At 49.7% G+C, this 71,304-nt stretch overlaps 3 protein-coding genes across 3 annotated transcripts; 1 reads left to right on the forward strand and 2 right to left on the reverse strand.

The window, feature by feature from the left end:
• Positions 1–20,588: 20,588 nt before the first annotated feature.
• Positions 20,589–24,936, reverse strand: LOC144124518 (uncharacterized). Its single transcript, XM_077657239.1, has 4 exons — positions 24,566–24,936; positions 23,277–23,967; positions 22,925–23,127; positions 20,589–22,845 (listed from the first exon to the last, which is right to left on the reverse strand). Exons 3-4 carry the CDS (start codon positions 23,002–23,004, stop codon positions 22,350–22,352), a joined length of 576 nt encoding a protein of 191 aa, XP_077513365.1. The 5' UTR covers positions 23,005–23,127; positions 23,277–23,967; positions 24,566–24,936; the 3' UTR covers positions 20,589–22,349.
• Positions 24,937–27,891: 2,955 nt separating this feature from the next.
• Positions 27,892–28,491, reverse strand: LOC144123682 (uncharacterized). The gene has a single exon (XM_077656465.1). The coding sequence runs from the start codon at positions 28,489–28,491 to the stop codon at positions 27,892–27,894; it is 600 nt and encodes a 199-aa protein (XP_077512591.1).
• Positions 28,492–52,562: 24,071 nt separating this feature from the next.
• LOC144123683 (uncharacterized) lies at positions 52,563–60,107 on the forward strand. The gene is made up of 7 exons (XM_077656466.1): positions 52,563–52,574; positions 55,991–56,106; positions 56,872–56,924; positions 58,629–58,774; positions 59,168–59,231; positions 59,653–59,903; positions 59,985–60,107. The coding sequence occupies exons 1-7, from the start codon at positions 52,563–52,565 to the stop codon at positions 60,105–60,107; spliced, it is 765 nt and encodes a 254-aa protein (XP_077512592.1).
• The last annotated feature ends 11,197 nt before the right edge of the window (positions 60,108–71,304 follow it).

The raw sequence follows: 71,304 nt of genomic DNA on the forward strand, positions 1-71,304 counted from the left end.
AGGCCTGGCATGGGGGGCTCCACATCGGGCGCCTCGCCGCTCCGCGGCGCGAACAATGAGGCACCTAGGCCTCATCATTCGACGCCATCAGCGGCTGCGCCTAAATCCGGGGGCGTTAGTCCGCAATCATCCGAGGTGCTTGTGGAGTTCGCTGACCTTTCCGCGAACTCGTTGATCTTGTGTTCGCAAGAAAGGACGCTCCCGTGGGGTCGGAAGTCCCTAACAAAGGGGCCCGTCCCGTTCCTGCCTCCCCTTCTTGCGGCGGACGTCCTTGTTTTCTCCGCGCCGTCACGGGCATAGCCCGTCTTAAGAGGCCTGAAGCCGACGAGGTTTCGAGGGCGCACGTGATACGGCTGAGTATTAGCCGAGTGACCGGAAACCCACTATTCCTGTAACGACTGTCTACTTCCCTTAACGACTGTGTTCTCTTTGTTGCTGTGAACAACCTGAGTCATCGCCTCGTCGGCACATGTTTCTAGCGTCTGTGGTGCCGTGGGTGGCGTGGGGAACGGAAGTCGCATTTGTGTTGTTTGTCTATTTGATTGCAACCTCTCCTTTCCCAAATGTTTAATCAGTACTTTTTCCCCAATCTCTGATCAGTGGGCGGACCTTGTTTTCCTTTCCCTAACCACTGATTGGCGAGATGGGTCGTTTGTTATCTTATTGGTTGCTGTCCCCGCTAGGGGCGGAGACAGAGGGTTTAAAACCAAGCGCTCTGGGTTGAGCGGGGGCTGAATTCGTCTGATCCACGATTTAGTCATGTAAATAGTTTTCTCCTTGCTTTGCTTCTTCTAGTTTTTTTACCTATGTTGTAAATAAATAGTTAACCTTCTCCTTTCCTTGAGTAATGTGAATGTTTGCGAGTAGAACCACCGGGTCATCAAGAAACCCCGATTTCATCTTCAAGTAGTTTCCTCTCATCGCCACCAGAAAGGGGATCTCAACTGTGCTCTTGCAGAATGCATGATGCAGAGCCTAGCGGGTATTTTGCAAAACAATTTTGCAAGCCCCGGCCCAGTCACCACGTGTTAGGATAGACTTGCCTACCTACACGGGGTACCACGACACTACGGGAGCAAATGAGTACCTCGACCGTCAGCTGCATTATTAGCAAGTGACAGGAATCGCAGACGCCGAAATGCTCGCGCGTGTTGTGCCTGCTTCTTTGACGGAGCAAGCGGCCCGCTGGTACCGACTAGCCGGCAACCGAGCGAGGACAATGGAGGAGTTTTGCGCAAGCTTCCGCGACGAATTCCTTCCCGCCAACTATGAGTGGCGTTTGAGGACAGAGCTGGAGCTCCGAACCCAGCACCCCGACGAGTCTCTGTTAGAGTACGTCCGAGCGATGGACGAACTTTATCGCCTCGCTGACCCTCGCGCCACGAACACGGAGAAAGTTGAGCGTGTCACGAGACAAGCGCACCCGACTTTCACGGCCTACCTGAGTGGAGTCAGGTTCAGAGATTTGGATGAGCTGGCAGCTGAGGCGAAGCGCATTCAGGGAGACATCCTGTCTGCGCGAGCGTATCGGCCGCCCCCACCCGCATCGCTGTCACTTGAGCCGCGCTGCGCGTGGAATGGCAGCTCAGCGCACAGTCCATCTAGAGCTGAAGCGTCAGCAGTTTGCTGACGAGCGTGTCCCAAGGGGTTGGGAGTTGTCCGACCGCGCTTTGGACCCATTCACCTACGCGTTGCGTACAGCACACGCTGCCGCAGAGCGGAACGAACCGAGGCGAGATCGCGAGGCCGACACGCGGCTCCCACCCTCCGCGCCGCGAGTTCGAGATGACCGACCGGAACGGGGCGACCAGCGCCTATCCCGTCGGGGCCCGGGCAACCGTTGCTACCGGTGCGACCAGCCGGGGCACTTCGCCCGCGAGTGTGGCCGCCCTCCCGCCCGTGACCAAACACGGTCGGGAAGCGGCCAAATCCGCCGGTGATCGACCTTCGATCCCGCGCGGCGTACACAGAAAACCCTGGTTTGCTAGCGCCTTTGGCATGTCGCGTAGGAAGTTCTGTTGACCTGTCAGCGCCGTTCATTGAGCTGACGATAGCTCGAAAGAAATTCACCGCGTTACTAGATACAGGAGCAAGCGCTTCTTTGTTCGGTGACGAGGTGTTAAACCATCTCCGCGAGAACAAAATCCGGCTGAGAGAGTGCGATACCACTTTTCGCCTCGCGAGCGGCACAGCGCAATCAAGCGGTGCAGCTAGGATAGTGGTTCGCTGCGAAAGACGCGTGCGGCGACAACGCTTCGTTCATCCATGGAAAGTGAGAGTAGCGCAAAACGGGACAAAGGGACAGAGAAAGACAGACACAACACAGGCGCTAACTTCCGACTGAAAGGAACCAGGGCGGCCAAGACGAACGTAATCCGTGAGGGGAAACAGGCGCATGCGCCCAGAAAGATAATGAAAAACAGGTGAATGAGGATCTACGGATGTGCACGATTCAGCGTTTCTTTAAGAAGGCCAGCTCTCTTTTGGACAGGGAGATAGACGGCTTGCTTACACATTTATCGTCCAAGGCAGCGATACGAGCTGCTTCAATAATCTCTCGCGTTAACTGATCCCGGTGTCTGGCAACGATCGAGCACTTGTCCAGAAATGGCACACAACCACACTCCTTGCAGTGTAAAGCCAGATTACTGCCAGTAAAAGTTCTCAAGTTATTTTTGTGTTCGCGAAGTCTCTCATTCAAGCACCGACCTGACTGACCAACATACCGCTTGCCGCAAGAGAGAGGGATGTCATAAACAATGCCTTCAGTACATTTCACGAATTTCTTCCTGTGGTTAATGGTGCACTGCAGCTTTTGGGGACGTTTATCAGCGGGCAAAGTTTTTTTGGAAAGCGCACTAAGTTTTTCAGGGGCAGAAAAAACGACACGAACATTAGCTTTTGTCCCAATTTTCTTGAGATTGTGGGACAGGCAATGAATGTAAGGAATAACGGCAATTTTGTCTTTTTTTTCTTTCTGAAGGCACGGACGGCAGTTGACCTTCCTGGCGCTTCTTCTTTAGTATGCCTTCGGCGACAGAAACACAAATATCAGCTGGGTAGCCTGCTTGATGGAACCTTGCGAGTTGAGCGTGAAAGCTCTCGCTGATGAGGTGGGGGCATGACTTTTCCAGAGCATTCTTCAAGCATAAATTAATAATGCCCCTTTTAACGAGTTTAGAATGGGCAGATATATAGGGGAGTAGAGGTTTGTTTGCCCGAGGTGCATAGCTCCAACACAGGTGGTTGTCCAGGAATTTAAAACGGATATCAAGAAAGCGAATCTCGTTGTCGGTTGGCATTTCGTTAGTCAATAGCAGCGGTGAAAAACACTCTTGTACCTTAGCTAAAATACCGGATGCAACTTGCTCTAAGCACGATGGCGTACACTCAACAAGGAAAAAGAAATCGTCAACAAAACGAAAGATCTTGACGACATGAGGGCTGGTAAGCCTCTCTTGGAGGCTCCTGTCAAGATGTGCCAGATACAGGTCACTAAGTACAGGGGCTAGACAAGACCCAATGCATATTCCCTGTTTCTGAATGTGAGCAGCGCCTTGCCAGTTTATGAAAGTGGAGCGGAGATAAAAGTGTAGCAATTCTAAAAAACCACTGACGGATAAACCGGATTCATTCTGAAATGACACAGCGCCGAAATGATGGATCGAATCTTCGACAATTGTGAGCAGGTTATGATGGGGCAAGGAGTAATAAAGATCTTTCACATCAATTGAGAAACCAAGAAGGCTCTTGTCAGAAAGCGATTTCACAGCACTTAACACTTCCTCTGAACTACGTACTAGAAATGGGTCATCTATCGTCAACATGTTTAGTTTTTCTTTTAGAAACACAGCGATTGACTTTTGCCAAGTGTCCTGTTCGGAAACGATTACCCTTAAGGGAACGCCAGCCTTATGCGTTTTTGCGCTGAAAAACACTTCTAGGAAGAGGCGCTTACTACTTTCAATGCTGCTGGCTAGTCTTTCGAGATTAAGCTTGAGACAAAGTTTTTTTGCTTGAACCTTAAGTTTGGGAAGTGAAACACTTCTTCCACATTTAAACACTTCTGTTATGGCATGATTGGCTTTTTCATTGAATACACCGTGGGGAAAGACAGCAAACCCGCCCTCTTTGTCAGAGGGGATGACGCAAAGCGACTGTTCGGCTAGGTAGGACACGACACGATCCACACGAACTTTTGAAGGACGAGGCTTACAGTACTGTAGGACGTCTACGCCATCGGAGGTGCACCGGCCAGAGTCCTCTTTGTCGGCTAGGCGTGACACACGTCGCACCATGGAAAGTAGCTCATGCGGAGTCTTCGAAGTCTCCCTTGCAAACTTGGGTCCAAGGGACAACAACCGGTTGACGTCCTCAGGAAGGGTGACTCCTTCGGAGACGTATACGCTGTTGCATTTTCTCGACCCCTTAGGTGGGCAGAGGGATCGAAGGGATCGGAGTTGAAGTTGCCACAGGGCTTCAGTTGTTTGGTCCGCTAGAAGCAGATACGCTCGCAGCTGACGTTTAGCGGCGTTTGGTTCCAGTGCCTGTTGGAGTTGCACGGCTAAGTGCTCCCTCAGAAGACGTACATAACGATGACATTCAGATTTTACAATCTTGCATATTCTGCGGGAGTGCCCAGTGGAGGGGTTGAGACCATTGAAGAGAAGTCTGACGTCGTCGGGTAGAATCCCGAAGCGGAGGCAAAAGGCTGCAGCACGTGCTTTGCACACAGTGGCAGCAATAACGGACACGGTCGCACATGGGCCTTGGGAAACACGTAGAAAGACGCCCGAAGAACTAGAAACGTAATTCACAAGGGTAGAAACTTGGGCGAGTCGGTAACGGTGATCCATGGAAAGTGAGAGTAGCGCAAAACGGGACAAAGGGACAGAGAAAGACAGACACAACACAGGCGCTAACTTCCGACTGAAAGGAACCAGGGCGGCCAAGACGAACGTAATCCGTGAGGGGAAACAGGCGCATGCGCCCAGAAAGATAATGAAAAACAGGTGAATGAGGATCTACGGATGTGCACGATTCAGCGTTTTTTTAAGAAGGCCAGCTCTCTTTTGGACAGGGAGATAGACGGCTTGCTTACACATTTATCGTCCAAGGCAGCGATACGAGCTGCTTCAATATTCTCTCGCGTTAACTGATCCCGGTGTCTGGCAACGATCGAGCACTTGTCCAGAAATGGCACACAACCACACTCCTTGCAGTGTAAAGCCAGATTACTGCCAGTAAAAGTTCTCAAGTTATTTTTGTGTTCGCGAAGTCTCTCATTCAAGCACCGACCTGACTGACCAACATACCGCTTGCCGCAAGAGAGAGGGATGTCATAAACAATGCCTTCAGTACATTTCACGAATTTCTTTCTGTGGTTAATGGTGCACTGCAGCTTTTGGGGACGTTTATCAGCGGGCAAAGTTTTTTTTGGAAAGCGCACTTAGTTTTTCAGGGGCAGAAAAAACGACACGAACATTAGCTTTTGTCCCAATTTTCTTGAGATTGTGGGACAGGCAATGAATGTAAGGAATAACGGCAATTTTGTCTTTTTTTCTTTCTGAAGGCACGGACGGCAGTTGACCTTCCTGGCGCTTCTTCTTTAGTATGCCTTCGGCGACAGAAACACAAATATCCAACAGGCACTGGAACCAAACGCCGCTAAACGTCAGCTGCGAGCGTATCTGCTTCTAGCGGACCAAACAACTGAAGCCCTGTGGCAACTTCAACTCCGATCCCTTCGATCCCTCTGCCCACCTAAGGGGTCGAGAAAATGCAACAGCGTATTCGTCTCCGAAGGAGTCACCCTTCCTGAGGACGTCAACCGGTTGTTGTCCCTTGGACCCAAGTTTGCAAGGGAATGAATCCGGTTTATCCGTCAGTGGTTTTTTAGAATTGCTACACTTTTATCTCCGCTCCACTTTCATAAACTGGCAAGGCGCTGCTCACATTCAGAAACAGGGAATATGCATTGGGTCTTGTCTAGCCCCTGTACTTAGTGACCTGTATCTGGCACATCTTGACAGGAGCCTCCAAGAGAGGCTTACCAGCCCTCATGTCGTCAAGATCTTTCGTTTTGTTGACGATTTCTTTTTCCTTGTTGAGTGTACGCCATCGTGCTTAGAGCAAGTTGCATCCGGTATTTTAGCTAAGGTACAAGAGTGTTTTTCACCGCTGCTATTGACTAACGAAATGCCAACCGACAACGAGATTCGCTTTCTTGATATCCGTTTTAAATTCCTGGACAACCACCTGTGTTGGAGCTATGCACCTCGGGCAAACAAACCTCTACTCCCCTATATATCTGCCCATTCTAAACTCGTTAAAAGGGGCATTATTAATTTATGCTTGAAGAATGCTCTGGAAAAGTCATGCCCCCACCTCATCAGCGAGAGCTTTCACGCTCAACTCGCAAGGTTCCATCAAGCAGGCTACCCAGCTGATATTTGTGTTTCTGTCGCCGAAGGCATACTAAAGAAGAAGCGCCAGGAAGGTCAACTGCCGTCCGTGCCTTCAGAAAGAAAAAAAGACAAAATTGCCGTTATTCCTTACATTCATTGCCTGTCCCACAATCTCAAGAAAATTGGGACAAAAGCTAATGTTCGTGTCGTTTTTTCTGCCCCTGAAAAACTAAGTGCGCTTTCCAAAAAAACTTTGCCCGCTGATAAACGTCCCCAAAAGCTGCAGTGCACCATTAACCACAGAAAGAAATTCGTGAAATGTACTGAAGGCATTGTTTATGACATCCCTCTCTCTTGCGGCAAGCGGTATGTTGGTCAGTCAGGTCGGTGCTTGAATGAGAGACTTCGCGAACACAAAAATAACTTGAGAACTTTTACTGGCAGTAATCTGGCTTTACACTGCAAGGAGTGTGGTTGTGTGCCATTTCTGGACAAGTGCTCGATCGTTGCCAGACACCGGGATCAGTTAACGCGAGAGATTATTGAAGCAGCTCGTATCGCTGCCTTGGACGATAAATGTGTAAGCAAGCCGTCTATCTCCCTGTCCAAAAGAGAGCTGGCCTTCTTAAAGAAACGCTGAATCGTGCACATCCGTAGATCCTCATTCACCTGTTTTTCATTATCTTTCTGGGCGCATGCGCCTGTTTCCCCTCACGGATTACGTTCGTCTTGGCCGCCCTGGTTCCTTTCAGTCGGAAGTTAGCGCCTGTGTTGTGTCTGTCTTTCTCTGTCCCTTTGTCCCGTTTTGCGCTACTCTCACTTTCCATGGATCACCGTTACCGACTCGCCCAAGTTTCTACCCTTGTGGCTTCGTTCATCTTCCCTGTTTATCCGTTCCTGTAATTCTTGGACGAGTCTTCCTAGTCAAGACAGGTATTGTGATAGACATCAGCAGCTGAGGCTACAGGGAGCGCACGTCAGGCGCCTTGAAGCCTTTCACGAAAGCGCCCGCGGCGTCGCAGACCATTCAGACTCCGAACGCGGCGCGAGCGGGGGGAGACCGTGACAAATCCACCCCGCCAGCCCGAGAACCAGGAGGAGGCGAGCGGACCATCGCCGCTGAGGGAGAGGGCAGGGAGAAGGTTGCCGCGGTAGAAAGCTGCTCTGCCGCGCAGGGAAGATCAGCACACCCCTTGTTGTCGGAAGTGAACAGCGTGACGGAGAGGGAGAAGGCACGTTTGTCATCGCTCCTCTACGAGTACAACGCGACATTCACTGACCGCCCGGGCCTCACTACCCTAGTCAGGCACCGAATAGACACGGGTGACGCACTCCCTTGGAAGTGCAATCCTAGACCAATTAGCTTGGCCAAGAGAAAAGCACTGGACAGCGCCTTAGGCGAACTTATCGATACTGGCGTTGTTGAGAGGTCTAACAGCCCTTGGGGCTTCCCGGTAGTCTTGGTTCCAAAGAAAGACGATACATATCGACTTTGCGTGGACTACCGCAAGCTGAATGAGGTCACGAGGAAAGACGCCTACCCTCTACCAACCATTTCTTCCCTAGTGTCCAACCTAGGTGGGGCGAAGTACTTCACAACGCTCGATGCTAGCCGCGGATACATTCAGGTTGAAATGAATGAGCGGGACAAGGAGAAAACTGCTTTCACTTGTCACAGAGGCCTTTTCCAGTTCAAGAGAATGTCTTTTGGCTTGGTAGGAGCACCCGCTACTTATCAGCGCCTAATGGACCGTGTTCTGGGAGATGCGAAGTGGCAGCACGCGCTCGCGTACCTAGACGACATCGTGGTGTACTCGAAAACGTTCGAGGAACACCTGCGCCACTTGAGGGACGTCCTAGAGAGGCTGAGGTCCGCGGGAATCACTTTGAACCCGGAGAAGGCACAGATCGCCGCGACCCGAATAACACTGTTGGGGTTCACGATCGACAGAGGCCGCAGTCTGCCGTGCGATGATAAGCTTGAGGCTTTGCTTAAGTTTCCGTCGCCCACAGATATAGCCGGTCTCAGGCGCTTCCTGGGAATGGCGAACTTTTATCGCCAGTTCATCCCAGATTGCGCAGCGCTGCAGGCGCCTTTGACAAAGCTTTTGAAGAAAGGCGAGCGCTGGAGTTGGGGTCACGAGCAAGAGGATGCACTGCGCAACCTCACCAAAGTGCTCGCTGACACGGCTGAGTTGCAGCTACTTGACCTAAACAGGGAGTTTGTGATTCAAACCGACGCAAGCGACCTGGGCTTAGGAGCAGTGTTGCTTCAGGAGCATGAAGGCGTTCTCCGTCCGGTAGCTTTCGCGAGCCGTTCGTTGACGCCGACAGAGAGAAGCTACTCGGTGACAGAGAAGGAATGTCTCGCGATAGTTTTTGCTCTGCGTAAGTTCGACTACTACGTCGATGGGGTGGAATTTGTGATCGAGACGGATCACAGGGCGCTCACCTGGCTGAGACGACTCAGCGAGCCGAGCGGCCGCCTAGCGCGTTGGTCCCTGTTGCTGCAGCGTTACGACTTCACCGTGCGCTATCGCAAAGGGAAAAACAACGCTGTGGCTGACGCACTCTCGCGAGCGCCTGTCCAGTGCGAGGAAGGTCACGCGACCGACCGCCCGACAGCCGGAGAAAACGAGGGACTGACCCGAGCCGTAGCCCATGTAAGGAACGCGGACCAACCGCTGATCCAGGGCGAGAGCGTGAACCACGTGGACTACGCGAGTTCCGTGGGGATCGTGTTCAGCAGAAAGGAGCTGCTCGAAGCTCAGCAGAAGGATCCGTTTTGTCGAAAGGTGTAGGATCCGTTTTGTCGAAAGGTGTTCGACGGGTTCCGGGAGCCGGGCGGCAGGGCCGCCGCGCACACGGAGACAGCTGGTTTTGCTGTCGGTGCGGAGCGCTCGGAAACAGCTGGTAGTGCTGTGAGCGCGATGGATTCGTATCTGCTGGATTCCGACGCCGTCCTGCTGAGGTATATCCCCTCCGAGAACGACACAAACGAGGCTTTCAAGGTGGTGATACCGCGAGTATTGAGAGCAGCACTGTTACGCTACTTTCACGACTCGTGCATCGCTGGGCATGCAAGCGGCTCCAAAACTTGCACTAAGTTGTGTCGCTTTGCTACCTGGTTTGGCATGAAAAGGGACGTAATACGCTACGCCCGCTCGTGCCATGTGTGCCAAAGTGCGAAGCCCCGAGGCGGACGACCACCCGGCCTCATGCACCCGATTAACAGCCAGACTCCCTGGCAAATCGCGGCGTGTGACATCATGGGACCGTATCCTATGACACCGAGTAGGAACAAGTTCCTGCTGGTGGTCACGGATCACTTCAGCAAGTGGGTTGAACTTTTCCCCCTTAGAAAGCTGACGGCACGAGTGATCATGGAGAAGCTGATAACGGACAACGCGTCCAACTTCACTGCGAAGGTGTTCGTTGATTCGTGCGCTGCACTCGGCATTAAGCACAAGAAAACGACCACCTATCATGCTCAGTCGAACCCCACGGAACGAGTCAATCGCAACGTGAAGTACTTGCTTGTCGCGTGCTCTGAGAGGCACAAAGATTGGGACTCCTATCTGCCGGAGATCGCGTTTGCTTTACGTTCGACCGTTAACCGCTCGACTGGGCATGCGCCGTCTTCTCTCAATCTAGGTAGAGAGCTGCTAAATCCGATGGACCGGATTCTATCGGACAGCAGGAAGACGCCAGTCGCTTCGTCAGCACGAGCTCAGTACGCGACGCAGCTGCGCGCTAAGATGACGGAGGCCTTACGCAAGGCTCGCCGCAACCTGAGCACCGCTAGGGCACAGCAGAAAGCACAGTACGACCGCTTGCAGAGGGATGTTCACTACGAAGTGGGCGATGTGGTGCTTCGACGCCAGCACGTTCTCAGAGACGCTATCAAACAGTTTGCGGCCTCGTTGGCGCCGAAATGGATCGGGCCGTTCCGCGTGCGAGAGAAACTTTCCTCGCTCGTTTACAGGCTCGAGGACTTGCGGTCGAAACCGACAGGCGGACCGGTGCACGTTTGCGACCTGAAACGCTACGTGCAGCGAGATGAGTGGGTAGAGGACACAGCCCGACCCGCGCCGCAGTCGGATAACGAGCGCTGCGATCAGCCGGCGAACCCCGCGTCCCGCTATAACTTGCGCCCTAGGCAGAAACAGAATCTGCCTGCGCAGCCTAGAGCGAGGGCGCGAGCCGGCAGGCAGTCTCGTTAGAAGCATGAACGTACGGGCCCGCTCATGCCGATCAATCGCATGCAAGACTGACTTGCGTTAACCCTCATGACTATCGTGAGGGTCGAACAGCCACGCAGCACGCGTTGCGGGAGTTGGCTGCATCTGTGTGGACCTTTTTCAGCGCAGATGGAAAAGAAGCAGGGCACATCAGAACGACACCGTTCCACAACCAACTACCAGCCACCATCCAGCTTCGGCAACGCGCCGCGCCCAAGGCTCGACGCTACACCCGCCCGCGACCTGCAGTCGCCACCCTGGCCACCCCTGCTACCTGTCACATCGCATCGGAGCTGCCCACCCGCCGACTGTGCGCCACCGCCTGCGGGGCCCCATTACCACCGCAACCCTGGGTCCTCGCCTGCTGACCAGGTATGCCAGGGCAGCCCAACCGCGGCCTCAACCATAAATCGCTGCAGCCCTGGCCCCTGAAGCCACCTGACCCAGTACCTCAGGGGCGCAGCCATGGACCTGGCCTCCAAGCCATCGCAGCCGGCGCCAAGTAGGCGATCGACCGAATTCAACCGGAACGGCGCAGCCGCGCGCACTCGGGAGACCGAGACGGGGAGCAAGAGGCCGAACGTCATCGTGCGGGAGGCCAAGCCTTCGGAGCGAAGCAGCTGATCGGTGGGGGCGTGGCGCGGCCGTCAACTGATGCACCGGCTGGAGCCGAAGAACTTCCAACCTCGATCCCTGGATGGCGGAGAAGATCAAGTAATGTTGCCCCTGTTTCTGTGTTCGGGAGGCTTCTTAAGGAGGGGAGGATGTGGGATACACTGGTATCCCCTCCTCGTCCCTCGCGCCAGCGGCGACCGTGACTTACACGGGCGCTCTGGCCACCAGGAATGTGGAGAGAAGGCACCCCCGCGACTCTGCTCATTTCCGCCCCAGCACTGACGTGACGTCACGACAGCGCGCTGCCTTCTGCGGAGAGGGTAGCACGCCTAAGCTTGACGGCAACGATTTGCTGCCAGGGAGGCAATGCCCGAAGGGATAAAAGGGGGGAACGCGCGGCGGGAAGCGACTCTCGCTGCCGGACCTTACCTAATGTTGAATTCCAATTGCAGATCCGGATCAAGTTTTTCTGCTCGGTTTGGATCAATCGTATTCCAATGGCAAAATGGGAGCGCGAGTTGTACCAATGGCAGATCGGGATCAGGCGTAGATCCCGGATCTCTCCGTGGAGCAGCGAAACTTGATCCGCCGAAATCGGCGGATTTAGCCGGAAGCCCACGTGACGTTTTCTTTTCCCCCGCGTCTGCTTCCTGTCACGACCGACTGCGGCCGCTTCCTTCCTGTCGTAACGTGGTGAGCCGGGCGAGCCGGTGACTTTCCAGTCAGCAATGGACGGCAGGAATCTTGCTTCGCGCCGTGCGGCACTAATTTTGCTTCATGGAAGTGACAGTTCTGACTCGGACACTGAAAGCTCCGAGTCCAGCAGTGAAGATTCGTCTGAAACGGACAGCGAGTGTGAAGCCGCTGTGTACAAAAGGGCATTTGATGAAATGTTCCGCTGCCTGCCAAGAGGCCTAAAGTGGTTGGCTTCGTCGAGGACGTCGTTGAGCAGTACTCGGACGACGAGGTACCGTACAACTCATTGGTTCTTGTTTACAACCGAAAAGAAAAAAAGCCTTTTTCTGAGACCCTATGTTCTCTAGTTCCGCAGGCACTTTCGGCTGTCGCGGCCTGTAGCGGAGCAACTGATAGCAAGATTCGCTGCTTCACCTGCGTGTCCCTCAAGCAATCACGGCGGAGTGCCGGCAAAATCTGCCGAAACTCACGTGTTGGCTTTCATCTGGTGAGTTCACTCAAGTTTACGCACTATGCTTGTTGTGCCCTTTTCTCGCGCTGGTTGTTGGCTTAAAAATATTGCGTTACTGCCTGATCGCGGAGATTGCTGTACGGTGAACCCAAGATGCGAGCGATAAGCGAACTGCACCTCGTTGGGAATGAGTTGCTCGCCGGCCAGGGTCTAGCGCTCCACGGCCGAGTCTGTCACCATGAGGGGACCGCTTCGGCCTACCAGCGTTTTACCCGTAAAGCAGTGGCCGGTCAAGGAATTTTTTTCCCTCCCTGGCGTCCCGCTCGCGTTGCGCACGAATGGCGTTGGCCGTTCTTTTCCTTCGTTAAGTGCTTTCACGCTTGCTGCATAATTGCTTGCCCATTGGATCAGTGCGTAAGCATTGTTAATGTGTATACCATTCTTGTAACACCACCGCTCCTGTTCGCAGAAACTCCATATGCACTATATTTATACCAACTGGGATATCAAACGTTTGAGTGTTTAGTCTCGCGTTTAAATAGTGAAAACTAAAGAGCAGAATTCCATTTTGCTTTAATAAGTTGCATAGCAGAAGCATTGCATTCCAGCCTGGTATTCTATTGTTCTGTGCTAAATAATGTCATTCAATATTTATTTACAGGTATGCCGCCAATAAAACCAGCATGAGGGAAGTGGCAAGCCGCTTTGATTTATTGGAGAGTTCGGTGCACAGAATCCTTATACGGGTGGCTGACTTCCTCGTAAACCTGGCCCCATCCGTGGTGACGCTTCCTTCCGACATGGAAAAGCTGGCCAGTGAATTTCAGAAGGTTGGTATTAACATATCTTAATACAAATTTGTCCTATACATTCCGATATACATTTGCAATAGAATGAGTTTCTGCATGGGTCAGTGGCTTCAACATTATTTCACTTTATCCTGTCAGGTGTCTGGAATCCCAGGAGTTATTGGCTGCATAGACGGCTCTTATGTCAAGATCCAGTGCCCAGACAACAAGGTCGCTTCCACCTATTGCAACAGGCACCATTACCTTTCATTAACTCTTCAAGCTGTTTGTGACCACAAAAGACGGTTTGTAGACACCTTCATTGGATGCTCCAGCAAAGTTCACGATTCTCGAATCTTCAAACTTTCATCATCTCCGAACAAACTTCCCAGACTGTGCGAAGACAACACTTACCACCTGCTCGGAGATGCGGCTTATCCCCTCAGGCCATACCTTCTCACTCCCTTCAGAGAGTATGGGGCATTACCAAAGGCCCACAAGGACTTCAACAAAAAATTTTCTGCAACAAGAGTTCTAATAGAGAACAGTTTTAGTAACTTAAAGAAAAGGTTCCGACAGCTGTTGTACCTTGAGCTCCGTACTCTAGAGTGGCTGAATAAGTTTATTATTGCCTGCTGTGTACTGCACAACTTGTGCATCGATTGTGGAGACTTGGAGCCAGATGAACCTAACGATTCTGTTACACCTCAAGACATCGAGTGGCATCAAGAGTCGTGCACCGATGATCTAGACGAGACTGCCGAAGAAGTTTTGCTGCGCAGATTGGGAGGAATTAAGCGGAACAAAGTTGTGGAAGTAGTGCTGCGAAAGCAGTAGTAGTGCACTAACAAGCACAGGTGTGTAAGGAGTGGAAATAAATAGCTTTCATTCTAATGGCTCTTTGCTGTTACATACAGTGCACTTTTTTTGTTACTTAAAACAGTAGAACTATAGACTAAATACAAATTTATGAATGAGCACAGCAGTATGCTATGTAAGAGACGTTTGTTTGCAGGAAAAAATTTGTTTTATTTACACATATTTACTGGATTTGGCAGGCTGGTTGGTTCTGCATGGTGCATATACAGCGCAAGGCACAAGACAAGGAACAGGAACAGTGAAAGACATGCACGGGCGACCGTGTGTGTCTTTCACGGTTCCTGTCCCTTGCCTTGTGCCTTGCGCTGTATATTCACATTGCGTACATCACAACTGCTCCAAACTTCCTGTTCTACTCATCCTCCTCGGATAATCCGAATGCACGCTTAAATAGCTTCATTTTTTTCTTCATGCCGTGAAGCCCTTTCTTAGCTGTTCTTTGACTTCTTTTCTTTCTTCGTGCCGCACACGTCTCTGCTCTTCACGAGCAGTCTTCTGTTGTTCTTTTCTGTTTTGCAGCCGCTCCATTTCTTCAAAAAAATCTTCATCTCTTGAGCTCGTGCACTTGACGCTCGTGCAGTTTTTCCGCTTCCTTGGCCCTCGGAAGAACCTTCAGAGGAATGAGGCGTGATAGACTGTGAGTCCTCAAACACACTGGCGGGATCACTGGAAGGGCCAGCATTGTCTCCTTCGCCTGAGTATGTTGCTGTACTGGAGGGGGGTGTTTGTCTTGCCTGCTTCGATAATACACCGTAGCTATCGCGCAGCTCTGCTGGTTGCAAGCTGTCATCAAGCCAGCGTATTTTTTCGATTTCATCTTCAAAAGGCACAGGCGTTGGAGAGTTGCCCGACCTATTGTTCTGCGCTGTTGCGCTCCTCTTCCTCTTCATTACGGTCTTGTACCGAGTTATGCATTGCTCAGCTGTCCTCTCCACTCCAAGAGTTTCCTTTATAATTTCCGCAATTTTAAAAACATTTCTTTTTTGTTATGAAACTTCTTCATTGGCCCAACGCGTGATAAATATTGTTGATAATAGTCGAGCAGTAACTTTATTTCCCCTGTCGTCCACTCACAGCCATGGCCTGCAAACATGAAAAACACAGGAGTATAGTTTGTGTGTGGTATACATTGCAGTTCCTCCATAAAGTCAGCAATAAAATTCCAATAAGGAAGGGCACCACGCAGGGAGACACAATCTCATCAATGCTATTCACCGCCTGTTTACAGGAGGTATTTCGAGGCCTGGATTGGGGAACAGTTGGGGATAACAATTAATGGAACATACCTAAGTAATTGCAACTCGCTGATGACATTTCCAAGTCAATCAGGAGATGAACTGCAAAGCATGATTAATTAGTTAGACATGCAGAGCAGAAAGGTACGTTTTAAAAATAGCCTGCAGAAAACCAAGGTAATGTTCAACAGTCTCGCAAGATAGCAGCAGTTTGCTATTGGTAGCGAGGCACCGGAAGGGGTGGTCTACCTAAGACAGGTAGTGACCGCTGATCACGATCATGAGGGGGAAATAACTATAAGAATGGGGTGGAGCACATATGGCAGGTTCTCTCAGATGATGAATGGCAGTTTACCAATATTTCTCAAAAGTATCCGACTCCTGTGTCTTACCAGTACTCACCTATGGGGCATAATTGTCGATGCTAAGGAAAGGGTTCAGCTTATGTTAAGGACAACGCAGCGAGCCATGGAAAGAAAAATGCTAGGTGTAACGTTAAGATACCAGAAGCGGGCAGAGTGCGTGGGGATCAGACACAGGTTAATGACATCCTAGTCGAAATCAAGAGGAAGAAATGGACTTGGGCAGGGCATGCAATGCGAAGGCAAGATAACCGCTGGTCCTGAAGGGTAACGGAGTGGATTCAAAGAGAACGGAAGCGCAGTAGGGGGTGGCAGAAAGTTAGGTGGGCAGATGAGATTAATAGCTTGAATACGGTGGCCGCAGCTGGTAAAGAAGCGGGTTAATTGAACAGAAATGGGAGAGGCCTTTGCCCTGCAGTGGGCTATAGCCAGGCTGATGATGAAGATCCATCAAGGCACTCACTTACCACGGCAATGAGGTTTTGAGCCTTGAGATTTTTCTGCCAAACAAAAGAAGAATATGTACGAATCATGAATTCAAATGACATAATTACGAAGCACTAGATGTGCATGTAGTAAAATGGTATCTGCATAGTTTACTGCCACTTGAAGCCTTCCACAATACATTGCACTTCAATCACCAGAGTATTTATTGCTCGCAACGAGAGGATAATCTCACCTTGACTAGGTGCTGCCCCAACCTGGCGGTCCGAGTCCGCAGAACAAACGCCAGATAGGCCTGAAATGCAATAATGTTCGAAATCAGTCAACGTGATGTCCAATTATATAATCTTAATTTCGCTGCAGCGTTACCCCAGATTGTTGAAACGCTTCGTTACGCGGCTCACAGCTGCCTCCTTGCAGAGCATACTGTGGTACAGCTCGCTGCAAGTGCAGGTTCTGCTTACCAAAATGCAGCCTGTATTATCCCTAACTTGTTTATTGAATACTTTGTCCCGCAACATAGAGGCGGTGGAGTGGAAAATACGAGCAGAACAGCGGGGCCCAAATATTCACTCAACTCGTGAGAATCACATGGATAGAAACGGTCGTCCTCGTGCTTTCCACGCTAATTAGAACTAATCAATTCGTGAGTGATGAATGCTGATATTAAAAAGAAACTGCTTTTTACCCGCCGCGGTGGCTCAGTGGTTAGGGCGCTCGACTACTGATCCGGAGTTCCCGGGTTCGAACCCGACCGCGGCGGCTGCGTTTTTATGGAGGAAAAACGCTAAGGCGCCCGTGTGCAGTGCGATGCCAGTGCACGTTAAAGATCCCCAGGTGGTCGAAATTATTCCGGAGCCCTCCACTACGGCACCTATTCCTTTCTTCTTTCAGTCCCTCCTTTATCCTTCCCTTACGGCGCGGTTCAGGTGTTCAATGATATATGAGACAATGCGCCGTTTCCTTTCCCCCAAAACCAATTATTATTATTGTGGTCGATACTCGTGACGTGTAGCGAGAAAATGGCAGGCCTTTTGCCGATAAACAACTGCAGCGGCGACTCCACGTTCGCTACTGCTCCGTGTTTACATCTGTGAGAGCCAGCGCAAATAGACCGTAAAATTAGTTAAATGAACACATACCTTGCGTTTCCGGCGCTCCGAACATCATGCTGTGCACTGGTTCTCGAACTGTTGGGATCGCATCGAAAGAAAACTGGCTGGCGCGATTCGTCATTTCGGGCGATGCGTCCAGGAGCGCAAACACGTGCGACGCACGTGGGAAAGGCAGGAAAAAAACAAACCGCGCATGGAATGCTGGGATCATCCGGATCCCAGCATGGAATGCTGGGAGTATCCGGATCCGGTCTCCTCTAGCGCCCTCTTCAGGGCTTTCTTTGCACCAAATGCTCCCGAGGGAGCACCCGCATTCCATTCGCAAAATGGGAGGAACCGATCTCCAGTGGAGCTACGCGCTCCGTACGTGATCAGACGGAGCGCTCCCGATCTGCCATTGGAATTCAACATAAGTGCCCCATGGACCCCTTTCGCTGCCCGCCGGCCCCCGAACACCAACGCCAGTCGACGTCAACGACTTGGTGAGCTACTGAACATCTATTTTACGGATAGAACATTCTTCCGCAGTGTGCTTTACCTCGCGTTAGGATAATGAACTATTTCCTAGCGTGCCCTGCGTTGACTATTTCGTCCGGACCTGCCGTGGCTGCGACTCTGCGCCACGGGTTGGGGAAACGTGTTGCGTACTTGAATAACGCCTGCGTGTAGCTTGCACGGAAGCTCGCCTTCCCGGCCGGCTGGACGTAGAGTGACCCCATAAGGAGGAATGACAACAAATGTAGAAGCACCAATTGCAGTTTTTCACGCCTCACATGACCTACAGCCTCTGTTTAAGGTCACAGTCATCGTTCAGCTGCTGGAACTGAAACAGCACGAGAAAGAAATTCAGTTATAAATTATTTTGCAGCCGTAGGAGCATACCACGTGTAATCCATGTATAATAATGCCTTACACCTCATTACAAAAAAGATTGGTTTGGTTTATGGGGGTTTAACGTCCCAGAGCGACTCAGGCTGAGGAATACTGTAGTGAAGGGCTCTGGAAATTTCGACCACCTGGGGTTCTTTAACGTGCACTGACATCGCACAGTACACGGGCCTCTAGAATTTCGCCTCCATCAAAATTCGACCCCCACGGCCGGGATCGAACCCATGTCCTTCAGGTCAGCAGCTCCCTTAAAGAACACCAGGTGGTCAAAATTTCCGGAGCCCTTCACTACAGCGTCCCTCATAGCCTGAGTTGCTTTAGGACATTAAACCCCCATAAACCATAACCTTTCAGCAAATAACTGTCATCATTTCATTAAATAACACGTGCCATACCTTCTCTGCTTCTTCGACCTACACATGGAAGAATTGAGTGACTGTTTGAGGCGTCATAATGAAAACCGAAGCGGTCAAGTCCAGTTGCATGGGCAGCATTTCAGCGCTAATTCGTAAGTAGCCTGTGTGTATACATGCAACAATTTTTTTTTCTGTGAAACGACGATTTCCTAGAGCAGGTTGATGGTAAGACTTCTTTGCGATTTGCTGCTTGAAAATTCTAAGTGTTTCAGGATTTTGGTGCTCGTTGGCGTCGGCAGCATGCAGTTGGCTGCAATTTCGTGACAACAGCAAGGCTATCAATCGGGCCTGCACTCGACCATTCGTTTTGGAAGCGGACAGTGCCAAGCTGCACTTGAACCATCTGAACTGACACTGCATACTACCGGCACCACCGTGGAACTTCACAGAACTAGTGCAGAGAGTGCAGCCAAATCAAAGAAACCTATCATGACCACAATCTTAACAAAGTGGTAGTTTGGGCTTGTTGGTATAGCATATCAGAAGACATAGCGCAGCACAACGAGACAAAGAAAAGGAGCACACAATACGAGCACTTATCCTGTATGCTCCTTTTCTCTGTCCCATTGTGCTGTACTATGTCTTTTTCTAATATCACCACAATGACCTGTCACACACTACAACAGTGCCTTGTGAGCTTTATGAACCTCACAAGCTTCCAAACAAAGGAAATCATGCACATTGTCCACAGTGTTCATCTCTTAAAGGCCTCTTTACAACATCAGCTCACCTTGTGGCGCCTTAAAGCCTTTGCTGCCTCAGCATTTTAACGTCCCATTTGTTCAGCCTCTGCGCCAGCAAGTGAACGCCGGACTCGAAGCAGGAATCGGGAAGGCTCGTGCATACCAGAAAACTGCCTGCAAGTTTTTCAAGTGCTGTCGTCTGAAATAAATATGAATTTAAAAGAAGAACATGTTTCCCTCTGCAGACACCAAAGCGCAATCGCTTATCTCGCCACAATTTTTGCACCTGTTTTAGAAAGCGAATGAGCCCCTTGCAAAAATACTCCACCTGTGGGAGACCACCGGAACCATAGCGCGCCGGCGCCATGTTGGGGGAAGACCGCAAAGACGCCCGATTCAGTCGCCGCACGAATTTACCGCGGTACGCCGTACTAGCCTGCCTAAAACACTGGCAGTACTGATTCTGACGTCATCTGAAGCACTTCAGGATGGTGAACTCCTGCTGTGTTCCGCAATGCCACCAACACGGATATCGCGACGCGAATGGCGGAAAGGTTTGTACTTAAGTACGTACTGTAAGCAGTACGTCCGCAGTGGATGCAAGTTTTCTGGTACGCGCTTTCTCGCGGACCATGAATTCAACTTTTTTTTTCCTAATCGACTGTATTTTGTTCCTGAAGTATGTATTTCGAAAAGGACGCAATTTATCGCATACAGACGAAATGCGCCGTCTACTGCGCCTGCTCCGCGAAGGCGCCGCAGCACACGATAACCCGACTACGCAGGAACGTTATCTTTTAGAAACGATGTGGTGAATACCGACAGCCTCCCAGCTTGATAGATAGTTCCGATTTTGTGTAAAATGCGCTGACAAAATTCGTCGTTCGCTTGTGCAGCCGAGTGAACGACGGTGTTGATGGAGGCGGTCGAATCTAAGCTGCGTGCGCACACCTACTCGTGCACTTTGCATTCGTTGGCTGCACGAGTATGCGCTATGGTAGGATGTGAGCTTTCGTATTGCCTATGATTTAGTGCCCCGGAGCTCCATGAGAGAAGAGATACCCTGTTGGTGATACATTTAGACCAAAGCTTAGAATAGTTTCTCACTAGCATCTCACAACACGCTTGTTTGCGTCGTTCTCGCTTATAAATTCGGTCGCCAGACGAAGTATAATACAGGCCACCTCGCCATCTGCAGCAGTGTGCTTTGACAAAACACCGCTACGACACATGTGCTCGCGCGAGCGATTTCATTTGGTTCGCTTGTAACACAGCGAACCTTTTTAAAACCAAAGCACTGGAGAATATAACACAGAAAACCACCTTTTTATTGAAATTCTCACTGACTAAAAAAAAACACACAGGGAGGGAGTTTATGCAAAATTTTATTTGTGACATTGATCAACTCAATCAGTAGAGTAACCATTTTTACATTTAGGATAACAGACTAGAAATTAGCAAAAAAAACAGTCATCATGCTGTCAATGCCAATTACATCTTTTGCAGGTGTCTTATCACAAGTTTCCCAGAGACAGTCTACAGCTCAAGAAGTGGATTATTCCTATAAAGAGAGACCCAGGTGCTAATTTTGTAATTGACCAATCAACTAAAGTATGCAGCAAACATTTCAAGCTAGATGACTTCGTCAGCAATGTAGCAAGTGGAAGACGTTTCTTCAAAGAAAATGCTGTTCCGTCACAGTTCCCATTTTCGAAACCGGTGACCAAACGTCGACCACCAAAGCAGAGACTAACACACTGCATCAACAGGACTCCAACAACCAACTCAAGCACAGCAGGGTCTGGAGAAACATCTCACCAATGCAGCACTCAAGATGACGAGCCTCCTGCAAGCCCCAACATTGCAGTTTACGACTACCAGCCCGCAGACTTGGCAGACCAACCAGACTCTCCTACTGAGAAGCAATTTGAGCTCCAAGACTGTTCTGTGTGCACTAACGTGAAGGCAGAGCTTCAGGCCAAATATCAGGAACTTAATAGCCTCTGTACTTATGTAACAAATCTGAGAAGTTCTGTACAGAAGTTAAAAGATGACCTTGAAATAGAAAAACAGAAGAATGCCGAGCTTGCAGCACACAATGGAAATCTCCAGCAACAGCTTGCGGTGACCACTCAGCAGCTGCAAGAAGCACAAGCTGTAAATGAAAAACAGCAACAGAGGGTGTTCTCACTAGACAAATTCAAGAATGACAATTGCAGCATGCAGTTTTACACAGGGCTGCTCAACTACCAGGATTTCCAGAAGCTGCTGCTGCTGTTAAATACAGGCGAAAATGCATGTAATGTGTATAGCAAGAAACATTGCCTGCCCAATGATGATGCCAGAGGTCGACCTCGCAAGCTTTCACAAGAGGAAGAGCTATTTCTGACACTGGTTAAGCTCAGAATACGATTCTTTCACCCGCACCTTGGCCACATTTTTGGTATCTCTCCTAGTACGGTGTCGAGGATATTCTCTAGTTGGGTGAGCTTTATGTATGTCCAGCTAGGGAAACTACCTTTGTGGGCGCCCAGAAGTGTGATCAAATGCAATATGCCTGCTGTGTTCTGAGAGCTCTACCCCTCCACAAGAGTGATTATTGATGCCACAGAGATTAGGTGCGAGGTACCTAGCTGTCTTGTAATGCAGTCAGGTACATATTCAAATTAAAAATCAGCCAACACTTTCAAGGCACTTGTTGGTGTATCACCAGATGGTCTGCTGACTTTCGCTTCAGAACTTTTCATGGGGTCACTCTCCGACAGAGAAATTGTGATTCGAAGTGGATTTCTAAACCAGACATTTTCTTCTGGAGACACTGTCACCTGAGGGACCTGCTTGAAGAAAAAAAGTTGGCCTCAACATACCACTATTTCTCAGACAGGACCAGTTCGAAAAAGAGGACATGCAGGAAACGCAAGATATCGCATCTTGTCGAATCCATGTAGAGCGACGAATACAACGCATCAAGTGCTATCACATCTTTGACCGCCCCATACCACTGTCTCTTGGCCCGCTTATTAACCAGATATGGTCAGTCTGTGCAGTGCTCAGCAACATGCAAAGCCCTTTAATTCTAGAATCCGAATAGAAACATTTTTCAACTTGTGTGGTCTGCTGAATCAAGCCTTACATTTCATTGTCCTTGAGCTGCTTCACCATAAAAGGCAACAGGGTGTTGAAATAAAAGCTGTTCAATACGGCTTCCATGTTGCTCCATTCTTCACAGAAACGCAACCTCTGGACAATGAGGAAGTGCGGCCCAAACACTACGAAGTCTGCCCACTGTGTCTGGGTAACGCCCATCTGGCCGAGCACCTGCATATATTGTTCATGGTCCTTCTTGAGTGTTGGCAGGCAGTTCTCGTCAAACTCGACGAAAAAGTCTTGAGACAGAAGGTCTTCTTTTGTAGCATCCTTCAGAGAATAGGGGCACTTCACTTCCACGGTACCCCACAGGAAGGGCTCACAGGGGTCAAAGGCAATTGCATCTGGTGATGCACCCAGCCATGGTTTTGTGGGGTTCACAAAGATTCCACAGTTAAATTTTTCAACAGGATGGCCTGCAGCGATCATGGTGTCCTTATATCGCAGGATTGCATCACTTTCATTCGCAATTCCATATCTGAAAAAAGGGGGGGGTAACGTTAGGAATGTGTTTTTTTTTTCGGAGATGTATCTGTGTCAGTAGCAAATACACATACCTGATAGCCCTCACACGGGAAAGGTCCTTCATAGCTGTTAGGTTTGCTAGCCCTTTCTCCGTCCATTTTTTGCGGCTCATGACTACGCCAAAGTGCGACGCCGTCAATCGATGGCTTTGGGCGTGAAACCAAGCTGTGCTGTTCCTTTGTTTTCTGGAGGCCCTCTCCAGTTGTTGGGCTTCAGCAGGTGTAACAACTATCCCCTAAAAGGTGTATAAAAACAATGACTTAGCATGTGTTGCACAGATACTGTGTGCCACAAACCACATTAGAGGACACATGTCACAGTTCGCGGCTTGTAACAGACAAAGTCTTTACTGAAATGAACTAAACATACGAGTGATGCAAATACCTTAAGCACTGCCGCAGTAGCTCCATCCACTGGGTAAGGAACCTGCTAAGGTGTCAGGCCACTGAAGCACACAAAGGGTTCAGCTGTCTCCCACAGCTGTGGCTGCCTGCTTCTTAGGTTGTCTGACATAAGCACAGAAAACCCATGCGGCACAAGTGACTGTTGGTAGCTCAGCAGACCTTTTATCCGCTTGCCGTATCTGGTTTCGACCACTTCACTGCAGTCGGCAGCTTGAAGCACACTGGCAAAATGTTGCATTCCACTCGATGTGTTCAAGGCATCAGCAAATGCTTTTATGCAATCTTCTTGCTGCTCCAGTGGCTCACTTGCAGCATGACCGCTGTATACCTTTGAGCTGCAGGGAACAGCTTGCCCGCCTTCTGCAACTTTTCGCCACTCAATTTTTTGGACACTGGTTCCTCGTAATGGATTTGTTCTTGGGACTCGCCACCGCTGAGGCAAATCAGTGGATGACATATGAGCTGGTGCCTTAGAGAATCCTTTTTCCTGAAGCAGCGCGACAATCATTAGCACTGCTTGTAAGTGGTTACACACATACTTTCCAGCAGCACATTCACATTGTCCGCCAAGCACGTCACCTTGCAGAGACAAGGCCACTGAAACTGCATACGGTGGCTTCGTCTTCCTCAGGCTTCTGTGGCAGTTGGCCTTCACAAATACCATATTGTCGCTGAAATAAAGACAAAAGTACTGGCATCAGCATTTGTTGCATGACCACTGCAGTCTCGTCCCCAAGGGTCTTTAAGGGGAGAGAACAGCACAGCAGGATGAAAACGAAGAAGCGACACTGCGCTTCGTAACACTGTCACTTCGCCCTCATCTTGTCGGGTTGCTTTATCCCGTGTATTGCAATGTATGCAACCCTGAAATAGTACCGCCGTCTTACTTTATAATGAATAAATATCTGGGTGTTGCAACGCTCTGCAGTAGTAGGTCTTATCTACGTAGTGAAAGGAATACTGCGAAGCCACTGTGCGCGACGCGAACACATGCACAAAACAGGATAGCACGAATACGAGCAACACGAGACGTCAACACAAGATTCTAACGTGCGTTCTTTATTGCACGTGTATTTAATTCGATCTTTCGAAGCAGCGCGTACATATAAAAATAGGCAAATCAGTTTAATGGGGCAGACCTACACGTCAACCCGGCAGCGTAAAACAAAGCGAGCACATCACATCGGGCGCCTTTCTCCGTCACTGCGCTTGCGCTTAATCAGTTCGGTTTAATAACATTAAGCGCCCAAACGAAGTATGGCTACTTACGTTGCGCAGGAATAATTCGCTAACACAGACGACGTGACGACGTAGCTTTCGTTGACGAGCTTGTATGCTTTCCGCTGACATTTCGTGGTCGCTGTCAACCGCGACACGTATGCATCGATGTGTGCCCTCCGAAAGCGGCGGCGGCAACTTGGTCAAGTCGCTCTCCCATAAACGCACCGGATACACGATATCACTCATTTCCGTTCAAACAATGCCTCTGTACCGACGGTGGCTACAGCAGCAAAATCGCAGCTTAGCAAGTGGTGCGTGCCCACGCCAACGGAACAAAGGCAGTCAGGCTACAGATAATCACAGCAGTAGTCAGCTTGTGGCGGACAGGCGGCTTCCCCTAACATGGCGAATGTCTTCCCAGCGTGCTTTTCGAACCGAAACCGAAACCGAAATTCACCGGCAGGTGACGTATTTTTGCAAGGGGTCTATTGTAACAAGAGCACAAAATTGTAAAGTGCAATTAAGTCAACACTTTCTCAGCCGCGGGGCCACAAAATATCGGACCGCGTACAAAACTCATCGCACAAACGGTTAGTTCAACTCACGACCGGCTTTATTAGTGGTTCAACTAGACTGTTGTCAGAAGTTTCCCGCCTTATTTCGGGAGCACGAAAAAAAGCTGGTAATTATGCGTTACCATGAGTTACGTTGGGCTGGGCTGACAAAAGGTATAAAAACACGCTCAGCGCTTGCTCTTTTCCGTAGACCTGCACAGAGCTTTTGAGCAGAACTTACGATAAAACAGATGAGTCTTTCCCTCTGGGCCTTTGGGCCCACTGGCGGGCAAGCGGGCTCCGTCCTTGTCCTGGGTTATCTGCTAACACAAACTATTCGGGCGCAAGGAAGTTGACAACGGAATGCCGAGTGTCAGATAACAGGCAATTGCTCAGTATGTGCATGCTAAAAGGTAGCAAGAACAAATAACTCACGCGCAACACGATCGCACGCCCGTCCCGCCGACCGGTACTGAAAGCAATGCTCGGCTCGGCTCAAACATGGCTCAAACAGCAAAAAAAAAAATTGGCGGACGTGACGTCTCTTCTTCAAACCGGATGCGACCTCATGGGTTGAAATAACGCTGGCGTTATTTCGACCTCTGGTGCCCTATTCTCGACATTTCGCCATTTTGTTCAAATTGTGACGTAGGCGTGACGTAACCATCAAGGCGGTGCCAGGATACGTAAGCACTGAAAGATGTTACGAAATGTGAAGAATAAAACAAAAAAGGATAAACACAAACGATGTCGTCTGCTACTGTTGGCGCCAAGTGCGAAAAAGAACGACGTTCCGGGAGCGTCATTATAGTCATTCTGCTGCGAGGCCGTCTTAAACAGCACTCACTGTGCACCAGCTGTAAACAGGATCAAACGGTGCGTACACACAGACCACAGCGGCTTCGGTGAGAACACGCATATGCAGCGAATGGCGCGCACTTTCACTGGCAGAGTAATGCTTGCCCTTGGCAACTGGGCCTTGCAAAGTGCCACGGTCGAAAAACGAAAAAAGCACATTAAGCAACGCCTCGGCCGCTGGAAACGAATTTTGCTGCATGGCCCCAGCATCGCACCGTTGTATATGAGTGGTTCTGGTGACAAAAAATGCCGATGATTTTGACAGCTTCGTGATGCGCTAAAAAATGACGCTCATCCAACAACTAGAGGCATTTCGCAATGAGCAATGAAATAAATGCAACTCAATTTTTATTTTTGTACACTTGCTACTACACTAAAAAAAGGGGGGGGGGGTCTGCGACTTAACTCTCGTGAGCAGTGTTTGTTTTGGCAGTCGTCTGCTGTCGTCTGCTACGGAGCGCTACTGACGAACATGGAGCCTCCGGGCGCGAGCGTGGCCAACAGTAAGCAGCGCGGTGTTTATACCCCGCGTTGTAGAGCAGATCAACTTGAAGCCATGCTCTGTTTTATGGAGCAGCATGCCGGTCTGGGCCGCGGGGCCAGCGAGGCGATGCCGGCAGAAACACCCACAGGCGCTGGCGTGTTTCTGCCGGAAGCAGCAAGAAGATTGCATAAAAGCATTTGCTGATGCCTTGAACACATCGAGTGGAATGCAACATTTTGCTAGTGTGCTTCAAGCTGCCGACTGCAGTGAAGTGGTCGAAACCAGATACGGCAAGCGGATAAAAGGTTGTCTGCTGAGCTACCAACAGTAGCTTGTGTCGCATGGGTTTTCTGTGCTTATGTCAGAAAACCTAAGAAGCAGGCAGCCACAGCTGTGGGAGACAGCTGAACCCTTTGTGTGCTTCAGTGGCCTGACACCTTGGCAGGTTCCTTACCCAGTGGATGGAGCTAGTGCGGCAGTGCTTAAGGTATTTGCATCACTCGTATGTTTAGTTCATTTCAGTAAAGACTTTATGTCTGTTACAAGCCGCGAACTGTTTGACATGTGGCCTCTAATGTTGTTTGTGGCACACAGTATCTGTGCAACACATGCTAAGTCATTGTTTTGATACACCTTTTAGGGGATAGTTGTTACACCTGCTGAAGCCCAACAACTGGAGAGGGCCTCCAGAAAACAAAGGAACAGCACAGCTTGGTTTCACGCCCACAGCCATCGATTGACGGCGTCGCACTTTGGCGTAGTCATGAGCCGCAAAAAATGGACGGAGAAAGGGCTAGCAAACCTAACAGCTATGAAGGACCTTTCCCGTGTGAGGGCTATCAGGTATGTGTATTTGCTACTGACACAGATACATCTCCGAAAAAAAAACACATTCCTAACGTTACCCCTCCCCCTTTTTTCAGATATGGAATTGCGAATGAAAGTGATGCAATCCTGCGATATAAGGACACCATGATCGCTGCAGGCCATCCTGTTGAAAAATTTAACTGTGGAATCTTTGTGAACCCCACAAAACCATGGCTGGGTGCATCACCAGATGCAATTGCCTTTGACCCCTGTGAGCCCTTCCTGTGGGGTACCGTGGAAGTGAAGTGGCCCTATTCTCTGAAGGATGCTACAAAAGAAGACCTTCTGTCTCAAGTACTTTTTCGTCGAGTTTGACGAGAACTGCCTGCCAACACTCAAGAAGGAGCATGAACACTATATGCAGGTGCTCGGCCAGATGGGCGTTACCCAGACACAGTGGGCAGACTTCGTAGTGTTCGGGCCGCACTTCCTCATTGTCCAGAGGTTGCGTTTCTGTAAAGAAGAATGGAGCAACATGGAAGCCGTATTGAACAGCTTTTATTTCAACACCCTGTTGCCTTTTATGGCGAAGCAGCTCAAGGACAATGAAATGTAAGGCTTGATTCAGCAGACCACACAAGTTGAAAAATGTTTCTATTCGGATTCTAGAATTAAAGGGCTTTGCATGTTGCTGAGCACGCACAGACTGACCATATCTGGTTAATAAGCGGGCCAAGAGACAGTGGTATGGGGCGGTCAATGATGTGATAGCACTTGATGCGTTGTATTCGTCGCTCTACATGGATTCGACAAGATGCGATATCTTGCGTTTCCTGCATGTCCTCTTTTTCGAACTGGTACTGTCTGAGAAATAGTGGCATGTTGATTCCAACTTTTTTTTCTTCAAGCAGGTCCCTGATTTTGAAACCCTTGTCAGCCATGACAGTGTCTCCAGAAGAAAATGTCTGGTTTAGAAATCCACTTCGAATCACAATTTCTCTGTCGGAGAGTGACCCCATGAAAAGTTCTGAAGCGAAAGTCAGCAGACCATCTGGTGATACACCAACAAGTGCCTTGAAAGTGTTGGCTGATTTATAATTTGAATATGTACCTGACTGCATTACAAGACAGCTAGGTACCTCGCACCTAATCTCTGTGGCATCAATAATCACTCTTGTGGAGAGGTAGAGCTCTCGGAACACAGCAGGCATATTGCAGTTGATCACACTTCTGGGCGCCCACAAAGGTAATTTCCCTAGCTGGACATACATAAAGCTCACCCAACTAGAGAATATCCTCGACACTGTACTAGGCGAGATACCAAAAATGTGGCCAAGGTGCGGGTGAAAGAATCGTGTTCTGAGCTTAACCAGTGTCAGAAATAGCTCTTCCTCTTGTGAAAGCTTGCGAGGTCGACCTCTGGCATCATCATTGGGCAGGCAATGTTTCTTGCTATACACATTACATGCATTTTCGCCTGTATTTAACAGCAGCAGCAGCTTCTGGAAATCCTGGTAGTTGAGCAGCCCTGTGTAAAACTGCATGCTGCAATCGTCATTCTTGAATTTGTCTAGTGAGAACACCCTCTGTTGCTGTTTTTCATTTACAGCTTGTGCTTCTTGCAGCTGCTGAGTGGTCACCGCAAGCTGTTGCTGGAGATTTCCATTGTGTGCTGCAAGCTCGGCATTCTTCTGTTTTTCTATTTCAAGGTCATCTTTTAACTTCTGTACAGAACTTCTCAGATTTGGTACATAAGTACAGAGGCTATTAAGTTCCTGATATTTGGCCTGAAGCTCTGCCTTCACGTTAGTGCTCACAGAACAGTCTTGGAGCTCAAATTGCTTCTCAGTAGGAGAGTCTGGTTGGTCTGCCAAGTCTGTGGGCTGGTAGTCGTAAACTGCAATGTTGGGGCTTGCAGGAGGCTCGTCATCTTGAGTGCTGCATTGGTGAGATGTTTCTCCAGACTCTGCTGTGCTTGTGTTGGTTGTTGGAGTCCTGTTGATGCAGTGTGTTAGTCTCTGGTTTGGTGGTCGACGTTTGGTCACCGGTTTCGAAAATGGGAACTGTGACGGAACAGCATTTTCTTTGAAGAAACGTCTTCCACTTGCTACATTGCTGACGAAGTCATCTAGCTTGAAATGTTTGCTGCATACTTTAGTTGATTGGTCAATTACAAAATTAGCACCTGGGTCTCTCTTTATAGGAATAATCCACTTCTTGAGCTGTAGACTGTCTGGGAAACTTGTGATAAGACACCTGCAAAAGATGTAATTGGCATTGACAGCATGATGACTGTTTTTTTTGCTAATTTCTAGTCTGTTATCCTAAATGTAAAAATGGTTACTCTACTGATTGAGTTGATCAATGTCACAAATAAAATTTTGCATAAACTCACTCCCTGTGTGTTTTTTTTAGTCAGTGAGTACTTCAATAAAAAGGTGGTTTTCTGTGTTATATTCTCCAGTGCTTTGGTTTTAAAAAGGTTCGCTGTGTTACAAGCGAACCAAATGAAATCGCTCGCGCGAGCACATGTGTCGTAGCGGTGTTTTGTCAAAGCACACTGCTGCAGATGGCGAGGTGGCCTGTATTATACTTCGTCTGGCGACCGAATTTATAAGCGAGAACGACGCAAACAAGCGTATTGTGAGATGCTAGTGAGAAACTGTATTCTAAGCTTTGGTCTAAATGTATCACCAACAGGGAATCTCTTCTCTCATGGAGCTCCGGGGCACTAAATCATAGGAAATACGAAAGCTCACATCCTACCATAGCGCATACTCGTGCAGCCAACGAATGCAAAGTGCACGAGTAGGTGTGGGCACGCCGCCTAGATTCGACCGCCTCCATCAACACCGTCGTTCACTCGGCTGCACAAGCGAACGACGCATTTTGTCAGCGCATTTTACACAAAATCGGAACTATCTATCAAGCTGGGAGGCTGTCGGTATTCACCACATCGTTTCTAAAAGATAACGTTCCTGCGTAGTCGGGTTATCGTGTGCTGCGGCGCCTTCGCGGAGCAGGCGCAGTAGACGGAGCATTTCGTCTGCATGCGATAAACTGCGTCCTTTTCGAAATACATACTTCAGGAACAAAATACAGTCGATTAGGAAAAAAAAAGTTGAATTCATGGTCCGCGACAAAGCGCGTACCAGAAAACTTGCATCCACTGTGGACGTACTGCTTACAGTACGTACTTAAGTACATACCTTTCCGCCATTCGCGTCGCGATATCCGTGTTGGTGGCATTGTGGAGCACAGCAGGAGTTCACCATCCTGAAGTGCTTCAGATGACGTCAGAATCAGTACTGCCAGTGTTTTAGGCAGGCTAGTACGGCGTACCGCGGTAAATTCGTGCGGCGACTGAATCGGGCGTCTTTGCGGTCTTCCCCCAACATGGCGCCGGCGCGCTATGGTTCCGGTGGTCTCCCACAGGTGGCGTATTTTTGCAAGGGGCTCATTCGCTTTCTAAAACAGGTGCAAAACTTGTGGCGAGATAAGCGATTACACTTTGGTGTCTGCAGAGGGAAACATGTTCTTCTTTTAAATTCATATTTATTTCAGACGACAGCACTTGAAAAGCTTGCAGGCAGTTTTCTGGTATGCACGGGCCTTCCCGATTCCTGCTTCGAGTCCGGCGTTCACTTGCTGGCGCAGAGGCTGAACAAATAGGACGTTAAAATGCTGAGGCAGCAAAGGCTTTAAGGCGCCACAAGGTGAGCCCTCCAGCTTCTGTGATGATTTTAAAATGAGTGCCGTACCACCTGCACCGAACATCTGTTTTACGTGGGAAAGGTCGTTGCACTTAGGTGGCCAACTATCATGGAGGCAACTGGAAAAGCATGCTTCCTTTTAAGGCCTCTAATCTTAAGACCTTTTTACAGCTGATGTTGTAAAAAGGCCTTTAAGAGATGAACACTGTGGACAATGTGCATGATTTCCTTTGTTTGGAAGCTTGTGAGGTTCATAAAGCTCACAAGGCACTGTTGTAGTGTGTGACAGGTCATTGTGGTGATATTAGAAAAAGACATAGTACAGCACAATGGGACAGAGAAAAGGAGCATACAGGATAAGTTCTCGTATTGTGTGCTCCTTTTCTTTGTCCCGTTGTGCTGCGCTATGTCTTCTGATATGCTATACCAACAAACCCAAACTACCACTTAGTTAAGATTGTGGTCATGATAGGTTTCTTTGATTTGGCTGCACTCTCTGCACTAGTTCTGTGAAGTTCCACGGTGGTGCCGGTAGCATGCAGTGTCAGTTCAGATGGTTCAAATGCAGCTTGGCACTGTCCGCTTCCAAAACGAATGGTCGAGTGCAGGCCCGAATGATAGCCTTGCTGTTGTCACGAAATTGCAGTCAACTGCATGCTGCCGACGCCAACGAGCACCAAAATCCTGAAACACTTAGAATTTTCAAGCAGCAAATCGCAAAGAAGTCTTACCATCAACCTGCTCTAGGAAATCGTCGTTTCACAGAAAAAAAAATTGTTGCATGTATACACACAGGCTACTTACGAATTAGCGCTGAAATGCTGCCCATGCAACTGGACTTGACCGCTTCGGTTTTCATTATGACGCCTCAAACAGTCACTCAATTCTTCCATGTGTAGGTCGAAGAAGCAGAGAAGGTATGGCACGTGTTATTTAATGAAATGATGACAGTTATTTGCCGAAAGGTTGTGGTTTATGGGGGTTTAATGTCCTAAAGCAACTCAGGCTATGAGGGACGCTGTAGTGAAGGGCTCCGGAAATTTTGACCACCTGGTGTTCTTTAAGGGAGCTGCTGACCTGAAGGACATGGGTTCGATCCCGGCCGTGGGGGTCGAATTTTGATGGAGGCGAAATTCTAGAGGCCCGTGTACTGTGCGATGTCAGTGCACGTTAAAGAACCCCATGTGGTCGAAATTTCCAGAGAGCCCTTCACTACAGAATTCCTCAGCCTGAGTCGCTCTGGGACGTTAAACCCCCATAAACCAAACCAATCTTTTTTGTAATGAGGTGTAAGGCATTATTATACATGGATTTTACGTGGTATGCTCCTACGGCTGCTAAATAATTTATAACTGAATAACTGAATTTCTTTCTCGTGCTGTTTCAGTTTCAGCAGCTGAACGATGACTGTGACGTTAAACAGAGGCTGTAGGTCATGTGAGGCGTGAAAAACTGCAATATAATTGGTGCTTCTACATTTGTTGTCATTCCTCCTTATGGGGTCACTCTACGTCCAGCCGGCCGGGAAGGCGAGCTTCCGTGCAAGCTACACGCAGGCGTTATTCAAGTACGCAACACGTTTCCCCAACCCGTGGCGCAGAGTCGCAGCCATGGCAGGTCCGGACGAAATAGGCAACATCAGGGCACGCTAGGAAATAGTTTATTATCCTAACGCGAGGTAAAGCACACTGCGGAAGAATGTTCTATCCGTAAAATAGATGTTCAGTAGCTCAAAAAGTCGTTGACGTCGACTGGCGTTGGTGTTCGGGGGCCGGCGGGCAGCGAAAGGGGTCCATGGGGCACTTATGTTGAATTCCAATGGCAGATCGGGAGCGCTCCGTCGGATCACCTACGGAGCGCGTAGCTCCACTGGAGATCGCTACCTCCCATTTTGAGAATGGAATGCGGGTGCTCCCTCGGGAGCATTTGGTGCAAAGAAAGCCCTGAAGAGGGCGCTAGAGAAGACCGGATCCGGATACTCCCAGCATTCCATGCTGGGATCCGGATGATCCCAGCATTCCATGCGCGGTTTGTTTTTTTCCTGCCTTTCCCACGTGCGTCGCACGTTTTTGCGCTCCTGGACGCATCGCCCGAAATGACGAATCGCGCCAGCCAGTTTTCTTTCGATGCGAGCCCAACAGTTCGAGAACTAGTGCACAGCATGATGTTCGGAGCGCCGGAAACGCAAGGTATGTGTTCATTTTACTAATTTTACGGTCTATTTACGCTGGCTCTCACAGATGTAAACACGGAGCAGTAGCGAACGTGGAGTCGCCGCTGCAGTTGTTTATCGGCAAAAGGCCTGGCATTTTCTCGCTACACGTCACGAGTATCGACCACAATAATAATAATTGGTTTTGGGGGAAAGGAAATGGCGCATTGTCTCATATATCATTGAACACCTGAACCGCGCCGTAAGGGAAGGATAAAGGAGGGACTGAAAGAAGAAAGGAATAGGTGCCGTAGTGGAGGGCTCCGGAATAATTTCGACCACCTGGGGATCTTTAACGTGCACTGGCATCGCACTGCACACGGGCGCCTTAGCGTTTTTCCTCCATAAAAACGCAGCCGCCGCGGTCGGGTTCGAACCCGGGAACTCCGGATCAGTAGTCGAGCGCCCTAACCACTGAGCCACCGCGGCGGGTAAAAAGCAGTTTCTTTTTAATATCAGCATTCATCACTCACGAACTGATTAGTTCTAATTAGCGTGGAAAGCACGAGGACGACCGTTTCTATCCATGTGATTCTCACGAGTTGAGTGAATATTTGGGCCCCGCTGTTCTGCTCGTATTTTCCACTCCACCGCCTCTATGTTGCGGGACAAAGTATTCAATAAACAAGTTAGGGATAATACAGGCTGCATTTTGGTAAGCAGAACCTGCACTTGCAGCGAGCTGTACCACAGTATGCTCTGCATGGAGGCAGCTGTGTGCCGCGTAACGAAGCGTTTCAACAATCTGGGGTAACGCTGCAGCGAAATTAAGATTATATAATTGGACATCACGTTGACTGATTTCGAACATTATTGCATTTCAGGCCTATCTGGCGTTTGTCCTACGGACTCGGACCGCCAGGTTGGGGCAGCACCTAGTCAAGGTGAGATTATCCTCTCGTTGCGAGCAATAAATACTCTGGTGATTGAAGTGCAATGTATTGCGGAAGGCTTCAAGTGGCAGTAAACTATGCAGATACCATTTTACTACATGCACATCTAGTGCTTCGTAATTATGTCATTTGAATTCATGATTCGTACATATTCTTCTTTTGTTTGGCAGAACAATCTCAAGGCTCAAAACCTCATTGCCGTGGTAAGTGAGTGCCTTGATGGATCTTCATCATCAGCCTGGCTATAGCCCACTGCAGGGCAAAGGCCTCTCCCATTTCTGTTCAATTAACCCGCTTCTTTACCAGCTGCGGCCACCGTATTCAAGCTATTAATCTCATCTGCCCACCTAACCTTCTGCCGCCCCCTACTGCGCTTCCGTTCTCTTTGAATCCACTCCGTTACCCTTCAGGACCAGCGGTTATCTTGCCTTCGCATTGCATGCCCTGCCCAAGTCCATTTCTTCCTCTTGATTTCGACTAGGATGTCATTAACCTGTGTCTGATCCCCACGCACTCTGCCCGCTTCTGGTCTCTTAACGTTACACCTAGCATTTTTCCTTCCATGGCTCGCTGCGTTGTCTTTAACATAAGCTGAACCCTTTCCTTTGCATCGACAATTATGCCCCATAGGTGAGTACTGGTAAGACACAGGAGTCGGATACTTTTGAGAAATATTGGTAAACTGCCATTCATCATCTGAGAGAACCTGCCATATGTGCTCCACCCCATTCTTATAGTTATTTCCCCCTCATGATCCTGATCAGCGGTCACTACCTGTCTTAGGTAGACCACCCCTTCCGGTGCCTCGCTACCAATAGCAAACTGCTGCTATCTTGCGAGACTGTTGAACATTACCTTGGTTTTCTGCAGGCTGTTTTTAAAACGTACCTTTCTGCTCTGCATGTCTAACTAATTAATCATGCTTTGCAGTTCATCTCCTGATTGACTTGGAAATGTCATCAGCGAGTTGCAATTACTTAGGTATGTTCCATTAATTGTTATCCCCAACTGTTCCCCAATCCAGGCCTCGAAATACCTCCTGTAAACAGGCGGTGAATAGCATTGATGAGATTGTGTCTCCCTGCGTGGTGCCCTTCCTTATTGGAATTTTATTGCCGACTTTATGGAGGAACTGCAATGTATACCACACACAAACTATACTCCTGTGTTTTTCATGTTTGCAGGCCATGGCTGTGAGTGGACGACAGGGGAAATAAAGTTACTGCTCGACTATTATCAACAATATTTATCACGCGTTGGGCCAATGAAGAAGTTTCATAACAAAAAGAAATGTTTTTAAAAATTGCGGAAAATATAAAGGAAACTCTTGGAGTGGAGAGGACAGCTGAGCAATGCATAACTCGGTACAAGACCGTAATGAAGAGGAAGAGGAGCGCAACAGCGCAGAACAATAGGTCGGGCAACTCTCCAACGCCTGTGCCTTTTGAAGATGAAATCGAAAAAATACGCTGGCTTGATGACAGCTTGCAACCAGCAGAGCTGCGCGATAGCTACGGTGTATTATCGAAGAAGGCAAGACAAACACCCCCCTCTAGTACAGCAACATACTCAGCCGAAGGAGACATTGCTGGCCCTTCCAGTGATCCCGCCAGTGTGTTTGAGGACTCACAGTCGATCACGCCTCATTCCTCTGCAGGTTCTTCCGAGGGCCAAGGAAGCGGAAAAACTGCACGAGCGTCAAGTGCACGAGCTCAAGAGATGAAGATTTTTTTGAAGAAATGGAGCGGCTGCAAAACAGAACAGAACAACAGAAGACTGCTCGTGAAGAGCAGAGACGTGTGCAGCACGAAGAAAGAAAAGAAGTCAAAGAACAGCTAAGAAAGGGCTTCACGGCATGAAGAAAAAATGAAGCTATTTATGCGTGCATTCGGATTATCCGAGGAGGATGGGTAGAACAGGAAGTTTGGAGCAGTTGTGATGTACGCAATGTGAATATACAGCGCAAGGCACAAGGCAAGGGACAGGAACAGTGAAAGACACACACGGTCGCCCGTGCATGTCTTTCACTGTTCCTGTTCCTTGTCTTGTGCATTGCGCTGTATATTCACCATGCAGAGCCAACCAGCCTGCCAAATCTCCAGTAAATATGTGTAAATAAAACAAATTTTTCCTGCAAACAAACGTCTCTTACATAGCATACTGCTGTGCTCATTCATAAATTTGTATTTAGTCTATAGTTCTACTGTTTTAAGTGACAAAAAAAAGTGCACTGTATGTAACAGCAAAGAGCCATTAGAATGGAAGCTATTTATTTCCACTTCTTACACACCTGTGCTTGTTAGTGCACTACTACTGCTTTCGCAGCACTACTTCCACAACTTTGTTCCGCTTAATTCCTCCCAATCTGCGCAGCAAAACTTCTTCGGCAGTCTCGTCTAGGTCATCGGTGCACGACTCTTGATGCCACTCGATGTCTTGAGGTGTAACAGAATCGTTAGGTTCATCTGGCTCCAAGTCTCCACAATCGATGCACAAGTTGTGCAGTACACAGCAGGCAATAATAAACTTATTGAGCCACTCTAGAGTACGGAGCTCAAGGTACAACAGCTGTCGGAACCTTTTCTTTAGGTTACTAAAACTGTTCTCTATTAGAACTCTTGTTGCAGAAAATTTTTTGTTGAAGTCCTTGGGGGCCTTTGGTAATGCCCCATACTCTCTGAAGGGAGTGAGAAGGTATGGCCTGAGGGGATAAGCCGCATCTCCGAGCAGGTGGTAAGTGTTGTCTTCGCACAGTCTGGGAAGTTTGTTCGGAAGTGATGAAAGTTTGAAGATTCGAGAATCGTGAATTTTGCTGGAGCATCCAATGAAGGTGTCTACAAACCGTCTTTTGTGGTCACAAACAGCTTGAAGAGTTAATGAAAGGTAATGGTGCCTGTTGCAATAGGTGGAAGCGACCTTGTTGTCTGGGCACTGGATCTTGACATAAGAGCCGGCTATGCAGCCAATAACTCCTGGGATTCCAGACACCTGACAGGAATAAAGTGAAATAATGTTGAAGCCACTGACCCATGCAGAAACTCATTCTATTGCAAATGTATATCGGAATGTATAGGACAAATTTGTATTAAGAAATGTTAATACCAACCTTCTGAAATTCACTGGCCAGCTTTTCCATGTCGGAAGGAAGCGTCACCACAGATGGGGCCAGGCTTACGAGGAAGTCAGCCACCCGTATAAGGATTCTGTGTACCGACCTCTCCGATAAATCAAAGCGGCTTGCCACTTCCCTCATGCTGGTTTTATTGGCGGCATACCTGTAAATAGATATTGAATGACATTATTTAGCACAGAACAATAGAATACCAGGCTGGAATGCAATGCTTCTGCTATGCAACTTATTAAAGCAAAATGGAATTCTGCTCTTTAGTTTTCACTAGTTAAACGCGAGACTAAACACTCAAACGTTTGATATCCCAGTTGGTATAAATATAGTGCATATGGAGTTTCTGCGAACAGGAGCGGTGGTGTTACAAGAATGGTATACACATTAACAATGCTTACGCACTGATCCAATGGGCATGCAATTATGCAGCAAGCGTGAAAGCACTTAACGAAGGAAAAGAACGGCCAACGCCATTCGTGCTCAACGCGAGCGGGACGCCAGGGAGGGAAAAAAATCTCTTGACCGGCCACTGCTTTACGGTAGAACGGTGGTAGGCCGAAGCGGTCCCCTCATGGTGACAGACTCGGCCGTGGAGCGCTAGACTCTGGCCGGCGAGCAACTCATTCCCGACGAGGTGCAGTCCGCTTATCGCTCGCATCTTGGGTTCACCGTACAGCAATCTCCGCGATCAGGCAATAACGCAGTATTTTTAAGCCAACAACCAGCGCGAGAAAAGGGCACAACAAGCATAGTGCTGTTACGTCTCGCCTACGACGCGCGGTATAGCCGGCGCGGATGCAACGGATGCCGCGGCTTCGTTCATCGCTGCCGCAACGCCTCCCGCCAAGCGCGTCCAGGCAGGTTTCAGTGCCACGTGTCGTCGTGCGTGCGTGTGTGTGTGTGTGTGCATGCTGGTGCCCACGCTTGTCAAAGCGCGGCAGCCGGGGAGAGGAGCTCCCCAACTGGGAGGCGAGGAGGTCTGACCGGCGCCGGCCCGGCGGACGCGCCCGTCACGTCTGTTCATGTCCGTGCGTCGCCGTCTTGTGCGACTCATCCCAAGCCGCTCCTTCTTGCCCTCGACTCCGAGGGTATATAAAGGGAGCTGCCCCGGACGCCAACGAGAGACTCCGATTTCTTCCTTCGAGTAACGTGGTCGCCCTGACCGGCTGATCTTTTGCGATGCCAGAATAAACAAGTTGTTCTGTTGCCAGTCGACTCATCCTTTGCCGGGACCTTCGGATGTTTCCAGCTTTGCCCCAGGCCGCCAGGCCAACGCTACCCTTGGGGCTTGCAACCCTTTTGCAACAACTGGTTGCCAGCGGTGAGATCGCGACAACGGAGGCCAGCAGCGAAGATATGCGGTCAACTGTATGCTGAGCAGCACAACGACCATCCGGGAGCAGTGCAACGAGCCCTGTGTGATGACTGGTTGCCTGCAGCGGAACGACTGCGCTGAATTCTTGGCTGCGAGGTTTGGTGAGTGCGGGACTTTCTTCTTCTGAGTTTTGCCAGGCTTTTGTAAGTGTCAGAAACAGAGCTGGTAATTGTGGTTGTCGTTGCTGCCGGGTTAGTTTGCGGCAAGACAATAGTAGGCAGTAGAGAAAGCAGCATTCGGAGCAGCCATGGATTTGAAGTCGTTGCGCAAACCGAAATTGCTGGAGCTTGCAAGAGAGTTGGGTCTGGATGTCTCAGACAAACTCAGAAAACCAGAACTGCTAAGGGCTATTCTTGAGTTGGAGGCTGAGGATGACGAGCTGTCGGAATGCCTTGAGACCATTGAGGAGAGGGAGCAAAAAGAGAAAGACGAGCGCGAACGTAAAGAACAAAAAGAGAAAGACGAGCGCGAACGTAAAGAACAAAAAGAGAAAGACGAGCGCGAACGTAAAGAACAAAAAGAAAAAGAGGAGCGCGAACGTAAAGAGCAAAAAGAGAAAGAAGAGCGCGACCACGCTTTAGAAATGAAGCGTCTCGAGGTAGAGATGGAACGCGCTCGTAATGGAAGTCCGGCACACGGTGCAGGAGAACGGGTATCGTTCAAAATGACTGACCTGATGCGGCCGTTTAAGCTTGGAGAGGACATTGGTTTGTTCCTGGTTAACTTTGAGCGAACGTGCGAGAAGCAGGGGTTCTCTCGGGAAACGTGGCCACAGCGCTTGCTCACTTTGTTACCCGGCGAGGCGGCCGACGTAGTCGCTCGCTTGAAGAGAGAGGAGGCAGAGGATTTCGACCAAGTGAAATCGAGTCTGCTAAAAAAGTACAGGCTGTCAGCGGAGGCGTTCCGTCGGAAGTTTCGGGAAAATGAAAAAGGCAGAAGTGAGTCATATACAGAGTTTGCCTACAGGCTTATGTCAAACATGCAGGAGTGGCTCAAAGAAGAGAAAGCGTTTGGTGACCACGAGAAAATTCTGCAGTGTTTCGGGCTGGAACAGTTTTATAGTCGGTTACCTGAGAACGTGCGGTACTGGGTCTTGGATAGGCCAGACGTTAGTACAGTGGCTAAAGCCGCCGAGCTAGCCGAGGAGTTTGTGACGCGTCGGGCTCGCGGAGCTAAGGACGGTCAAAAGGGTGAATTTGGCTCCAAGTCTGAGAGGCCGAAGTTCACACCCATGAGAGCAAGGGGGGACACGCGTAGTGCGGATGCGAGTGAAAGCAGTCCGACCGAACGTAAGGAGACGGCGGCAGCCGAAGCCGAACGCAGAAAGCGGTTCGAGGCGAGGCAAGCGCGCGTGTGTTATACGTGCCAGAAGCCGGGTCACTTTTCGGCGCAGTGTCCAGAAACAAAAACAAAAGTCGTGTTTTTGTCATTATGCAGCACTGACGAGAACATGAAGCTTCTCGAGCCTTACATGCGAGACTTCCTCGTGAACGGGAAAGAGTGCCGAGTGCTTCGTGATTCCGCAGCTACAATGGATGTAGTTCACCCCTCTTTTGTAGAACCCGATATGTTCACGGGCGAGTGCGCATGGATCAAGCAAGCCGTGGAAGCTCACAGCGTGTGTCTGCCCGTAGAAAAAGTGGTTATTGAAGGACCTTTCGGAGCAATTGAGACGGAGGCCGCAGTGTCATCTATGCTGCCCCCCCAGTACCCGTACCTATTTTCGAACCGGTCCGATCACCTCCTGCGCGAAAAGGGTCTTTTGTTTGGTGAGGCTAGCGTTCAGGCCTTAACCAGATCGAGAGTTCGGGAGCTCGCTGCAAAGGCGGTAGTTGCGGGGCCGACGTTGTCGAACAATGAGAAAGGGTCGGAGGCGCAGCAAGCTGATATTCAGAGCACGTCCGAACTGAATAAAATTGAGCCTGTAGCGCTTAAGGCACCAGGTACTGGAGAGGAAACGCCCGACACGGGAAAGTTAGAAGAGCTATCTGCAGATTTGCTCATCGCGCCTACGTCCGATGGACTTAATAGGTTGCTAAAAGTCAGCCGGTCGGCTTTGATAGCCGAGCAAAAAAAGGATGGCAGCCTAGAAAACATGCGCTGCAATGTCAAGGAAGGTATCGCCAAGAAAAATGTTCGTTTTGTGGAAAGAGGTGGGGTCTTGTACCGGAAGTATCTAGACCGCAGGGGAGTCGAGTTCGATCAGCTGATCGTGCCTCAGTGCTACCGTCAGGATCTGTTGCGCTTGTCGCATGGCGGTTCGTGGTCCGGTCACCTAGGAGTTAAGAAGACTAAGGACCGTCTCTTGCAAGAGTACTCTTGGCCAGGGTGTTTTCGTGACGTAGAACACTTTGTGAGGACATGTGACACCTGTCAGCGGGTTGGCAAACCAGGGGACAAATCGAGGGCGCCGTTGAAGTTGGTACCTATCATTACGGAGCATTTTAGACGGCTCGTTATTGATACAGTGGGACCTCTGCCGGTAACAGCCACGGGGTACAGACACATTTTGACTGTGATCTGCCCAGCGACAAAGTTCCCTGAAGCAGTGCCGCTTAAAGAACTCAGCTCAGTTGAGATAGTCAATGCACTACTGTCCATATTTGCGCGAGTTGGTTTTCCTGCGGAAATCCAGTCAGATCAGGGCACAGTGTTTACCAGCGCTTTGACGACAGCCTTTCTCGAAAGGTGTGGGGTAAAGCTGTTACACAGCTCAGTGTACCACCCACAGTCGAATTCCGTGGAGAAGCTCCACTCCGTCATGAAGCGCGTGTTGAGAGCATTGTGTTTTCAGCAACAAAGTGATTGGGAGCTGTGTCTGCCTGGGGTGATGTTTGCATTAAGGACCGCGCCGCATGCGGCTACGGGGTTTTCGCCAGCTGAGCTGGTGTACGGTCGCTCGCTGCGGTCTCCGCTTCGCATGCTTCGAGACTCGTGGGAAGGCAGGGGCGACGACCCAGTCGTGGTCGAGTACGTGCTTAGTCTCCTCGAACGCTTAAGAAGGGCACAGGAGTTGTCAGGTGAAGCAATGGCAAAGGCCCAGCAGAGGGCCAAGGTTTATTATGATCGGACAGCCAGGGCCCGTCGTTTTGAGGTGGGCGATGAGGTAATGGTATTGCGCACATCGCTAAAAAACAAACTCGACGTGCAGTGGGAGGTCCCAGCACGGATTGTTCAAAAACTGTCGGATGTTAACTACGTGGTGAGTCTGCCAGGAAAGCGGAAAGCACAGCAAGTTTACCACTGTAATCTGCTCAAACCCTATAGACAACGGGAAGCAGTGGTGTGTATGATGGTAAACGTTCCCGAAGAGCTTCCGGTCGAGCTTCCGGGACTAGACTCAGTGACGAACAGGGAAGACACTGATCAGGTCATTAGTGACTTACTCAGTAAAGCACCGCTGTCGCCTGAGCAGAAAACCGAACTACACCAACTCTTACAAGAGTTTCAAGGTCAGTTCTCTGAGAGGCCTGGTAGGACTTCTGTCCTTACTCATGATATAGAACTTACCTCCCCAGAGCCAGTACGATCCAAGGCGTACCGGGTGTCACCCCGCCAGCGCGATATTATGGAGGCTGAGGTAAAGAAAATGCTACAGCTCGGTGTTATTGAGGCGGGTGAGAGTGATTATACCTCCCCTTTGATTTTAGTTGAGGTACCGGGCAAGGAACCTCGTCCTTGCGTCGACTACCGCAGGCTTAATTCCATCACTAAGGATCAAATTTATCCGATCCCTAACATCGAGGAGCGCCTTGAGAAAGTTAGTAGCGCTCAGTTTATTTCCACCCTAGATCTTGTCAGGGGTTATTGGCAGGTTCCACTTACAGAAGAGGCTAGTAGGTATGCGGCGTTCATTTCACCAATGGGAACATTCCGTCCTAAAGTTTTGAGTTTTGGTTTGAAGAACGCGCCATACTGCTTTTCAAGCCTCATGGACAAAGTGTTGCGGGGACAGGAAGAATTTGCTTTACCGTATTTAGACGACGTAGCGATATTCTCCGCATCCTGGTCTGAGCATATGGCACACTTGCGGGCAGTGCTAAGCCGCCTGCGCGAAGCGGGCTTGACAGTCAAGGCTCCCAAGTGCCAATTAGCACAGGCCGAGGTTGCCTACCTCGGTCACGTGATTGGACAGGGTCGTCGCCGCCCCTCTGAAATAAAGGTGGCCGCTGTGCGAGACTTCCCGCAACCGCGCACGAAGACCGATATTCGGTCGTTCTTAGGTGTCGCCGGCTACTATCAGAGGTACATCCCCAGGTACTCCGATATCGCGGCTCTCCTGACGGATGCTCTAAGAAAAACAGAGCCCCAAACAGTCGTCTGGAGCGAGACAAAGGAAAGAGCTTTTAGCGCCTTAAAGAGCGCCCTAACAAGCCAGCCTGTGCTACGATCGCCAGACTACACAAAAGGGTTCGTTGTTCAGTGCGATGCTTGTGAGCGAGGCATGGGCGTTGTACTGTGCCAAAGGGACAATGGAGAAGTGGAACACCCCGTCCTGTATGCTAGTCGTAAGCTGACCTGTCGTGAGCAGGCGTACAGCGCCACCGAGAAAGAGTGTGCCTGTCTCGTGTGGGCCGTTCAGAAATTGTCATGCTACCTAGCCGGCTCGAGGTTTATCATTGAGACGGATCACTGCCCTCTCCAATGGCTGCAGACCATCTCTCCCAAAAATGGCCGCCTCCTGCGCTGGAGCCTCGCTTTGCAACAATATTCCTTTGAGGTGCGTTACAAAAAGGGGAGTCTCAACGGTAACGCCGATGGCTTAAGTCGAAGCCCCTAACGTAGGAATCCGCCTCAAAGTTGTTTGTTACTGATGTTTTCTTCCTGAGGCAGGATTTTTAACATATTGCTTTTGTTTAGTGTTTCTAAGTGATTATGTGCTTTCTAGTGCAATTTTCCAATTTGTGGACGCGTTCTGAGTGCTGCTTGACTACTGTAAGGAACTAGGCAGTAGTATAAAAGGGGAAAGAGCCTGGCAGAGCTTAGTGAGGGTTGTCTCGTGCTTGCTGACTGAGCGGTTGCGTTTCGGCGTAGTTCTAACGCTTGCTGGGAACGAGCACCAAAAATGGCAACTCTCCCGAAGTGACTTTGCAGTGTCCTGTGTGATCCTGAACATGAGAACGAGGCCTTCTCTGTGCGCTGCGCTCAAGCAACGTCGAGGGACGACCGGTTTCGATTATGAGCATCATCGAGCGACATCCCTCTGGACAGCGGATGCAGTCCCTTGACCATCGGGATCTCCTTCTCCCGGCGGGTCGGTCTGTTACGTCTCGCCTACGACGCGCGGTATAGCCGGCGCGGATGCAACGGATGCCGCGGCTTCGTTCATCGCTGCCGCAACGCCTCCCGCCAAGCGCGTCCAGGCAGGTTTCAGTGCCACGTGTCGTCGTGCGTGCGTGTGTGTGTGTGTGTGTGCATGCTGGTGCCCACGCTTGTCAAAGCGCGGCAGCCGGGGAGAGGAGCTCCCCAACTGGGAGGCGAGGAGGTCTGACCGGCGCCGGCCCGGCGGACGCGCCCGTCACGTCTGTTCATGTCCGTGCGTCGCCGTCTTGTGCGACTCATCCCAAGCCGCTCCTTCTTGCCCTCGACTCCGAGGGTATATAAAGGGAGCTGCCCCGGACGCCAACGAGAGACTCCGATTTCTTCCTTCGAGTAACGTGGTCGCCCTGACCGGCTGATCTTTTGCGATGCCAGAATAAACAAGTTGTTCTGTTGCCAGTCGACTCATCCTTCGCCGGGACCTTCGGATGTTTCCAGCTTTGCCCCAGGCCGCCAGGCCAACGCTACCCTTGGGGCTTGCAACCCTTTTGCAACAGTGCGTAAACTTGAGTGAACTCACCAGATGAAAGCCAACACGTGAGTTTCGGCAGATTTTGCCGGCACTCCGCCGTGATTGCTTGAGGGACACGCAGGTGAAGCAGCGAATCTTGCTATCAGTTGCTCCGCTACAGGCCGCGACAGCCGAAAGTGCCTGCGGAACTAGAGAACATAGGATCTCAGAAAAAGGCTTTTTTTCTTTTTGGTTGTAAACAAGAACCAATGAGTTGTACGGTACCTCGTCGTCCGAGTACTGCCCAACGACGTCCTCGACGAAGCCAACCAATTTAGGCCTCTTGGCAGGCAGCGGAACATTTCATCAAATGCCCTTTTGTACACAGCGGCTTCACACTCGCTGTCCGTTTCAGACGAATCTTCACTGCTGGACTCGGAGCTTTCAGTGTCCGAGTCAGAACTGTCACTTCCATGAAGCAAAATTAGTGCCGCACGGCGCGAAGCAAGATTCCTGCCGTCCATTGCTGACTGGAAAGTCACCGGCTCGCCCGGCTCACCACGTTGTTACGACAGGAAGGATGCGGCCGCAGTCGGTCGTGACAGGAAGCAGACGCGGGGGAAAAGAAAACGTCACGTGGGCTTCCGGCTAAATTCGTCGATTTCGGCGGATCAAGATTCGCTGCTCCACGGAGCGATCCGGGATCTACGCCTGATCCCGATCTGCCATTGGTACAAATCGCGCTCCCATTTTGCCATTGGAATACGATTGATCCAAACCGAGCAGAAAAACTTGATCCGGATCTGCCATTGGAATTCAACATTAGGTAAGGTCCGGCAGCGAGAGTCGCTTCCCGCCGCGCGTTCCCCACTTTTATCCCTTCGGGCATTGCCTCCCTGGCAGCAAATCGTTGCCGTCAAGCTTAGGCGTGCTACCCTCTCCGCAGAAGGCAGCGCGCTGTCGTGACGTCACGTCAGTGCTGGGGCGAAAATGAGCAGAGTCGCGGGGGTGCCTTCTCTCCACATTCCTGGTGGCCAGCGCGCCCGTGTAAGTCACGGTCGCCGCTGGCGCGAGGGACGAGGAGGGGATACCAGTGTATCCCACATCCTCCCCTCCTTAAGAAGCCTCCCGAACACAGAAACAGGGGCAACATTACTTGATCTTCTCCGCCATCCAGGGATCGAGGTTGGAAGTTCTTCGGCTCCAGCCGGTGCATCAGTTGACGGCCGCGCCACGCCCCCACCGATCAGCTGCTTCGCTCCGAAGGCTTGGCCTCCCGCACGATGACGTTCGGCCTCTTGCTCCCCGTCTCGGTCTCCCGAGTGCGCGCGGCTGCGCCGTTCCGGTTGAATTCGGTCGATCGCCTCCTTGGCGCCGGCTGCGATGGCTTGGAGGCCAGGTCCATGGCTGCGCCCCTGAGGTACTGGGTCAGGTGGCTTCAGGGGCCAGGGCTGCAGCGATTTATGGTTGAGGCCGCGGTTGGGCTGCCCTGGCATACCTGGTCAGCAGGCGAGGACCCAGGGTTGCGGTGGTAATGGGGCCCCGCAGGCGGTGGCGCATAGTCGGCGGGTGGGCAGCTCCGATGCGATGTGACAGGTAGCAGGGGTGGCCAGGGTGGCGACTGCAGGTCGCGGGCGGGTGTAGCGTCGAGCCTTGGGCGCGGCGCGTTGCCGAAGCTGGATGGTGGCTGGTAGTTGGTAGTGGAACGGTGTCGTTCTGATGTGCCCTGCTTCTTTTCCATCTGCGCTGAAAAAGGTCCACACAGATGCAGCCAACTCCCGCAGCGCGTGCTGCGTGGCTGTTCGACCCTCACGATAGTCATGAGGGTTAACGCAAGTCAGTCTTGCATGCCATTGATCGGCATGAGCAGGCCCGTACGTTCATGCTTCTAACGAGACTGCCTGCCGGATCGCGCCCTCGCTCTAGGCTGCGCAGGCAGATTCTGTTTCTGCCTAGGGTGCAAGTTATAGCGGGACGCGGGGTTCGCCGGCTGATCGCAGCGCTCGTTATCCGACTGCGGCGCGGGTCGGGCTGTGTCCTCTACCCACTCATCTCGCTGCACGTAGCGTTTCAGGTCGCATACGTGCACCGGTCCGCCTGTCGGTTTCGACCGCAAGTCCTCGAGCCTGTAAACGAGCGAGGAAAGTTTCTCTCGCACGCGGAACGGCCCGATCCATTTCGGCGCCAACGAGGCCGCAAACTGTTTGATAGCGTCTCTGAGAACGTGCTGGCGTCGAAGCACCAGATCGCCCACTTCGTAGTGAACATCCCTCTGCAAGCGGTCGTACTGTGCTTTCTGCTGTGCCCTAGCGGTGCTCAGGTTGCGGCGAGCCTTGCGTAAGGCCTCCGTCATCTTAGCACGCAGCTGCGTCGCGTACTGAGCTCGTGCTGACGAAGCGACTGGCGTCTTCCTGCTGTCCGATAGAATCCGGTCCATCGGATTTAGCAGCTCTCTACCCAGATTGAGAGAAGACGGCGCATACCCAGTCGAGCGGTTAACGGTCGAACGTAAAGCAAACGCGATCTCCGGCAGATAGGAGTCCCAATCTTTGTGCCTCTCAGAGCACGCGACAAGCAAGTACTTCACGTTGCGATTGACTCGTTCCGTGGGGTTCGACTGAGCATGACAGGTGGTCGTTTTCTTGTGCTTAATGCCGAGTGCAGCGCACGAATCAACGAACACCTTCGCAGTGAAGTAGGACGCGTTGTCCGTTATCAGCTTCTCCATGATCACTCGTGCCGTCAGCTTTCTAAGGGGGAAAAGTTCAACCCACTTGCTGAAGTGATCCGTGACCACCAGCAGGAACTTGTTCCTACTCGGTGTCATAGGATACGGTCCCATGATGTCACACGCCGCGATTTGCCAGGGAGTCTGGCTGTTAATCGGGTGCATGAGGCCGGGTGGTCGTCCGCCTCGGGGCTTCGCACTTTGGCACACATGGCACGAGCGGGCGTAGCGTATTACGTCCCTTTTCATGCCAAGCCAGGTAGCAAAGCGACACAACTTAGTGCAAGTTTTGTGGCCGCTTGCATGCCCAGCGATGCACGAGTCGTGAAAGTAGCGTAACAGTGCTGCTATCAATACTCGCGGTATCACCACCTTGAAAGCCTCGTTTGTGTCGTTCTCGGAGGGGATATACCTCAGCAGGACGGCGTCGGAATCCAGCAGATACGAATCCATCGCGCTCACAGCACTACCAGCTGTTTCCGAGCGCTCCGCACCGACAGCAAAACCAGCTGTCTCCGTGTGCGCGGCGGCCCTGCCGGCTCCCGGTTCCGGCTGGTCCCGGCCGGTTCCGGCTCCCGGAACGCGTCGAACACCTTTCGACAAAACGGATCCTACACCTTTCGACAAAACGGATCCTTCTGCTGAGCTTCGAGCAGCTCCTTTCTGCTGAACACGATCCCCACGGAACTCGCGTAGTCCACGTGGTTCACGCTCTCGCCCTGGATCAGCGGTTGGTCCGCGTTTCTTACATGGGCTACGGCTCGGGTCAGTCCCTCGTTCTCTCCGGCTGTCGGGCGGTCGGTCGCGTGACCTTCCTCGCACTGGACAGGCGCTCGCGAGAGTGCGTCAGCCACAGCGTTGTTTTTCCCTTTGAGATAGCGCACGGTGAAGTCGTAACGCTGCAGCAACAGGGACCAACGCGCTAGGCGGCCGCTCGGCTCGCTGAGTCGTCTCAGCCAGGTGAGCGCCATGTGATCCGTCTCGATCACAAATGCCACCCCATCGACGTAGTAGTCGAACTTACGCAGAGCAAAAACTATCGCGAGACATTCCTTCTCTGTCACCGAGTAGCTTCTCTCTGCCGGCGTCAACGAACGGCTCGCGAAAGCTACCGGACGGAGAACGCCTTCATGCTCCTGAAGCAACACTGCTCCTAAGCCCAGGTCGCTTGCGTCGGTTTGAATCACAAACTCCCTGTTTAGGTCAAGTAGCTGCAACTTAGCCGTGTCAGCGAGCACTTTGGTGAGGTTGCGCAGTGCATCCTCTTGCTCGTGACCCCAACTCCAGCGCTCGCCTTTCTTCAAAAGCTTTGTCAAAGGCGCCTGCAGCGCTGCGCAATCTGGGATGAACTGGCGATAAAAGTTCGCCATTCCCAGGAAGCGCCTGAGACCGGCTATATCTGTGGGCGACGGAAACTTAAGCAAAGCCTCAAGCTTATCATCGCACGGCAGAATGCGGCCTCTGTCGATCGTGAACCCCAACAGTGTTATTCGGGTCGCGGCGATCTGTGCCTTCTTCGGGTTCAAAGTGATTCCCGCGGACCTCAGCCTCTCTAGGACGTCCCTCAAGTGGCGCAGGTGTTCCTCGAACGTTTTCGAGTACACCACGATGTCGTCTAGGTACGCGAGCGCGTGTTGCCACTTCGCATCTCCCAGAACACGGTCCATTAGGCGCTGATAAGTAGCGGGTGCTCCTACCAAGCCAAAAGACATTCTCTTGAACTGGAAAGGCCTCTGTGACAAGTGAAAGCAGTTTTCTCCTTGTCCCGCTCATTCATTTCAACCTGAAAGTATCCGCGGCTAGCATCGAGCGTTGTGAAGTACTTCGCCCCACCTAGGTTGGACACTAAGGAAGAAATGGTTGGTAGAGGGTAGGCGTCTTTCCTCGTAACCTCATTGACCTTGCGGTAGTCCACGCAAAGTCGATATGTATCGTCTTTCTTTGGAACCAAGACTACCGGGAAGCCCCAAGGGCTGTTAGACCTCTCAACAACGCCAGTATCGATAAGTTCGTCTAAGGCGCTGTCCAGTGCTTTTCTCTTGGCCAAGCTAATTGGTCTAGGATTGCACTTCCAAGGCAGTGCGTCACCCGTGTCTATTCGGTGCCTGACTAGGGTAGTGAGGCCCGGGCGGTCAGTTAATGTCGCGTTGTACTCGTAGAGGAGCGATGACAAACGTGCCTTCTCCCTCTCCGTCACGCTGTTCACTTCCGACAACAAGGGGTGTGCTGACCTTCCCTGCGCGGCAGAGCAGCTTTCTACCGCGGCAACCTTCTCCCTGCCCTCTCCCTCAGCGGCGATGGTCCGCTCGCCTCCTCCTGGTTCTCGGGCTGGCGGGGTGGATTTGTCACGGCCTCCCCCCGCTCGCGCCGCGTTCGGAGTCTGAATGGTCTGCGACGCCGCGGGCGCTTTCGTGAAAGGCTTCAAGGCGCCTGACGTGCGATCCCTGTAGCCTCCGCTGCTGATGTCTATCACAATACTTGTCTTGACTAGGAAGACTCGTCCAAGAATTACAGGAACGGATAAACAGGGAAGATGAAAGAAGCGTTGCCGCCGCACGCGTCTTTCGCAGCGAACCACTATCCTAGCTGCACCGCTTGATTGCGCTCTGCCGCTCGCGAGGCGAAAAGTGGTATCGCACTCTCTCCGCCGGATTTTGTTCTCGCGGAGATGGTTTAACACCTCGTCACCGAACAAAGAAGCGCTTGCTCCTGTATCTAGTAACGCGGTGAATTTCTTTCGAGCTATCGTCAGCTCAATGAACGGCGCTGACAGGTCAACAGAACTTCCTACGCGACATGCCAAAGGCGCTAGCAAACCAGGGTTTTCTGTGTACGCCGCGCGGGATCGAAGGTCGATCACCGGCGGCTTTGGCCGTTTCCCGACCGTGTTTAGTCACGGGCGGGAGGGCGGCCACACTCGCGGGCGAAGTGCCCTGGCTGGTCGCACCGGTAGCAACGGTTGCCCGGGCCCCGACGGGATAGGCGCTGGTCGCCCCGTTCCGGTCGGTCATCTCGAACTCGCGGCGCGGAGGGCGGGGGCCGCGTGTCGGCCTCGCGATCTCGCCTCGGTTCGTTCCGCTCTGCGGCAGCGTGTGCTGTACGCAACGCGTAGGTGAATGGGTCCAAAGCGCGGTCGGACAACTCCCAACCCCTTGGGACACGCTCGTCAGCAAACTGCTGACGCTTCAGCTCTAGATGGACTGTGCGCTGAGCTGCCATTCCACGCGCAGCGCGGCTCAAGTGACAGCGATGCGGGTGGGGGGCGGCCGATACGCTCGCGCAGACAGGATGTCTCCCTGAATGCGCTTCGCCTCAGCTGCCAGCTCATCCAAATCTCTGAACCTGACTCCTCTCAGGTAGGCCGTGAAAGTCGGGTGCGCTTGTCTCGTGACACGCTCAACTTTCTCCGTGTTCGTGGCGCGAGGGTCAGCGAGGCGATAAAGTTCGTCCATCGCTCGGACGTACTCTAACAGAGACTCGTCGGGGTGCTGGGTTCGGAGCTCCAGCTCTCTCCTCAAACGCCACTCATAGTTCGCGGGAAGGAATTCGTCGCGGAAGCTTGCGCAAAACTCCTCCATTGTCCTCGCTCGGTGGCCGGCTAGTCGGTACCAGCGGGCCGCTTGCTCCGTCAAAGAAGCAGGCACAACACGCGCGAGCATTTCGGCGTCTGCGATTCCTGTCACTTGCTAATATTGCAGCTGACGGTCGAGGTAGTCATTTGCTCCCGTAGTGTCGTGATACCCCGTGTAGGTAGGCAAGTCTATCCTAACACCTGGTGACTGGGCCGGGGCTTGCAAAATTGTTTTGCAAAATACCCGCTAGGCTCTGCATCATGCATTCTGCAAGAGCACCTCGGATGATTGCGGACTAACGCCCCCGGATTTAGGCGCAGCCGCTGATGGCGTCGAATGATGAGGCCTAGGTGCCTCATTGTTCGCGCCGCGGAGCGGCGAGGCGCCCGATGTGGAGCCCCCCATGCCAGGCCTAAGCCCTGCCAATGCGTCAGGGGATGTTACTCGGATATTCCGCGTGGAACGCCCAAGATTCACTAATTCAAACCCTTCCAACGGCGCGTCAAGTAGGGAGCCCTGGTTATGTGCCGCTGGCTCTGACAGCATAAACAAAGACTGCAAGTCACTCCTGTCGGCTGCCATCCTTTGTTAGGGAGACGGTAGTCGTTTGCTCCAACAAAGGTCACTGCTCAATAGCCTAGTTCGCCCCCCGTTCTGGCGACAAGATATGGGGTCACTCTACGTCCAGCCGGCCGGGAAGGCGAGCTTCTGTGCAAGCTACACGCAGGCGTTATTCAAGTACGCAACACGTTTCCCCAACCCGTGGCGCAGAGTCGCAGCCACGGCAGGTCCGGACGAAATAGGCAACGGCAGGGCACGCTAGGAAATAGTTTATTATCCTAACGCGAGGTAAAGCACACTGCGGAAGAATGTTCTATCCGTAAAATAGATGTTCAGTAGCTCACCAAGTCGTTGACGTCGACCGGCGTTGGTGTTCGGGGGCCGGCGGGCAGCGAAAGGGGTCCGTGGGGCACTTAGGTAAGGTCCGGCAGCGAGAGTCGCTTCCCGCCGCGCTTTCCCCCCTTTTATCTCTTCGGGCATTGCCTCCCTGGCAGAAAATCGTTGCCGTCAAGCTTAGGCGTGCTACCCTCTCCGCAGAAGGCAGCTCGCTGTCGTGACGTCACGTCAGTGCTGGGGCTGAAATGAGCAGTTCGCGGGGGTGCCTTCTCTCGACATTCCTGGTGGCCAGCGCGCCCGTGTAAGTCACGGTCGCCGCTGGCGCGGGGGACGAGGAGGGAATACCAGTGTATCCCACATCGTCTCAGGTACGTTCCTCAGGTACGAGTATAATGCAATGCTGTTTTTCTGATCTACTTTTGAATGCAGACAAAAATAAATACAACGTCGCTTATTCATCATTTCTGCCATCTCTTTTTATGCACTGCAGAATTTCAGAGGTCAGCACTGCCTTCAATAGCATCGATGACGAGGACGAATCAAAGGCAACGGAAAATTTCCAAGGCTCTGCCGTCCACGCCTCGGTCCATCGCAGACATCGTATTAGATAGAGAACTCGTGCAGTTGGCCAGAGGTGACAATTTTCTGCTCTTCGATGGTGGACCGGGAGACCCAGAGAGACTCATTCTTCTTGGAACGAAGGAAAACCTTGAAAACCTGGCCTCCTGTCCACACTGGTTCGCGGATGGAACATTTTCAGTGGCGCCAGCTGTGTTTTATCAGCTGTACACCATTCACGCTCTGCAGTCTGGCAGGGTGCTGCGAATGGTGTATTGTCTGCTAAAGAGGAAAACGACAGCAACCTATACACGGGTGCTCAAGAAAATGCTGGAACTCGAGCCGGCTCTGTCCCTAATGAGTTTGCTCACAGATTTCGAGCAAGCAGTCTGTCCGAAGGAAGGTCCGAGAGATCGGCCTTATCCGAAAGTACGCTACTGACTCCTACTTCCGTGAAGCAGTGCAGCTACTTCCAGCGTTGAGTTTCCTGAGACCGGAAGATGTTGCCAAAGGTGAGTTGGGCTCTTGCAGCCCATGTTTCGTTCAAGTATTTGTTAAGAAGTTAAGGTAATTACCTCCTACCTCCAATGCACACGCGTTCGACGCCCGAAAATGTTCGCTAAACCGCCGACTTTGCATATGTGAAAGAATGCAGTTCTGCCTTCATACGCTTAAAAATGTGCTTAAGGCGAAGCATTTAGAACAATGGTAAAAATAAATGAAGGGAATGTCTCCCGTAAGTGCAGTTGTAGGGTGTGCATTTGTTTTCGTTTTAATTAATAATGGGCTTCCAAATTTTCCACTCTACGAAGAGCTTCAGGACCATGTGCAAGTCCTGGACCACCAAGAGTCAGAAGTTTTTGACTATTTTGGCGGACATACGTAGCTGTCCCATGTGGACGAAATCGAACGCGGAAGGACAGCCCGTTTGCGCCCACTTTGTAGCTGCCACGACCCCGTGCTGGATGGTCTGCTGAAGCATGCCACAACCGCCTGCAGCAATCGCTAGGTTTCCGACACCCAGACCCCTACCGCCTCATTGCGGCCCTGACGCAGGAGCAGTCCCTAACGGAGCAAAAGCAGGCGGAGGCTAGACGTGGGATTGCAGTTCCCCAAAGGGCAGCCTATGCTAACATCGCTGAGCGCCTGCAAGGAGTCCTGGCAAACTACTCAACGACGCCTTTAATAGATATTATGCTAGGCTGTCGGTTTGCTTACGAGTCGTAAACCTCTACAGTGCGAGCTTCTCGCGAAATAAATGTTTTCTACAAGCTCCTACTTCTATTAGCCGTCGTGTTGGTTTCTCGCCGCAGACCTGAAGCATGCCGTGGGTTTGACACGCATTTATTCTTTACATCGTCATTTTTCTTGATTCCGCTCTCTCTCTCTTTTATTTGCACGCTTCACTGATAGTGGCCGAGTTGGTGCCGATTGACGGGTTCATGCCCATTCTTGTTTATAAATCTACTTACTAGTACCACTAGTCTATTTGTGGAAACCCGTCTTGCCTTTCCCGATACAGCTGCCCACTAGGCCACACAACGGCGACAAACTAATTAAGAATGAGCGCCGTCGTTTGGCGTATCTTGTAGCCCACAATGTCACTTTGGGACGTATAGAAATTCATCAGTAAATCAGCAGCGTACGTAGACGGATATTTTAGTAAAGCATTGTGCGAAATTCTGTCATAGGCGTAATTGTTAAATTCCGCTTGTCTTAATATTATTTTATAATTATAATTCATAATAATTAGCAATAAAGGTATTGAGTAATTCAAGAACATCAAGAGAATTCCAGAAGATCGTGATGCACCCTTCGATTCCTGCGAACAAGGTCATGGTTTATTGCGCTACTATGACAAACATTATTCCAGCTGTTTTGCGAGCCGTGCGTGAAAGGTACACAACAGTGGGATTTTGAAATATTTAGAAAAATTTATCATGCCACAGTAGTCATTCCAAGTATTTTCTCTGGTTGTTCAAAAGGCAAAGAAGCCGAGAAAATTGTTTCAAACATCAGGAAACATAAGTCGTGTCAGATTAGAAATTCGAAATTTGAGAAAATTTGCTTCTTGCGCCATATTCAGGCCTAATTTTCGCAGTGAGGTGTTCGTCAAAATATGGAAGTTGGTGCGTAGAACAGCACGATTCATTGCTTTTATTTCCAGAACACTTTTTTTTTTAAGGGAAGGAATAATTTTTAATGCTGCGTCCCCGCGTCTGATTCCGGCGTTGCCCTGTACCTGCTCTTCATTGCAGTACATTTCGCCGCCGGCTGCGAACATACACAGAACCAGCTCCCCACTGCACTGGGATTGGAGGCTGCCAGTTTCGGCAATGCAGAAATATGCTCAAGGGCACGGTTACAGAAAAACGAAAATGAAGCGGCCACGTAGCCGGAGCATCAGGATAACGGGAGATGCGGACAAAAGAGCACTGCAGCCACGCTCCCCACCCCGCAGCTGCGAGAAGCACTGTGAAATGCAGGTGCCGCTTTAGATCCGAGCACAAGCAGACTGGCTAGTGTTCCACCAGGCCAACAGTACTGCTCTGCCCTCCTGCCAGGAAGCACAATTTGCGTTCTGATAACAAGGAGAGTGAAAGCCGCCCCAAGAGATCGTGCCGCATTCTGTGAGCGAATCGGAGTTGTGCTTTTCGTGAGTTTGGCCACGGGAGATCCAGCGGCCGTGGTTTGATTGTGCCCATGGGCGGAAAAAAGTAGAACCGAACGAGATGGCCATTTTACACCTCCTTTTGCAGCAGACGAAGGTGCTGCGCAGCAAGAACCAGTATTTAGAGGCCATAGAGAGGACAGGTACTGACTCCTTATGAGCTACTTACAGGACGGAGAAAACTATAAAGTCTGCCGTAGCCCTCTGGATGCCAGAAGAACTTATTCAAGAAAAAAAGTTTGACTGACTCGACGGTTAGAAAGCGCACTGCCTTTGAACGGAATACGGGCAATTCATCACATCAAGCCTTCACCTGTCTCAAAAGGATCATTACACTATTGTTTAGGCTCATCGTCAAAGTTCAGAAAAATCGACTGCTGGGCGAGTTGGTGCATGACTCGACGATACAAGGCGCAGGAGTAGGCAGGACGAACAAAGAAGGAACACGGACAAGGCGCTTACTGCAACCGTAGTTTAAGGGACGAGCTCGCCTTTTACAGTCGAATGCAACTCATTTTATTATTTTCTCGCTTAAAATAAAAAGCTACAAACAGCCACGCTTTCCGCTGCGCTGCCTTGGAGCACTCGACCACTGCAGCAGCCTCTTCAGCGCTGCACCGCACTGCGCTGCGCTTTTCTGTCGTCGTGCTGTTTTGTCGCTGTGCCGTTCTGTCGCTGCGCCGTTTTGTCCGGCGTTCCGTTTTGACGCATGCTGTTTTGTCGCCATGCTCTTTTTTCCCTGCGCTATTTTGTTGCTGCGCTGTTTCTTCCCTGCGCTGTTTCATCGCATGCTGTTTTGTCGTGTGCTGTTCTTTCGTGTCCCCGGCACTGCCACTCACCCCAAACTGTTCTGCCATCGCCAAAGCAGGGAGCTCCGGCCCACGTGTCGGTGCCCCGCAGGATTTCCCCCTGCCGGGAAAGGCCTAAAACTAACACATTCGCTGCTTCGCGGTCCCCCACCACCTCTGGATGTAACTCTCACTCCGCCTGCTTTGCAGCGGTGGAACAGATCTCTCGAGTGAAAAAAGGACAGAGCCCCGATAACGGGCCCAGATAACTAAATTCCTTCCGTTTCATGATTACCCAGAAAACACAAACATATGACCTTTGTGGCTCTATGGAACTGTAGAGCACTGCTGAGGAATTACAGTGACATAACACATATTTTTGGGTCAATGTTGATAGGTAGATATAAGCGTGACCAGCTGCTGCAGACATTTTTGTGCCAGCCTCGCCTGTAGACACGTTTATGTGCAGCCAGCAGCTGCCTCGGCAGCACCAGCCGCCTCGCCTGCACCAGCCACCTCGCCAGCACCAGCCACCCTGCAAGCAAGGATTGGCATTATTGCATACTTTGTTTCATACGGGAACAAGTATGTTGCACTGTTTATTTTTAAGCTTTTGTTTAAAGTGAAAACTGAGTTCCAGCTATATATTTAATATATTTGTGCCGCCGCATGTGCTGTGTTTCATCATACTGCGTTGTGTCTGTGAGCACAGAACGCTGTCTTCGCAGTATTTCTTAACTGAGGCACGAAGCCTCTGCTCACTTCTCATTGCATTGTCTTCATCAAGAGGATGTGCCCCCGCAAGGAATTCAGCTTCAGTGGTGCTGTACAAACGCAGTCTATAGTGTGCTGCTTCAAGCTGAGTGCTTCATGCGTGAAGTTATGTGTGGTGGTGCAGTGTTGTGAAAAGCTGCTACTGTGCACAGTGCTCTTTACAGTGGAATGTGCAGCATTTGGCGAAGTCCTGTCATAGTCGACATTGTGGCAGTGGTCGTCGTCGCCCTTGCACCTGCCATCATTGTAGTGTTAAAAAAGGTGGGCGTCGCCCACCATTGGAGCAAACTGTGGCCATGTGTGTGACCTTGTATCACGCCTATCCTACAGTCTGTGAAATGTGGGCTGTATGTTAATGCTATCTTCAGGACTTGTTTGTATGCTGTGCCGTGTACTGTCAGTATGTATGCAGCATTCCAAGAGAGCAGTCTGTGCGTTCACCATCCACCTGCAAAAGAACTTAACTTTTTCCCTGTCCTCAGTGCCTCCAGTATGGAGCCTGTGTCGTGTGTGTTGTGTTTTGGCTACCATTCATTGGCAACCACTTGAGCATTATGTTACCTCTCTGGGCTGCAGCATCGCTGCAGGTCACAAGGTGCGCACAGTACGCAAGATGCAAGGTGGCAACGGTATCTCCCTGAGAGTGCAATTTCATCCAGTAGAGAAGTGTTTGCGCAAGACAGGAGAGGAAATGTTCGCTGTGCTTTTATCTAGTCATGAACTTAGTATAGCATTGAACTCTGACTGATGTGCTTCGCATGAGAATCGTAGTTTTTTACACATCCTTAATGAGCAACCTTGCATCTCGTTCCGTTACCGCTTCACTGTCACGGGCAAGACACGTTATATCAGAGGTGTAACGAGTTCTAAAGAGTTGCCAGCCTGTGCTGCAGAGTCGCATGGCATTACAGGTTCAGTATGAGCTCAGAAAGACATGTATGCACAATTACTTGTTCATTGAAGGAAATGATGTTAAGGGCATACGTGTTTTTGATGAACACACGATGAATACAATGCCGTGAAAAGCAGTCATAGTGGCCCTTATATTCCATGCTGCATTTGCCACCTTTGCGTTGCTTCCAAACACTCTCATTGCAATTTTTGAGTGATTGGAGTGTCTTGGCTGCACTTACACAAACCTCACTTGCTGTATTGAGGCGTTGCCTACATTTTACTTGTATGTTAATGTGAAAATTTTTTGCTTCTGTTGATGACATGTGCCACCTGTGTATGGCACAGTAGTGTCACCATTAAGTTCGTGGTTATAACCTAAGGGCACATTTATACAATGCCAACACCTCTGGTACACATTTACTGTAGATTGAGTTGCCACCTGACTGGCTTTATCAGCATGCATGATATAGCATCTTAATGTGCCACTGCTCCCTCCTTTTCTTTTATCGCTTCAGACCATTCATTGTTATCCTTCGAGGACTGTCTCCTGTCACATATGCCAGCTATTATGTTTTTTAACACCTTAAGCTATGAAATTTGGTTTTTATAGAAAGGAAAGACACTAACTATTCCACTTCCGGGAGGTCACCTCAACAGTGCTGTCGGCGAAGGGATGGAGGAGAAAATGAAAGTAGGAAGAGAGAAAAAGGCACAGTAGCAGAGGTCCCTGTAATAATTTTGACTGCCTAGGGCTCCTGATCATGCACTGACACTGCATAGCTCATGGGTTTCTTCGGCGTTTTGCCTCCATCGAAATTCGACCGCTGTGACAGGTATTTAACCTGCATCCTAGAACTGAGGAGCCAAAAATACCGGTGCCTCAACGGGCTGGGGCCGGCAACGCGCTCGCCGGAAGGTTGGAAGCGCTTCTGGCAGCAGCGGGTGAGGCAAGCGCGAACTGCAGGCTCGCTAGTCGGTGCAGAGCACAGGTGAGCCAATCTGCTTTCGGTGCGCGGCATGGCACGGTTACACTTTCACTATCACGTGTGTGCTCTTCGGTGCTTGCGAATTTTGCCCGCTCGTCCAGTTAGGAGCGCCTGTGCAAAGGCTAGTGTACTGCTGTGCACTTGTGCTTACCCAGTGCAACATACGCAGATGCACCGAACGTCGTCACACTCTCTGGCGGCTTCTGAACAACCAGTGCTGCGATACATGACTTTCAGCACGAGACCCGTTAAGAGACACATAGTTCAAAACTGGACATATTGGAATATCTTACTCTGTGTAATCCAGCAGGGCAACCTATACATTTGGCATATTAGGCTGCAAGCTTTTTGTCCTAGATTTTGTCAAGAAATAGTCGGACCTCTCGGAATGCTTATAACTCTCCCGCCTCACTTCCATTTTAGGTATGAGAGCCATATCTTTTATTCATGCAGAACTACAGGCGGGGGGGCTGCCGAACCCAGAGGCAGTGCTGAGCCCAAGTGATGCCCGCATTTTGGCAATCGTTGGCGAAGACTGCTCCGTTGGGTGCAGGTCCCCGGCCGTATTCGGCATGGCACCAGCAGCCGCAGTTTCACCGGTGAGTAACTATGAAAGAATTTTTCCAACTTGCACAAAGATATGTCAGCACCTTTCCACAGCAAGCGGTGGCTGCTATCAGGCAGGAGCTGAAATCGCAAGGCAACTCTGTAAGCGCATTACAGAATGACGCAAGCATACGTGCTGGCCGTGCGTAAAATGACATAGCGTTTGTTCCTATATCACCAAGGTAAATTAGTAACATCCTTCTGAAAATACGCCACAGCAAAAGATGTCTCAAAAAGAATGAAGCTGGAATCGTAAATATATAAAATAATTTTTATTCAAAATTAAATATAGCATGGCACAGCGTTGAAACCATAACCAGAAACCAATGCTTGTGTTGCCGCTGAAGTATGAATGAACTGTGAGTATTCATCTTATGCACTCGCAGGCACCGAGCCCAGCGCCACAGGCGCCAGAAGCCATGGATGAGCATGACTATTGCTCAGTACAAGGTTTGTCATGTACTTCAGTAGACAACAGCTTTCTAAGCATGGTGCAGGTTACAGTTAGTTGCAGCATGGTGAGACATAGCTTTTAAGCATTGTTACAGGAAATGTGATCATAACTATCACTATGTCAGTTGGCTAATGTATATGCTGATTTACATTGAACAAACTTGTATTTTTTAGTAAAACATTTCTGTTTTTGCAGTCATAACATTAGTTTTATGCATTTATGGCCAAATTGTGTTGTACACATGGTGCCAAATTTCAATGTATGGTACCTGAAATGAAAAAAGATGTACGACCCAAAAAATGCTCCTGCAGTAAAGTGAGGCATAAGACAATGCAACAGAAATGTGACGCATGTTCCAAGTCAGAGGTGTCTTGTGGTTTCACTACAGGAAAACAAACTGAAATTACACATACGCAGAGAACGAGGGCCAGCCAGGTACGCGAGCTGCACCGCCACCAATACAAGCTGCACCGCACCAGCAAGGTGGCTCAATCAGGAGGCCGCATGCACTTCCACCTCGCCAGCAAGACCACCCAGGCAGTGTACAGCAAAGGCACAACGCGATCGCCGCCCTAATAGAACAACAAGGGCGCCTGGCCACGATACAGGACCAGCAGCTCCGGCAGATGACGACAGACCTGGCACACATCAGGGCCCACCTGGCAGGGGTAAAGTATTATTGACTATGTTTGTTCAGTGTTTCCCCCAGGACGGTGATAAAGAACGCTTGTTGTCTTTGCAAAAAAAAGATTGAAAGCCTGCAGGTCCGCCAGGTCAACGCCGTCGAGCAGCTGGTGCAGGCCCTGCGTGACATTAGCAGCACACTGCAGGGCCGCAACCAGGCGCCCTGTGAGAATGGTGGCGATCCATAAGGTGAGTTCAGAGGAACAGAAAAGAGCACGACCTTGGCAGTCAGAGCAGTGTAGTGAGAAAAGCCATGATAGGTCGTGCAGGCTACTGTACGGAGAGGTATTTTAGGCTCCTCAGTTCTAGGATGCAGGTTAAATACCTGTCACAGCGGTCGAATTTCGATGGAGGCAAAACGCTGAAGAAACCCATGAGCTATGCAATGTCAGTGCATGATCAGGAGCCCTAGGCAGTCAAAATTAATACAGGGACCTCTGCTACTGTGCCTTTTTCTCTCTTCATGCTTTCATTTCCTCCTCCATCCCTTCGCCGACAGCACTGTTGAGGTGACCTCCCGGAAGTGGAATAGTTACTGTGTCTTTCCTTTCTATAAAAACCAAATTTCATAACTTAAGGATTAAAAACATAATAGCTGGCATATGTGACAGGAGACAGTCCTCGAAGGATAACAATGAATGGTCTGAAGCGATAAAAGAAAAGGAGGGAGCAGTGGCACATTAAGATGCTATATCATGCATGCTGATAAAGCCAGTCAGGTGGCAACTCAATCTACAGTACAATGTGTACCAGAGGTGTTGGCAATGTATTATTATATGGTTATAACCACGAACTTAATGGTGACACTATTGTGCCATACACAGGTGGCACATGTCATCAACAGAAGCAAAAAAATTTCACATTAACATACAAGTAAAATGTAGGCAACGCCTCAATACAGCAAGTGAGGTTTGTGTAAGTGCAGCCAAGACACTCCAATCACTCAAAAATTGCAATGAGAGTGTTTGGAAGCAACGCAAAGGTGGCAAATGCAGCATGGAATATAAGGACCACTATGACTGCTTTTCACGGCATTGTGTTCATCGTGTGTTCATCAAAAACACGTATGCCCTTAACATCATTTCCTTCAATGCACAAGTAATTGTGTATACATGTCTTTCTGAGCTCATACTGAACCTGTAATGCCATTCGACTCTGCAGCACAGGCTGGCAACTCTTTAGAACTCGTTACATCTCTGATATAACGTGTCTTGCCCGTGACAGTGAAGCGGAAACGGAACGAGATGTAAGGTTGCTCATTAAGGATGTGTAAAAAACTACGATTCTCATGCGAAGCACATCAGTCAGAGTTCAATGTTATACTAAGTTCATGACTAGATAAAAGCGCAGCGAACATTTCCTCTCCTGTCTTGAGCAAACACTTCTCTACTGGATGAAATTGCACTCTCAGGGAGATACCGTTGCCACCTTGCATCTTGCGTACTGTGCGCACCTTGTGACCTGCAGCGATGCTGCAGCCCAGAGAGGTAACATAATGCTCAAGTGGTTGCCAATGAATGGTAGCCAAAACACAACACACACGACACAGGCTCCATACTGGAGGCACTGAGGACAGGGAAAAAGTTAAGTTCTTTTGCAGGTGGATGGTGAACGCACAGACTGCTCTCTTGGCATGCTGCATACATACTGACAGTACACGGCACATCATACAAACAAGTCCTGAAGATAGCATTAACATACAGCCCACATTTCACAGACTGTAGGATAGGCGTGATAGAAGGTCACACACATGGCCACAGTTTGCTCCAATGGTGGGCGACGCCCACCTCTTTTAACACTACAATGATGGCAGGTGCAAGGGCGACGACGACCACTGCCACAATGTCGACTATGACAGGACTTCGCCAAATGCTGCACATTCCACTGTAAAGAGCACTGTGCACAGTAGCAGCTTTTCACAACACTGCACCACCACACATATCACGCATGAAGCACTCAGCTTGAAGCAGCACACTGTAGACTGCGTTTGTACAGCACCACTGAAGCTGAATTCCTTGCGGGGGCACATGCTCTTGATGAAGACAATGCAATGAGAAGTGAGCAGAGGCTTCGTGCCTCAGTTAAGAAATACTGCGAAGACAGCGTTCTGTGCTCACAGACACTACGCAGTATGATGAAACACAGCACATGCTGCGACACGAATATATTAAATAAATAGCTGGAACTCAGTTTTTACTTTAAACAAAAGCTTAAAAATAAACAGTGCAACATACTTGTTGCCGTATGAAACAAAGTATGCAATAATGCCAATCCTTGCTTGCAGGGTGGCTGGTGCTGGCGAGGTGGCTGGTGCAGGCGAGGCGGCTGGTGCTGCCGAGGCAGCTGCCGGCTGCACATAAACGCGTCTACAGGCGAGGCTGGCACAAAAATGTCTGCAGCAGCTGGTCACGCTTATATCTACCTGCCTGGTATAGAGCAGGAAAGGCACCGTTGTCATCACAGAGGTCTGTGTCATCATCAGGGTCACCGTTGTCAGGGCGGGGGGGCAAGTTGAGGCAGCCGTGAATATATGCACACATTGTGCAACACTGCACAAGCTGCAACAATCTTCGCTGCAGTCTCCGGTTCGTAGTGCAGTGCGCGGTACCGTTGTAGACACCTGAACCGGCTCTCCGGGACACCAATCGTGCGCTCGACAACAGACCTCAGCGATGAATGTGCACTGTTGAACCTGGCAGCAGGACTGCCAGGAGCGTGACATCCTGGAATGGGTGTGACCAACCATGGCTGCAGCGGGTAGGCGCCATCACCTGCAGGCCAATGAAGACTGACATTTTCAAAATGCGCAACATCTGCAATTTGGGTGCATGAATTTTTCAGTCCATTATTTATTTCATCATTTATTACTTTTCTCCCCTCATTACAAAGGCCTCTATTTATGATACAATAATTATTGCTGTCATTGTTATCAGCCATGATACAGGCAATATGGCAGCGTGTAAGTTTGCTGTATACAAATAGTAACATGTACCGGGAGACATATCAGCTTTGAAGGAGAGCCTCAGCTATATGTGACCTCACATTTTCTGAGGTACAGCATAAAGAAGTATCCCTTATTTTTCCACCCTCTCGGTTTACAATTAAAAGCAAATCTGCATGTTGTGATATTTATGTTGTTACATAGTTGTGATACTACTGTATATTGCATTGCTCACCCGTGAAGGAACGTGAACAAATATCTTATTTTTTGACTCACTCGATATGCAGGTATAAGCAGGTCTGCATCCTGTGTTATTAATGTTAATATGTTATTATGTATGTATGTTGTTATAAATACCTTGAAGGAAAGCCTAAACTCTCCCTGCCCTCCGATTTCCTTACCGATAGCAGTTTCACTAATGCAACACCTTCGTTGACACTACTGCTGACATGTGGAAACCCTGGATTTGCATTAATTTGAAAGCAAATTGCCTCAACAGTGTGTTCACTGTAGATATGCTTAACCAGCTACATGCAACTGTTGTCTGAGATCTACTGACTGGATTTACATTTGTTCAGTCCAACTATTTCGCCCTTGTGCCAGAATTCACATACCTAGTAGATATTCCCCACATTGCAGAAAATTGTGGTTGCACAGTGCATGATGCACCGGTGATGTCCGCCACACGAGGGAATCATGCACAGACCCTGGGAATGTAGCGTCAAGTGCCCTGATGCGAAGATGAGCATCACACACCTGTAAAGAAGCATGAACAAGTATTTATTCTTTTACCCGCCCAATTTACAAGTGCGAACCACTCTTCGTATTGTAACATTTATGATGTGGCGTAGGTGTATATTTTGTGTTGCAATTTAACAACTTCAGCCGCCGTCTGTGTTGTTGTTAACAGTTTTTTTTAACCTTATGGCATAGTTTTTGCTAGCAAAGACATGCGCCAAAACACTGACTTTCCTCCACTGCATTATTAAATGCACACTGGTACAGTATGTTGCACTACAGCAGACAGCATACTGAAACCATAAAACCAAAGTGATTGATTGTGATACTTGACACAGATGAGAAAAAAGAGGCTCCAACACTAACTGGACTGAGCACTCAGAATCTAATCTCACAGTGAAGTGGGAACACCCGCATCACCCAAGACAAAGTGTCATAAAACAATAAAGATAACATAGCACATGACATGAACTGTGCAAACAAGGTCATACTGTGTAATCCTTGTCCAAGAGCACCTTGTTTGCGCAACTCCCACTACTCCAGCAATGAACACTGTCCTGTCAGTAATGTGCAGTTGCAGGGCTTACAGGAACAAATACATGGGCATGCAATGGGCTATGTGTGCAAGTGCCAGTCTACTACCTCTTTTTCTTTCTACCTTTGAGTGTCATGTTGCCAGAATATAAGAACTCAGACGCAGCAAACTACAGAAAATCACAAAGGCTGCACTCCAGGCAGTTTGGAGGCTCCGTGCATTGTATGTTTCTTTTTCCGAAGGCACGATTGTGCCATTTTTTTCTGCTTTCCTTTACAGGCACAAATGTTAACCCGCTTTCTCCAGCAGACCGTTCTCCCTTTAGTCTAATAAAACATGCATGTAAGCACGCCGCAAACGAGTGCCGACGACGGCATGTTTCTGGTTACAGGAGACCAAAGGTCATGCACCGAAGAGCGCCGCTACAAAGCTTATTGTTGTCGTTCTTACCACCATGACGTTCAAGGCATAGTATCCGTTGCGGCAGAAGTACGCCGGTCTGTTGACCTCGTCAGATGGTGCGGCTATGCAGACAAGTGTCCCATCGATGGCGCCAACACATCCCGGGAATCTACTGTCCAGCAGCTCGAAGTCTTCGCGTGCGGTCGCCAGTTCAGCCGGAGAGCATGGGAAGGAGATCCACTCGTGTCCCAGGCAGTTCACAATCGCGTCGGTGACTGCATGGATGCAGCGACTCACACTCGGCTGACTAACCGCTAGATGTTTGTCGCTTGCAATCATGCCCTGAAAACTGCCTGTGGCGTAAAACCGGAGCGCACACAGCACCTGCTGCTCCACGGTGAGCACAGTTGCCGTGTTGACGCGCTGCCTCTCCAGATCTTCCCGCAACTCGTCACACAGCCACCTCACCAAGTCATTTGTCAGGCGAAAATGCTGCCTGAACAAGTCATCGGGCATCTCGAAAGCGTCTCGACGCTCACGATAATGCCTGTCCGAAAGCACTCCTAGCCAGTCCAATACGACGGGTAATGCCGGAAACAAAGCCATCGTCCGAACTTCTTTCTAGCGAACTTCTAGCTAGTCCGAACGTCCTCGTTGCCTCAAATACGATGGCCCATACCGTCGCACGTTGCCTCCGCGTCTTCGTCGTCGTGGAAGAGACGGTGCATTGATGATGCCGTAGTAACGTCCGCAAAGTGTTTGAGGCAGAAAAGTACGTAGAGACCTCCTGAGACGATTAAAAAAATTAACCTTCTTTGTGTCGGTCCTTCCAACGAATAGTTACTATATAAGTGCCCTTAAAAAAAGCCGTTTCAAAGTTTTCTACATTCAAAACAAGGTTTACCTTGCCATAATTCATCACTTCAAAAAAATTGGTACCAAACAGCGGAGTCAGACGTATAACTCAGCTTTGTATCCGCCATTTTCGTCTTACCGTAATTCAACCACCTCGCGGCCGTACCAAATTACGACGGCGAAATGGGGCATTTTTCAGCAATGGCAGCATTTCCTTTGCGTCACTAAACGTCATTTTGACATCACTGAATTGTGCTTGCGTATCACGTGAATCACGTGACATTCCTTCAGCCAATCACATTCTAGGAAGCAACCCTCACAGTACGAAATTTTTTTTCTCAAAATTGCTAAAACGAGCCAAGTGTTTTCTTCCATGCCAGCTGTAGCTTCGTTTCCCCTCCACAGACATTTAAATTTACCAACCCGGCACAAAATATAACTGTGCTAAAAATCAGTCTTCAAGTACACGTCATTTTGACGTCACGGCAGAAAGCTGTTTCGAAGCCTGGTGGTTTCGCTTCACAAATTTAAAACTCGTGACTTGCACGTGATCGCCCAATGAGCCAATCAGAGAGACAATATGGCGGCGAACGGCGGCCATGCGTGTGGGCCCTATTCGCGACATTTCGCCATTTTGTTCAAATTGTGACGTAGGCGTGACGTAACCATCAAGGCGGTGCCAGGTTACGTACCCAGGGAATCTGATTACGTGAAGAGAAAAAAAAGTAAAAACTGATCTAGAAATAAATACCGTCGTCTGCTACTATTGGCGCCAAGTACGGAACAGCCAAGTAGAGAACGCCGCTCCGGGAGCTTGCGCTGAGCCTCTGCGTTGCAATCTTCGGTGCATAGGCGTCGAGGGGCAGTGCGAAGGAGTGAAATATGTTGCGGCCTCTTGGGTATCATATCGGATGTCCGGCAGCAGCTAAGGGCAGACCGACTTAGGCTACTCAGTGCGAAAGACTCGCACGTCGGTTGTCAAAGGATTCATCGAGTTCGATGCGGCGGTGCGAGCGAGGGCGCAGCCTAGACGACTTTTCAGTCGAGGTGAACTGATGGCGTACCCGCGAGTCACGAGCGGCGCCACACGCGTGCGTACTGTTGCCCAGAGAAGCTGGCGAACATCAGGAACGGGGCCAGGGTATTCGTAATGGCGTACGTGCCGTATGGGAGCGGAAAGTGAAAGCTTTGGCCGGCATAATGCCTTTGTGGCATTGCTCCTTATAACGATCGACGACAGCTTCGCACATTTGCTTACCAGCCACAGCTGAATGCAGGAACTGAGACTAAGGCAGTTATCGGGGGAGAAGTCATCTCGTCCGGGCCAGGAAAGTAAGAAACGGGAGCTATATATTTAGAGTGGTGCCGCCACTGCTGAAAAGGCGCCCGAAACGGCGCCTAAATACGCGCAGGCCAGCAGTCCCTGTCTGAGGACAACGCGCGCATAATTAGCGTTGTAATCTCTGCGGAAACCCACTGTTTCATAGGGGCCGCGACAGCTACCGTCAGGTCAGCAAAGGTGCTAAAGCTTTTAATCGCTACGTATCGGCTTTAACAGAGAGCGGGGTGCAGCGGAGTTGTATCTGTGTTCGCTTGGAAGGCCTCCAAGATGTGTTTAGTGCTGAAATGCATGCTTGGCAAGGCAAGCCGATGTGCACATTTTAGGCAACGCGTTGCACCAGACTCTGTTGTTAGTCATGTTTGCATGCACCCGCGCACGAAACGAAACTGCAAAGCGCGGAATATCGGAGTAAATCTCGTCAAGGAGAACACACCGAGTGCGCATCCCTTATTGTCAACTTAAATGTGCAAAGCCGGGGAAAAAAGATTCTCTTCTGGCATTAATAACAAACAACATAAAACAAAGCGAAAACTCCCCCCCCCCACACACACACAACTTAAGTTGAATAGAGCGTACCCTCACAAAATTCAGTGATGTACTCATATTTTGCTTCGCAAGCCTGCACGCATGCACTTTTGTGATGTAAGTGGCACATATATTACTTCATAAAAATTACAAATGCTGTCAGCAATTTTGCTTGTTTTTCCCTTCCTTTAAAGGCATAAATTTTTTCTACTTGTTTAAGTGAATGCGTAACACTCACGACCACCACACAGAAGGAGCTACACTATATGTGCGATGCAAGTAAGCACAACATTCTGTGAGGTGGGGCAAAATTATTTTCTTGAGCACTTACAGGCCGCCTCACCTCCCTTGCTGTCCATACAAGCAACACGAGTCAGGCAGCGTCTTGAAGTTTCTTCGTTGTAGAATAACAGTTAGGCACCTACCATAAAATCAAGCAGCTCCTTTAGATGCCTGATCAAGTACAGTACAGCAAGGTTCCAAGTAAGAGAGAAAGATATATGCCAGAAAAGGTGGACAGGTCGGATAAGGAAAAGTTCCTTCACCTGTTATTCCACAAAGGGGCAGGGGAGGAACTTAGAGGTAGAGAGTAAATATCGGTGACGACACCATATTACAGTAAGACACATGCAATATGCAAGATACTTGCTTTATTTGCTTTCTTTTATGGGGTTTATGATCCCAAAGCGACTCAAGCTATGAGAGATGCTGTAGTAGAGAGCTCTCGATAATTTCGACCCCCTCTGGTTCTTTGCCGTGAACTGGCATCGCACAGTAAACGGGCCTCTACCGCTGCGGCCGGGATTGAACCTGCGTCTTTCGGGTCAGCAGCCAACCACCATAACCACTGAGCCACCGCGGCAGGTTTATTTGTGTGATGCAAGAAACTTAATTTAATGTTCATGTATGCACACTCATGGCCTAGTACACGTCACACAAAGCCCGAACATGTGTTTTGGGGCCAAGCATTCCAGTTGGTCTTGCACACAGTATTTAAAGAGACATCTAAGCGGCACCATGAGCCGAAGAGCTGAAGGAGAACAAAAACGTGACAGTAAACTTAGGAGCACTACAGACAATGAGGAAATTAATTTATTTCCATACTCTGAAGGCCCGGAAGTATACAAAGAAGAGTGGGGGAACACATTAAATTGGTAACCGCTTTTTTTAATTTAATACAGCCAAATATTGCAGCAATAGAGGCAGGAACATGGCAGGAAAAACAAAAGCGTAAGATTAGACAGAAAATAGGCAAGACATTCAATGTTGATGTCGCCCTCAGGACAAGATATGGGAGGCACCAATACAGACAGCGGTAGTGTTCTGGTTAGGGTACTATTAAGATAAAAGTCTCCAGGATGCACAAAAAGCAATCTAGCCAGCGACGGTAGCCACTGGCTTTCGGTAGGTTTTTTAATGTGTGCACCGCATAGGATGTATTCATGATAATTAATAAACCACAGGAGATTGTTCAACACAAAATAAATTATCCTCACAGCACCATAAAATACGCAGCTAAAAGGAGAAGTCAGCAGTAGGAATTGCACCGATACGGTGCATGTAGACCCCTATGTGAAGACTTCACGCCACAGGGTTCACTTTTTAGCTGTGTAGTGGAGTATTCAAGGCACCCATCATGCTATAAACTTCTGCAAGGTGAGGAAAACCCTTCTTTTAGGCTTTCAAGGCCCTTTAAGCTTCAAGAACACTGAGTTTTGCACTTCGGTGATCAAAAGCAGACCATGTGGCCTGAAGACTTGACTACAACCCTGCAATTCATTACAATTGAAGACAGCTGGCGCACCATTAAAAACCAAAACAGAAATGTCAAATACAAAGCAGAACAGGCATTCCAATTTTTGATCTAGGCATTGTTTACAAACATACATACTGGATCAGCTGCTATGCTGTTGTATTCTGCCAGAAAAATATGTGCTGCAACCATAAAAAGCACCCTATTTAGAGGATGATGGATGCTAAATGAGATTGAAATGTTATAAATCAGTGACAACTAAAGCAAACCACGAGAAAAATTATTTCGCAATGTACGCAGTTGTGTACAAAGTGTCATTTGCATCTTTTTTTGCCGAACATCAGCACAGCCACGCATGCATAGATAATTTTACATAGAGGTGGGATTAGACATTGGTGGCACTGACACAGTTAATCGGAAGGGAAGGCCTGAGTACTGGGTAAAGTAGACAATAAACTGGTGATCAGGATAGATGTAAGTGAAACTGGTGCATTTTATTGACTAAACAAATCAGCTGTGATACAAAGGCAGAGAAAACTGCAATATGTAGTGGAAATTGAGTGCACTGGAAGATGTATTGCACAAAATTTAAGCCCCCTGAAATATTAGCTTGTTTCAAAAAAAAATCAATTGCTTTGCTTCCAATTTTCTTTTGAAGCTCAAGCAAAATTTCGGAGCAAGGAACAAACTTCCTTTCTGCAAAGTATCACGACAAACACATTTGTTTTTGATACAAAAGAAAATTTCATGACTGCTGCAGGACATGTGATGGCAATGACAGTAATGAGCCGATTGCTGCTGCCACACAGCACAAGTGGTAAAATCCCGCACACATAAGGGTCACAGAGGCAGATTTCTCCGGTAACAAGACAAGTTGCAATGTGTGAAAGAAGTGTGATGCGGTATATGTGCACATTGATAATGCCCATTTCACGAAGTCCCAAATCCAGTAGATTCCTGTGTTGAATCAAAAAATAGCAATGCGTCCATTGATGCCCCAGTTTTACCAAAGAAACATAGGTTGAACAGATTGTCTGGAATTTTTGTCAAATTCGCCTAACAGCATTAGCAGCAGCCAAGAAGCAAAGTGCCAGCAACAAGGTTGGTAAAAGCGGGGCGTTACACAGCGAAACTGGTCGAACTAGCAGACAGCTGCCTTGTCTTTCATTCATACAAGCTTGGCAGATGGCAAACATGAAAGAGTGGCCTCACTTTTTGCTCAGAGGAAAACTGGTGGATTGCTGTATCGCTACACATAGCATTTAAAAGCAACAGTAGAAAACAGGCAGACAGGCAAAGAAATGTAAGGAGACAAAGCTTGCTTTGCTCTGTGAGCACACAGATGACACATTAGGGACCTTCTATCGGACGAATAGTTGCCTACAAAATCAGACTGCGCCCTGAGCAAGATGTGATAAATGACTGCATACACATCCCTATGTTTCGTGCATGTCAAGAAATTTCAGTGAAGCAGTAATCACGTCATGGAGCACAAACCTTTAACAAGAATCAAAGAGAAGTACTGGTTAAAAGCTCTGCTGGCAGGAGAAAAACATTTTGGTGACTTCCTCTGTTTCACTGCACTAAAGCACCAACATGCACATTCTGCATAAAGAGAGCACACAGCATTGCAGTACATTAAGAATTAGCAACTGTTCAGTAGCGTTAAAGCATGTGTTTAAGCACACATCTGGCCAATTTGCAGATGGTAGGATTAAAGTTTCTTCTGCGCTTCCTGTCAGGTGAAGAACTGCTGCATTAGAGAAAAGCCTAGTCTACACATCAAACACACCTGTCATTAATCAATCAATCAACTTTATTCAGCATTTTTTGTCCTGAAGAACAGAAAAAAAAAATGCTAGGATAGGAGCAAAAAGCCACAAACTCAGTAGCTTGACGAGGCTCCCACCCCTAATTGACAAGGCCAACAGACTGTCACGTTATTACACACACACACACACACACACACACACACACACACACACACACATATATATATATATATATATATATATATATATATATATATATATATATATATATATATATATATATATATACACATGCAGGACTCAGAACCAGCGAAAAAAAAGTATGCAATGGAATGTGCAGTAAGACAGGTGCTATATCTGAAATAGTTTTGATGTGAGAAATGAACATATGAACATGTATCTGTGTTAACTCGTCGCAGACTATTTACACATATGAAGATTACAATTCATCGCACAGAAAATGAAAGAAACATATCTAGCAGGAAAACAAAAAAATCGCGTCAACAGCTCCAAAGGGTCAAA

The sequence above is a fragment of the Amblyomma americanum genome, chromosome 3, assembly GCF_052857255.1.
Source record: "Amblyomma americanum isolate KBUSLIRL-KWMA chromosome 3, ASM5285725v1, whole genome shotgun sequence".
NCBI classification, from domain to species: Eukaryota; Metazoa; Arthropoda; class Arachnida; order Ixodida; family Ixodidae; genus Amblyomma; species Amblyomma americanum.

Coding starts and splice junctions, on each gene's coding strand:
- LOC144124518 (XM_077657239.1), bottom strand. CDS start 23,004: ATGAGCCGCAAAAAATGGACGGAGAAAGGGCTAGCAAACCTAACAGCT. Junction 22,846..22,924: donor TCCCGTGTGAGGGCTATCAG/GTATGTGTATTT, acceptor CCCTTTTTTCAG/ATATGGAATTGCGAATGAAA.
- LOC144123682 (XM_077656465.1), bottom strand. CDS start 28,491: ATGTATGTCCAGCTAGGGAAATTACCTTTGTGGGCGCCCAGAAGTGTG.
- LOC144123683 (XM_077656466.1), top strand. Junction 56,107..56,871: donor TTTGTTTCATACGGGAACAA/GTATGTTGCACT, acceptor TCTGGGCTGCAG/CATCGCTGCAGGTCACAAGG. Junction 56,925..58,628: donor CAAGATGCAAGGTGGCAACG/GTATCTCCCTGA, acceptor TTATTCATGCAG/AACTACAGGCGGGGGGGCTG.